The sequence below is a fragment of the Macaca thibetana genome, chromosome 5 (genome assembly GCF_024542745.1).
Source record: "Macaca thibetana thibetana isolate TM-01 chromosome 5, ASM2454274v1, whole genome shotgun sequence".
In the NCBI taxonomy this organism is placed as follows: Eukaryota; Metazoa; Chordata; class Mammalia; order Primates; family Cercopithecidae; genus Macaca; species Macaca thibetana.
Window position 1 is genome coordinate 88,813,377 of NC_065582.1, and position 72,089 is coordinate 88,885,465.

Sequence of the window (72,089 nt, forward strand, 5' to 3'; positions counted from 1 at the left end):
ACAGTGACTAAGAGGTTCTGCTGGTGGTTAATACCTAGGTCCTAGTGGTTATTGGCTGTATAACACTACTTGTGATTCTCACTTTTTGACTTACCGAAAACCCAATGAAGTTCTATTGGACTATGTTTAAGAATGTTTTTCTAATTCTGGTGGATATTGAATGATCATGAGCTCAAGAGTACATCCCCTGACAAGTACTTGGGTATGATCAATGCATTCCATGTTTCTGCTTAAGTGTGAAAATTGGGTAAAACACATGGGCTTAAGAACAAACGGGACCTGTGCCTATATGACAATATAGGAAAATTTAGGCACCAAATTTCTAAGCCATGGGGCAGTAATTCTCTACTTGGGCCACATAGTAGAATCATAGTAGAATCATGAAGAAACTTTTTTTAAAATTGAATGCCTAATTCCCACCTTAGACCAATTTAATTCAGAGCATCTGGAGGTGGGACCTGGATATCAAATTTTTTTGAGCTCCTTGGCTGAGTTTTCAAGTTGAAGGCAGGTTTGCAAAACACAACACAGCATAACCACGATAAATAAATCCCTCACAGAATTTTTAACCTTGAGTAGTGTAACTTCCTAATGTATCCCCTGGGATTTTCTGATTACAAATAATTCGCTAGGTCATTAACAATGTCACTTGCTGCATGCAGGATAACTAGCCAGAGTCTTTTTTAAAAATTGAGGAACTTCAGTGAAAAATTTTCTCATCCTTTTTGAAATTTCGGTCTGTTTCTTTTCTACTAAGGCCGATATAGTTTGTGACAATAAAGCCATGCCACGTATATAAAAGATTGATAATCTTTTATTCTATATTGTATGGGGCACATACACAGCTCATCTTAGACTGAAATCATTATATATCCAGTTTAGACAGTTATAAGAACAAATCACATCACTGTGGTGCTTAACTGTAAATTTCTACAAATTCCATCATGACACACTTCTGCCTGATTCTGACCTTCAAAGTAGTATTGAGGTACCGTAGGAGGTAACTAAACTTCTGGTAACTAAACTTCTATATTGAGGTCATGAAACTTGTTCTCACCTTTGCCTGCAGATAGAGATGAAGGATGAGGGAAACCACAAATTCTGTCCTACTCTTAATTAATTTTTCCTTGTGCTAATAATAAAGAGAATAAGTGTGTCTAAAGTCCTTTTTGTTTCTAATGTAGCTGCAGTGATTCCTTTCCTGGCTGCATATCCAGCGACCCAGGGAAAACACTCAGAAGCACACATACTCAGCCCCCAGCCCTCAAGATTATGATTTAATCCATCTTGAGTGGAATCCAAGAATCTATATGTTTAATGGAAACCTCCAGAAAAATCTGATGCAGTCATTCTGAGTAGTAACTCTCATAGAGTTATTATCCTGAAATAAAAATAAGCTTTGTGATTTATCAAAATGATACCTGAAATATCTTTTAAAGGGGATGTCTAATAATTATATAATTTGAAGAAGAAGTTTATTATTCTCTAATAATACATTAGAGAATATTATTCTCTAACAAAACACAGAGAACACTCTGGGTTCTTGGCAAATAAACTGACATTATTTTCCATATCTATTTGCTTACTTTTAAAATACTGTGGATTGCCCTTTAAAAAATGAACATTCCGAAAAGGCAGGAAATTGGTCTATTTTGTTCACTGATCTTCCCCCAAATCTTAGAACAGTTCTTAGCACACTGAAGTTACTTAGCAAATAATGAATGAGTGAGTAATGAATAAATAAATACTTAGGACATGATTAAAAAAAAGTTGATGTTTTTATAAGAAAGAGGATCTACCTAAGAAAGTAGGGAAAGAAAATCTTCCTTGGGTCTTTAATTTAACCTGAATATTTTTATTTTTTTGTCAGCTTCACAATATACAGAAAAATTGCTAACCCAGTCAGAAATTTCCCTAAAATATAAAAGTTCAAGAAAATTGAGTTGGTTTTGTAAATCTCAGCTAAGCAAGCTTTGATGTCCAGTAGACCTGATTTCATGTGACCTTCCTCACTAAATAAATACTATAAGGAAGTGTCTTAGAAGCTTTTCTGTTTATAGGATTTGATGGCCAAACCCAGACTTTCCAAATAGATGTATTGCACTTAAGATTTTTTAGGGTGATAAGTTTGAACAAGATTTAAACAGGATACAAATTCCCAATTAGTCTCTTCTGATTTTTTTAATATGACTTATATCACAATGGCTAAAGAAAATTCTCTAAACTGAAAGAAAATGACTAAAGAAGGAAACTTGGAAAAAGGGGAAAAAAGAAAAAGCATGACAAGCAAAAATGTAGGTAAATACAATAAACTTTTATTCTTCCCTTGAGAATTCTAAGTTACATATGATGGTTAAAACAAAATATAAGACACAGTTTGACTCTAGAACTGTGGTTCTAAATACTTAGAGAGAAGACAATTATGCTATAAACCGGAAGAATAAAAGGAGTTAACTTTTCTATACTTCACTTCAAGTGGTAAAATGGCAACACCAGTAAACTGTGATAAGTTATGCACAGATGTTGTCTTACTTAGGACAACCATAAAGAAAACTATATAAAGAGGTACACTCAAAAACACTACATGTAAATCAAAATTTAAAAATTTCAAATGTTCAAGTAACCCATACAAAAAAAAAAAAAAAAAAAAAACCCAGAAAGCAAAAAACAAAATGGCAGATGTAAACATTGACATATTCATAATTAAATTAAATGTAAATAGTCTAAATACACAATTAAAGAAAGAGATTGGTAGAATGTATTAAAAAATATAACTAAACTATGTGCTGTATATAAGAAACTCACTTGAAAAATAATGATGTAGGTTGAAAGCAAAAGGGTAGATGGAAAAGGGTATATTATACAAACATTAAGAAGAAAGCAAGAGTGTTTATGTTAATATCAAAAATGTGAACTACTGAATTAAGAAAACTACCATACATAGAGAGGAATATATCATGATAAAAAGGTCAATTCACTGAGAAGGATAGCAATCTTAGATATGTATGTACCAAACAACAGAGTTGCAAAATAGGTAAAGCATAAACTGACAAAACTGAAAAAAGAAGTAAATAAATCTAGAGATTTCATCATCCCTCTCTCCCAATAATGGATAAAACAACTAGACAAAAACTCAGCAGAGATACAGAACTTAACAACAGCATCAACCATAGCTATGTAATCAACATTTATAAAACACTCCATTCAAAAACAGCAGAATACACATTCTTTCAAGTACCCAAAGAATATATACCAAGATGGGCCATATCTTGGGCATAGAGCAAATCTCAGAAAATTAAAAGAATTGAAATCTTACAGTGTATTCTCCAGCGACAATAGAAATTAATAAGAGAAAAATAACAAAAATTTCCAAACACTTGGAAGCTAAGCTGTACATTCTAAATAATGCATGAGTCAAACAGAAAGTCTCAGAGGAAATTTTTAAAATACACTGAACTGAATGAAAATATGAGATATCAAAGTTTGTGGGACACAGGGAAAGTAGTGCTGAGAACAAACTTTACAGCACTAAATGCCTATATTAGAAAACAGAAAAGATCAATCAATAATCTGAGCTCCTACTTTAACAAAGAAGAACAAGATAAACCTAAAGCAAGGAGAAGGAAGTGCATAACAAAGATAAGAGTGAAAATCAGTAAAATTAAAACCATAAACGCAAGTAAAAATAAACAAAATTAAAAGATATTTCTTTGAAAAGATCAATAAAACTGACAAAATTCTAGATACACTGACAATGAAAGAAGAAAGAAGACACAGATTACCAAGTGAGGAATGAAAAAGGGGAGAACACTATGAATAAGAATTAATACATAAAAATGGATGCACAAAGCTACAGTGGTGTAACGCAAACAAAAGAAAACAGGAAGAGCAGTATGAATACCAAATAAGCTAGAATCTAAGGCCAGACATTAATTTGGAACAAATTTTTTTTTAGGCTGGGCACAGTGGCTCATGCCTGTAATCCCAGCACTTTGGGAGGCCAAGGTGGGCGGATCACCTGAGGTCAAGCATTCAAGACCAGCTGGGCCAACAAGGTGAAACCCCATCTCTACTAAAAATACAAAAATTAACTCGGTGTGGTGGTGCATGCCTGCAATCTCTACTCGGGAGGCTGAGGCATGAGAATTGTTTGAACCTGGGAAGCAGAGGTTGCAATGAGCAGAGATCACGCCACTGTACTCCAGCCTGGGCAGCGGAGCAAAACTCTTTCTCAAGTAATAGTAATAACAGTTTTTAAATTATAAAATCTACAATCTGCAAAGATGATATAAGAATGTTTATATGCCAAATGTGAAAAAATTCATGCACATACTCATTCAACAAGTCTGTATTGAGCATCTAAAACCTGCTCAGCATTATTCATAGAGACATGTCAGTGAACAGACCAATTCTCATAAGACAGACAAGTTTCTCACAATCATAGACCTTATGTATTAGTGTGAATGACAATAGTCAATAAAAAGAAATACATAATACAACAAAATAAAGCAGGAGAAGAGGCTAGAGAAGAGTACTGAAGACTAGGATGTGATTGTGAAGGAAGGCTTCTGGGAAAATGCACTGTTTAAGCAGAGCTGAACGAAGCTAGAAAGCAACCTGGGGGTCCAAGAAAACACATTACAGAGGGCACAAAGAACAGGACTAAAGACCCTCAGGCAGGGACAAGTTTGAAATGTTCAAAGACCAGTGAGAATGGTGTGGCTAAAACTGATGGAGCAACACAGAGTAGGAGATGCAGTTGGAGGTAGTCAGGGCCATGCAAAGTATTGCAGGAAATTTTTATTTTGTTAATGAAATAACAAAATAAAGATTTTAAGATTTTATTTTTTAAAAATCACTCCAACTGATGTTCTAGATAACTGGCTGAATGGAGGTACACGTGGAAGCTAGGAGGACAAGTTAAGAGGCTTGTTGTAGTAATAAAAAGGAGAGATGATGCCAGCTTGGATCAGGGTGGTAGTAGTGAAAAGATTAAGAAATGACTGGATTCAGGATATAGTTTAAAGATCATAGATTGATGTGAGATATGAGTGAAAGAGAGGAATGAAAGATAATTTTTAAGTTTGTGGCACAGATAATTAGTTAAATGTTAGTGTCCCAGTGATGGGAAAGAGAGCAGCAGATGTGAATAGAAAATTAAGAGTTCTGTTAGAAACATCCATCAGACAGCTAAGAAGTAATATCGAGTAGAAAGCGGGATATGCAGCCTATAATCAGAGGAGAAGCCAAGCCTGGAGAGGCTACTTTGGAAGTTGTCAATGTATAAACCATTATGAAAGCCTTGGTTGAGAAAATCAGAAAAAGCTTGTCTATGGAGAAGACCAACAGGCCTAGTCCTGAGCCCTGGGGCTCTTCAACATTTAGACCAGAGAAAGAGGAGAAGAGCCATCAAGGAGACTAAATAGGAAATCTCACAGAGGTAAAAGGAAAATTAGGAGAGTGTAGTGCCCCAGAAGTTAAGTGAAACATTTCAAGGAAGGAGCAATTTATTGTTTTAAAATGTCACTAAAGGCCAGGCATGGTGGTTCACACCTGTAATACCAGTCCTTTGGGAGGCTGAGGTGTGCGTATCACCTGAGGTCAGGAGTTTGAAACCAGCCTGACCAACATGGAGAAACCCTGCCTCTACTAAAAATGCAAAATTAGCCAGGTGTGGTGGTGCATGCCTATAATCCCAGCTACTTGGGAGGCTGAGGCAGGAAAATTGCTTGAACCCGGGAGGTGGAGGTTGCAGTGAGCCGAGATCTTGCCATTGCACTAAAGCCTGGGCAACAAGAGGGAAAGTCCATCTCAATAAATAAATATATACATACATACATACATACATACATACATACATACATAAAATGCCACTGAGTAGTTAAAGATGGTGCATTAATCTGTTCTCACACTGCAATATAGACACTACCTAAGACTGGGTAATTTATAAGAAAAGGAGGTTTAATTGACTCACCTTTCTGCATGGCTGGGGAGGCCTCAGAAAGCTTACAATCATGGTGGAAGGCAAAGGGGAAGTAAGTACCTTCTTCACAAGTTGGCAGGAAAGAGAGAGAGAGAGAAGGGAGCAGTGCCACTATTAAGCCATCAGATCTCGTGAGAGCTCACTTACTACTGTGAGAACAGCGTGGGGAATCACCCTCCATGATCCAATCACTCCCCACCAGGTCCCTCCCTTGACACATGGGTATTACAATTCCAGATGAGATTTGAGTGGGGACACAGAGCCAAGACACATCAGATGCACACTAAAAACTAATCACTGGGGGTCATTAGGAGTCACTAAGAAGTCAAATTTTGAATCCTAAAGCCAAGTTTGCAGCAATTATATCACTTTATATGGAAAATAAAGAAATTATAAGATAGGAAAATTTGTCAGAATATTATTACTAGTGGTGAAAACAGATATTTCGTCTTATATTTGACATTACTTATCTAGCTTGTTCTTGCTCTATTACACTAAAAAGCTGAACTTTTCATAGTCATAGTACCAAAATAGTACACTATATGTAGGAATTTATCATAGAAATTATTTCAAATTTAATTGGCCATTGATACTTGTTATGTAACCTCAAACACCCAGGCATTTTATTTTCCAAAGTTATTGTTTACATATTTCCACCTTGTGAACATTGCATAATGATTATTCATATTATTAATAAATGTTGCAACAATAATTAGAGCTACTTCACTGCTTGTAAAATTGTAAGAATCCTGAGGCAGAGTTTCAAGCGTTCTTTGAATGCTTTAGACAAATGCAGCTCTGGAAATGTAATGTCAGAGTATTATCATTTCACTTACTTCAAATAAACTGTAACAATTCAAGTAGTGCCACCAATGTATGTGGTACTTCGCAATAGCATTAGAGAAAGACAATATACCCTTGTTCCTCAAAGCTATTACCGATCTCTCAAAACCATAAACCAAAAAAAAAAAAAAGAAAGAAAGAAAACTTACTTACAAACTCTGAATGAAGATTTACTGTCTTTACAAGATAAAGATTAAGGTATTCTGATGATGACACTAAGGACATTTAAATTAGAGTGATGTGCCATAGTGCTTTTTCAGCACTCCAAATTTCCCTTGACCACTTTGGCCATGTTCTCAAGGGGGGAAATTGAAGAATCTATACTAAGTAATACAGTGCATGATAGCTTTTGCTGCAGAACAGTGTAACAGCTGAGTAGCTTACAACAAGCACCCATTAATTCCTCTTGTTACTCAAAGACTGTGGGACTAGGCTGGGTCCTGCGAACTCAGCTGGGCTCAGCAGACCTCTTGTGTCTTCCCATTCCAAAACCTAGGTTGAAGGAGTAGCCACTATCTGAGACCTGCTGTTCTCATGGTAAAAGGCAGGAGGCAGGAATCCTAAGAAGCACCCAGGTGCATTGAAGCTACTATTGGATGGGACAGCTGATATACACTCACATCTCATTGGCCAGAGCGTGTGACAAAGAGCAAACAATTGAGAATAATCCAGCCTATCACAATACTATGCTGCAGTGATATCTCCTATCCACCCCCAAGAATTCTTTAGACACAGTGGGAGCTAAAGCTAGACATGACACTTTCCTATATAACTTTCTCTTGTAGAACTGTGTGCAGCCATTTTTAATACTTCCTGAATGCTTTTAGTGCTATTTTGGGGAACCAAGGGCTTCTTTCTCCAAATATCTTTTGCACTAGTATCCATCTTTGGGACTTTAGGGAAGTGTGCGGCCATTCAAATTCAGGTGGGTTGCTGAAGCAATCTAGATGTCCTATGATTGGAGCAAAGATTCAACAGTAGTAATACCCTAGGAACCACTACTTTCAATTTTCAATTATTCATTTTATTTTTTAAAAAAATCCTATATGCAAATTGAAAACAGAAAATTTTCTCAATTTTATTCTTCAAACCACATAATAGTCACATTAGAGTAATAAACACTCACCTAATAAGCACTCATATATGAAGTATAAGCCCTTAACATAAAACTGTCATCAAGACTATTTGTTTAAGAGCTGATTTTGAAGAATCACCACACTGTCTTCCACAATGGTTGACACTCCCACCAACAATGTAAAAGCATTCCTATTTCTCCACATCCTCTCCAGCATCTGTTGTTTCCTGACTTTTTAATGATCACCATTCTAACTGGTGTGAGATGGTATCGCATTGTGATTTTGATTTACATTTATCTGATGACCAGTGATGATGAGCATTGTTTCATGTGTCTGTTGGCTGCATAAATGTCTTATTTTGGGAAATGTCTGTTCATATCCTTTGTCCACTTTTTGATGGGGTTGTTTTGTTCTCATAAATTTGTTTAAGTTCCTTGTAGATTCTGGATATTAGCCCTTTGTCAGATGGGTAGATTGCAAAAGTTTTCTCCCATTCTGTAGGTTGCCAGTGGTCCCATTACTGGGTATATACCCAAAGGATTATAAATCATGCTATTATAAAGACACATGCACACGTATGTTTATTGCAGCACTATTCACAATCGCAAAGACTTGGAACCAACCCAAATGTTCACCAATGATAGACTGGATTAAGAAAATGTGACACATATACACCATTGAATACTATGCAGCCTTAAAAAAGGATGAGTTCATGTCCTTTGCAGGGACATGGATGAAGCTGGAAACCATCATTCCCAGCAAACTATCGCAAGGACAGAAAACCAAACACCACATGTTCTCTCTCACAGGTAGGAATTGAACAATGAGAACACTTGGACAGGAAGGGGAACATCACACACCAGGGCCTGTTGTGGGGTCAGGGGTGGGGGAAGAGAGAGCACTGGGAGAAATACCTAATGTAAATGACGGGTAGATGGGTGCAGCAGGCCAGCATAGCGCATGTATACCTATGTAATGAGCCTGCATGTTATGCACATGTAACCTAGAAATTAAAGTATAATTTTTAAAAAAGAGTTTTTTCTCTCCTCAAAATGTATTTATTTCCATAGCATGCAGTATATGCCAGATGCTAAGTGTTTTACACAGATTAACTTATTTAATCTTTATGACAACACTATAAAGTAAGTACTACCATTAGTGGTATGGTTTGGATGTTTGTACCCTCCAAATCTCATGTTGAATTGTAATCCCCAATGTTGGAGGTGGGGCCTGGTGGAAAGTGTTTGGATTGCTCCTGAATGTCTTGGTGCCATCCTCACGGTAATGGATGAGTTCTCACTCTGTTAGTTCGTGTGAGATCTGGCTGTTTAAAAGAGTATGGCATCTCCCCCACTCTCTCTTTCTTCCACTCTTGCCATGTGACACAACTGCACCCACTTTACCTTCTACCATGATTGTAAGTTTCTTGAGGCCCTCACCAGGAGCAGATGCTGGTACCACGCTTCCTGTACAGCCTGCAGAACTGTGACCCAATTAAACCTCTTTTCCATATAAATTACTCAGACTCCAGTATTTCTTTACAACACTGTAAAACAGCCTAACATAATTATCATGCCTATATTATAGAAGAGGCTACTGAGGATCAGAAAGGTGAGTAACTTTTTCAAGACAACTTACCAGATAAGTGGTAGAGGTGACATTCAAATCCAGGCCGTCTGGCTCCAGAGTTCATGCTCACATCCATTATATTATGCTGCCTTGCCCTTCACTCAGAATGTCCTCTATTTTTCAAGACTCGACATTTAATTTCTCCAAGCAAAAGTCTCATTTCCTGTGCTGTTTCAAACTTTAAACCCTTGCATTTTCTCACACTCCTCATTAGAAGGAAACACAGTGGAGTTCATATTTATATCACACTTCACAATTAACCACGCTGAAATTCAAAAATATTAAAAAAGAACTTGCCTAAAGCCACACACCTAGCAAGTGGCAGCTAGAACTTCTTAAAGACATACATCTGTATTGACCTACATGTGAATTGTGCAGTTATCCTTCCATTGTATCTTAATGCCCTTACTGTATAAGTCTTCTTTTATCTGAACCAACTGTTCATTTAAATTGATGGTCCAACACACGCTAGGGCCTGTCAGGGCAGGGCGGGGATTACAGGGGAGAGCATTAGGAAAAAGAGCTAATGCATGCTCGGCTTAATACCTAGGTGATGGGTTGATAGGTGCAGCAAACCACCATGGCACACATTTACCTATGTAACAAACCTGCACAGGCACATGTACCCTAGAAGTTGAAATAATAAAATAATAAAATTTAAAAGGCAACAGTTTCCCACAACAGAAAAATAATTGATGGTCCATGTCTATTTTATAACCTAGCATTTGCTCAACTGTTTTCTCTTCCTCTTTCTCTCTGTCAATTTTATAAGGATAACAGTTTAAAACAAATGAAATTCACATATTTCAAGGCCTCATTATAAACAATAGTTTCAAATTTCCCTTTATAAAAAACTCTTATATGAGTAGTTAGAAGAAAGAGTAAAATTTCAATTTTAGAAGGTGACTTACTCCATGGATGGGAGAGCTAGCAAACAATGAAACTGAAAGGAAATAGGCAGCAGAGGGAGATGAAAATAAGGATAAGCAAAAAAATAGCTACATAAGCTGTAAACTATGTCTTTAATTTCTTTAAATCAAGAATTGTTTCTAAGTGGATATGGTTAGTAATTTTATTGGCACATGAAATGATTTGGTAAAGTTACCGAAAATGTATGTATATTCTCTTTTCGGCATTATGCCAGTTTTAATGAAAATCATGTTCTTTGATCAATAATGCCTACCTTTCTGTATCAGGACAAAGCCTTAAGACCTTGAAACCCAACAACCGTGAGCCAAGCATCTGCTGGACTACTCCACTGATGCATTCCAGTGGCCTATCTTCCTTGGCTAGTATTCAAGGGAACACCACATGACTAGTGAAAAATTGTTTATATTTTTGTTGAAGACTTTTTGTTTCTTTCCTGTGTGGGAGACTTTTTGCTTTCTTAAGAGACCATTATCATATTGTGCTTCTAGGGAAAGCAGGTTAAAAATTTTATTTTAAAAATGTACTCTGAAATGTACTCTAATTGCCACTTACATAAGCAAATAACTAAATACCTGTAATCAGTTCCTATACAATTTGCCTAGGAACATGTTTGCATGCTAACTTGTATGGATAAGGTGAATAGGACAGGAAAATTATTTCTGGTATATTGTTACAATAATTATATGTTAGTGCATACAATGGCATATATCTTTATCATAAACACAATTTTCTAAAAGTATTCAATAAGACCATCTTGTTTACCAGCCTTAGGAATTTCACATGCACTCGAGAAATTCAAAGAAATTATCTCCTATCATACTTGTAATAATCAGTTATGGCTGTCATCCATTGAGTATTTATGATATGCCAAACACAATACTAAGTGCATTCCTCACAACAACCCTATAAGATAGATATATTATCTCCATTTTACATATGAGAAAACTGAGGCTCAGTCTGATTGAGCAAGTAGCCCAGTGTTACAAAAAGTACTATTACCTACATTTAGATCCAGGTCTGTTTGACTTCAAAGTCCATGCTATTAATCACTGTGCTACAGAGACTGTGCTCCTGAAACTAAGCCCGGGCTCTGGGAACAGGAGCTATCTCTGTTTAATTGTCTTTTGCAATAAAAATACAAACATATTTCTGTTAAATTTACCAATATTTTTTATTTTCACAAACACCACTAGTACAATTCTCCAAAATCAAATGAGATTTAATGCAGAACAGGAATACAGATTAGATGTCTGGTATGCTGTCTCCCATAAAATATCCATGAAGATAAAAAAGAGACAAAAACTGACAACAGCAAAGAAAAAGAAAAAAAATGTACCAAATTTTCCAGGCAATTTCCTCTAAATGCATTGTCAGTGAGGACAGATTGAAAAGCAAATTACCGGGCTCTATACCATATCATCTGGCTCACAACAAAAAGATATTCACACACACACACACACACGCACCAAAAAAAGTCTCTGACTCACTTCTCCTTTGCACACCTAATGACAGAATTGTGTCTGAAACCTTAAAAAAATTGTTATTTTCAGAAGTAGTCAGAGTCCTGTCCTCTCTTTATATCGCTTCTATCAAGTCTTTTCTTTTTTTATTTTTCTATTCCACCAGTACAGAGTAGAGATGAGTACTAAATTAGTATCCTAGGATGTTTTGTATTTGAAAAAAATTAAATTAGACACAGGAGAGCTGGGCGTGCTGAAATGGGTATACTCTTTCATGTACGACACTGTTCAAAGAACTTCAATTGGCTCCCTACCACAACTGAAAGCACAAGATTCCATTTAGTACTGGCACAGTCACATTTGATGAATGCCAACAGAATAAAAGTAAAAGGCTACGTCCTGGCTTTCGGGTTTAGATGTGAAAGAGAAAAGTTGCCTGAGCCCAAAAGAACAGAAAAAGGGAACTAAGGAGACCACACTTTACAGAAAAATGCAATCCTAAATAGTTCTTCCCCAGTCAGGCAGTGCATCCAGGAAATAAACAATGGAACCTACTAATATATGAGAAGGAAAACATTGGCAAGGGGATGGTTAGAGAAGGAGAGAGTTCCTTAAAGACTAAGAGGGAGTTCATGGCTCTTAAAATTCTTTTCTTCAAAATTATATAAGAATTTTCCAAGACTCTGTTTCCTAACAAAGACCTGGGAGCCTCTAAAAAGCAGGAGCAGGCATCCCTGTGAAAGAAAAAGGCTGAATTAAATACAGAGATATGAAGAATATTGGCTGAAATAAGAAAATAATACAATAGTATAATGAAAATCTTCTTTTGGTACAGTAAAAGTCAGAATGGATACTGCAGAGAATTAAGAAAATTATGCAGAATAACAAATTCGAAAAACTTATGTAAAACATAGAGGGAAAATGCAGAGACAACATCACAAAGAACAAAACAGACACAGAGAGAGAAAGTGCACCCACTCTAAGACTTCAAGGTGTCTGCGAAGCACAAATGTGAATACTCCGAATGAAATACATTTAAGTGATACTTCTCAATGATACTACTCTGAACAGAAGTATTAGGCTGGTGCAAAAGTAATTGCAGTTTTTGTTGTTACTTTTAATAGCAAAAACCGCAATTACTTTTGCACCAAGTTAATATTAAGACATTACCAAAAGTACGGCAGAAATGAAGAAAAGTATGGTTCTTACAGAGCCTGAAACAGTTTGTCATGTTCAGGTTCAATTATTATTTGGATGAGAAGCAATATAAAGACATTTAAGATATATTCTCTCTGTTAACAGACTCCTACTCAAATATGCTTTATGAAAGGATACTTAGGCATCAGGCAGAACCACCAAGCTGGGGAAGGTCATGGAAAGAGCCAGGCCTCAGGTATAACTGCAGGCCAAATTAAGTCCAGATGAAGTTAGAAACTTTCTCCTTCCTCCTTGTTGCATCTCAGCATTTCGCATCATTTTTCTCACAGAGTACAGAATAACTTTCTTCACACAGCAAAAAAATTTAGCTGCCGAAAGTCTCAAGAAAGAGTTTGAGCTCCATCATCACTAGTCATTAGAGAAATGCAAATAAAAACCACAATGAGATACCATCTCAGGCCAGTTAGAATGGCAATCATTAAAAAGTCAGGAAACAACAGATGCTGGAGAGGATGTTGAGAAATAGGCACCCTTTTACACTGCTGATGGGTGTGTAAATTAGTTCAGTCGTAGAAGACAGTGTGGCAATTCCTCAAGGATCTAGAACCAGAAAAACCATTTGACCCAGCAATCCCATTACTGGGTATATAGCCAAAGGATTATAAATCATTCTACTATAAAGACATATGCACATGTATGTTTATTGCAGCACTGTTCACAATAGCAAAGACTTTTAACCAACCCAAATGCCCATCAAGGATAAACTGGATAAAGAAAATGTGGCACATATACCCCATGGAATACTATGTAGCCATAAAAATGGATGAGTTCATGCCCTTTGCAGGGACATGGATGAAGCTGGAAACCATCATTCTCAGCAAACTAACACAGAAACAGAAAACCAAACACCGCATATTCTCACTTATAAGTGGGAGTTGAACAATGAGAATAAATGGACACAAGGAGGGGAGCACCACACACCAGGGCCTGTCAGGGGATGGGGGGCAAGGGGAGGGAGACCATTAGGACAAATACCTAATGCATGCGGGGCTTAAAACCTAGATGATGGGTTGATAGGTAGAGCAAACCACCATGGCACATGTATACCTATGTAACAAATCTGCACATTCTACATATGTATCCCAGAACTTAAAGTAAAATTTATAAACAAAGAAGAAAGAAAGAAAAGAAAGAAGGAAGGGAGGGAGGAAGAGAGAGAGAGAGAGAAAGAAAGAAAGAAAGAAAGAAAGAAAGAAAGAAAGAAAGAAAGAAAGAAAGAAAGAAAGAAAGAAAGAAAGAAAAGAAAGAAAGAGAAAGAGAGAAAGAGAGAGAGAGGGAGGGAGGGAGGGAGGAAGGAAGGAAGGAAGGAAGGAAGGAAGGAAGGAAGGAAGGAAGGAAGGAAGGAAGGAAGGAAGGAAGGAAGGAAGGAAGGAAAGAAGGAGAGAGAGAAAGAAAGGAAGGAAGGGAAAGAAAGAAAGAAAAGAGAAGAAAGAAAGAAAGAAAAAAGCAAGCAAGGAAGGAAGGAAGGAGAGAGAGAGAGAAAGAAAGAAAGAAAGAAAGAAAGAAAGAAAGAAAGAAAGAAAGAAAGAAAGAAAGAAAGAAAGAAAGAAAGAAAGAAAGAAAGAAGGAAGGAAAGAAAGAAAGAATTTGAGCTCAAGGGCAAGATCAAAAGTCATGGAGATGGACTCAGATTCAGTCAGTTGTTACCCAACCTGCCACCAATAATTATTCAGAGATAACTACATACAGCAGCTCCCAAGCAAGTATCTGAATGACAGGTTGTAGAGTTAATTCCCAGAAAAGGGATTAGAATCCCAGAAAAGGTGGTTGGAGGATGGCATCCAGACCAAACAATGGATGTTTCCTGAAGAATTTAAGATACCTCTGCTAGCTTATAGCAATGATTCTAAATATGAAAGAACAACGCAAAGCAGAAGTAGAAGAGCTGAGATAAAGCTGAGGAAAATAATTTAGAATAAAAAATTTTTCAGAAATAAAGTCTAATAAGGATTATAGGAATGAATGTATACAGCAGCAAATGTATTAAAAGTAATAGAGGATGAAAGCAGGAAAAAAAAAAAAATCAAAAGACACAACAAAAGAAATAAAAAGGATTGGCCGGGCGCGGTGGCTCAAGCCTGTAATCCCAGCACTTTGAGAGGCCCAGACGGGCGGATCACGAGGTCAGGAGATCGAGACCATCCTGGCTAACACGGTGAAACCCCGTCTCTACTTTAAAAAAAAATACAAAAAACTAGGCAAAGGGAGCTTGCAGTGAGCTGAGATCCGGTCGCTGCACTCTAGCCTGGGCGACAGAGCAAGACTCTGTCTCAAAAAATAAAAAATAAAATAAATAAAAAATAAAATAAAAAGGATTTAAGAGAAAGGGACAAATATTGAGAATAGAACAAAAAAATCACATATGGATAATTGGATTCTCTAGGGGGAAAAAACGATGAGACAAAATAATACGAAAGATTGTAATTCAAGAACATATCCCAGGAATAAAGAAGATTTGAAACTATTTTGAAAGCACATACCATGTACTTGAGAATATCAACCCAAAACAATGAACCTCAAGACATATTTTAATAAAATTACAAGACATTTAAAAAGAAAGGAAAAGAAACAATTTTTTTGGCATCTGGACAAAATGAGCAAGTGATTTATAAGCTAAAAGAAAATTCTTTTTTTTTTCAAAAGCAACACTTTTGCCAGAAAAAAAAAAAAAAAAAGTTGTAACATATTTAAGATAAATCAAGAAATGAAAATGTGAGGTAAAGATTTTATATCCAGAAAAATGGACTTTCAAGTATAAATGACACAGATAAACTATTATCAACATTCCAGAACTCAGGGAATATTGTTCTCATGCATCCTTCCCAAGAAATCTACTAGAGAACAGGCCTCAAAAGACTAAGATGACTAAAGAAACATCAACATAAGAACTGGTGGGGATGATTATACAGAACTATTTGTATAGCTAAGACAAAAATGAAGGCAAAAAGGAAGAGAATATTGAACATAATGATCATATGTTTAGAAAATGTAGATATACTATAACTCCAAAAAGAATGTAAAATGGGAAAAACCTTAAAAAATTGACAGTTCTTAGTAATTATATTGCTATGGTAATATTATTGTTATTGAGACCGCCATATGAAACAAAATTAGTGACATTCAAATTCTATTATTCTATGTGTTTTCAAGAATTGAGGATTTTAGTGTGGAAGAAAGGAGATATATAAACTGAGAGACTAAGTAAAAAATTCTATAGCTCTAAATGTTATTGAATTGCTAAGGTATTATTATAGTATGTGTGTTTGTGTGCATATGTGGTGTTTGTGTGTTTGTGTGTGTATCTCTGTCCTCTAAGAGATCTAGAAGCAATGACTGAACCAGTAGCAATGAGCACATCTTGTACTTGTGCTCAAGTAAATACCATTTACAACTAAAAGAAGCCAAAGCTTTTTTGAGCAATAGCTGATTCCAGGTATGGGATGGGACAGGCACAATATAAACCTACAAAACTTTGTTATGCTAAATAGCTATCAGAAGGAGCCCTGATTAGAGGAGAGAAAATAATGAAGATATCTCTTGTCTGATCTTAGGTTTCTTCTATTATTTTTTTCCCTGAACAAAACATGTCTAGCTTCCATCAATATCTTGGCTAGATCTATTCTAGTTTTTCCTGTCACTTTACTTCCTGAGTTTTGCTCATTTTGGCATTTGATAATTTTCTGATATTGAATAACTAAATGTCTAAATTAGTTTTAATATTTACAAGGTTATCCCTAATGTGAGTTTCTTTATAAGCTGCCATACAAGGTTTAGGTCATTTTTTTTGTCATAGAAAATTACCAATTTATAATAACTTCTATTCATCTCCCAAGGTGATTAGAGCCTGTTCATCTTAGCCTCATCTGAGAAACCCAGTTCACACTTATTCACCTTACCTTTAAGAATTAATTACTAGATTTCCAGCTTCAACTTATGATGTAGAAAGCTGAAAAGGGCATTAATTCCAAATTCCATCAAAAAAATTATTAGATATCTGCAAAATCACAACTTTTCTTGAACTTACCAAAGAACTGAGATCCTCACTGTGGCCACCAAATAACCTGCAGTTTAAGTAAGACACCTGATTCCAAGGACAAATGGAAAACCAGCACATGTTTTCTGTGGCACAGCACAATCAGGGAGTGGCGGGGGGAAGGTCACTATTAAGGACAATAAGAATTCAGCTAGTTTTGTTTTTGTTTTTGTTTTTAGACCCGTTCCTTTCTTGTTGCCCAGGCTGGAGTGCAGTGGCACGGTCTCAGCTGACTGCAACTTCCACCTCCCAGGTTCAGGCAATTCTCCTGCCTCAGACTCTTGAGTAGCTGGGATTACAGGCACTTGCCACCACGCCCAGCTAATTTTGGTATTTTTAATAGAGATGGGGTTTTACCTTATTGGCCCAGGCTGGTCTCGAACTCCGGTTATCAGCCCCCCTTGGCCTCCCAAAGTGCTGGGATTACAGGTGTAGAGCCACCACACCTGGCTCAGCTAGATTTTTGAATTAACTACTTAGGCCAAGTGTAGGCTAGCATAAAACTGTTATAACCTGGAAGCTACAGGGATGTGTGGGATTACAGGCTCTTCATATGAACCTAACTCGGTGCCCACAAGACAGATTGGGAGCATATTGAGAGACCTGAGAAATTCACTCTTAGATTCATGCCGGGAGAGAGAAAAGAGGGTGCTAGAAAGACACAAAAGCTAGCTTGGGTCCTTCTCCCCTCTCTTCCCTATGGGAGCAAAAGCCTTGAAGCACTAGGACAAAGATAATAAATCTTATCACCTCTAAGGCACAAGTCAATACCCATTACAGCTGGGGGTAGAGAGCACTATCACCACCACCAGTGAAAAAACGATCAATCTCTGGTAAAGGTGCAAGCATTCAATTAAATATCTCCAAAAGTAGGCAAAGGAGTAACATTCTTAAGAAGACCAAGGGACCAATGCCTGCCTATGACTAAGCTTAAACAAAAACAACTGAGAATGGCCCCTGCCTACCACCACCAGATTAACATGCGTTAAAAAACAGCAGTTCACAACTGAGGTGATTCAAAATAATAGAGAGATACTTTCTCTGAGGTACAAGCACAAAGGGATGATTTAAACTCAGGATGAAGCAGGTATCAAGAAAAAAGAAACCCTGGCAAACTAGCCTCCACCCTAAACTCGAAGTAATACTAAAGAAATTTGAAGCCAATAGTGCACTGAAAGTAACTAAAGCAACAACAAAATCCCAAATCAAGTCAACTTCTAACTAGATTAATGCAACTTGCCACACATGAAAGCCTAGTGAAAAATGTGGTATTCCCATTCCCAAGCATATGTACTATTTATTTTAGACTGTACTCTTCTATATAAGACGTTTGGTTTTCAACCAAAAAATGACAAGATACACAAAGAAGCAAAGGAAAATGATTCATTATCAAGAAATAATGCAGGACCAAATTTAGCTATGACACATTGGTATAGAAAGTACCAGGCAGGAAATCTAAAATAACGTTATTACATCAAAGTCTCTAACAAAAGACATCAATAACATATATTATCAGATGGACAAATTCAGCAGATATATAGACATCATATGAAAGAGTCAAATAGAAATGCTAGAAATAAAAAATACTTCAACAGAGATAACGAGTATCTTGGATTGACTCATCCATAAATGCAATACAGCTGACAAAAAATAGCAAGCTTAAAAGCATGTCAATAAAAATTACTCAAACCAAAACCCAAACAGGAAAAAAAAATAGAATTTAGAAAACACAGAATCCAAAAGCTGGGGGAAAATATCAAACATTAAAACAATTGGGTAATTGAACCCTGGAAAAAGAAGAGAGAACAGGGCAGAAGAAATATTTGCAGACAAAATGACAAAAACTTTTTCAAAGTTAATAAAAGATTTCTAAAATCACATACTCAAGAAGCTCAGAAAACATTAAGATAAACCAAAAGAACAACAAACAAAAAAGCCAAAACACTAGACACATCATGTTCAATCTTTTTCCTATATATATGCACTTACTATGTACTCATAAAAATTAAAAATAAAAAATACAAATATTTTAAAACCTCTGAAAAACAAAAATAAAGAGAAAATCCTGAGGACAGTTAGTGTAAAAAAGTTACTGTACATACAGAACAAAGATTAGAATAACAGCAGACATTGGAAATCAAGCAAGGCTGAAGAAAATGAAATGACACTTTAAAAGTATTGAAAGGAATGAAATACTGTCACCATAAAATTCTGTATGCAGTGAAAATATATTTCAATAGTGAAAGTTAATTTATTTTAAATTACTGACTGGTACTTGATTTTCCCCATGGACTTTTTACTTATAAACCATCACTTTGACCAAAAATAGCTTACGCCATAAATTCAGGCTAAAGGAAATGTTCTCAGTGGGAAAAATTATGATTCCTTTCTTCTAATCATTGCAGTAGCATGGGGTTCATCCTCTACCAATACTTTTTCGTATGTGTGAAGGTCAGAGGAGAAGACTGTTAAAAAATCTTTAAAATAATTATGAAAATAAGCCATGTATGACTGAGACCTTAAAGCAAATTACCACACCTTTTCTATTTAATGGCCTAAAGGATAATGTGCTTAGCCAGACATCAGTATCTATCACGTACTCATCTGAAGGTCGATTTGTAAATTGAGTCCCCTACTAGACTCAGTTATGCAATTCAATCTCTGCCATTCATCTATTTTGAGACAGGACTTAAATTCCCCTAACCCTGCCTGATATCCTCTGCTTACCAAGTGTGATGGTTAATTTTATGTGTCAACTTAACTGATCCATGAGTTACTCAGGTATTTGCTCAAACATTATTCTGGGTGTTGCTGTGAATGTGTTTTTTAGATGACATTAACATTTTAATCAGTAGACCAAGTAAAGCAGATTGTTCTTTCTAATATGGGTGGGACACATTTAAGCAAGTAAAGGCCTGTCTAGAATGGAAGGCTAACCCTGCCTCCCTCAAGCAAGACAGAATTTTCCTGACTGATGGCCTTCAAAATCAGATGTCAGCTCTTCCTGGTTCTATAGCAGCCTTGGCCTTCAGACTCAAACTGGAATATCAGCTCTGCAGACTTTGGACTTCTCAGCCTTAATAATCATGTGAGCATATTCCTTATAATAAATATTTGAATATCCATATAGGATAGTCCTGTTTTCTGGAAAATTCTGACTAATATACCTGGAAACTTGACTGAACCAGTTCCTGAATAAACGTTTGAAGAAGCATTCCTCCAGTTAACAGTATTTTTCATCTACACCAAAAATAACACAGTTCTTTTTAATGACATCTTAATCATAAACTGTTTTAAAATAAGATAATAAATATAAAAAAGGATCATTCATAACTAAAATCTTTCATTTTAAGTGATTTGGAACTAATTAATGTAACACAAAAAATGACTTATTTATAATGGGAAAAATCACAAAATATCAACTTTACTAATGAAGTAATACTTCATTAGTAATACTTTTGTAAAATTGATGCTGCTGCTGCTGCTGATGATGATAGTGGTGAGATAAAGATTGTGATGGTGATAATGTAGTTGACTAAAAACTTAAATCTCCATGGCATTTTTTTCTTGAGGTATTTTTTTATTAGTATCTTAAAAAGTACTGACAAGTTCAGGAATGAAACGACCAAATTCTCTGATTTAACAATGATCCCATTACTAGCTTCATACCAAGTAGTCTTACATGGAAAATTACTTATTCTGTAAAACGTTGGTCAGTGAACTTAACTTGAACTCTCACTTAAGTGTGAGGATTAGTTAGGAGATTTACTTTGACAAATTTGTGAAATTGGCTAGGTAATTTTTAATGGTATTATTTTAATATTTCATGGCAACATTCTCAGCCTTAGATTTTCACCAGTGTGGAAGTACAATTTTCCACCGAAAAGAAGAAACAGTGTCTGATTTGTGACTATGTTTCCTGTTTCTTGTTTATGTGGAACTTTTATTCTGTAATAATGGATCAGAATATAAATCTGCATAATTAACTTTTGCTTTGTTTTTAAAGAGAAAATTGATATGAATCTATGAACAAGTTGAGAAGTATCTCAGTCATTTTCACAATACTCACAGAAAGTTTAATGAGATTCTAACTATGAAAGCAGGACTAATAGTAAACGTAATTACGTCTATTAGTTACACCAATTATCCTTCCCCACCTTCATATGAAAACATAAAAATGGTGATGTTACTTATTTAAAAGTTGAATTTAGTCACCAAATTTTTACTTAACAACAATATCAAGAAAAAATTATTGTAAGCTTCAAAACATGTAGTATGGTTTATATGGATAACTACTCATTAAGTCTGGAGAAAAAAAAAGTCTGGAAAAAAGTGAGCCGTTCCTATTCTAACCACCCGCTTTTGTTTCTTTCCACTAGATTTTATTTCATATAGCTAGAGAAGTTATTTCTTCATTCCATCTGAAATAACGTAGCCTTACTTTCTAAAATGTGGCGATTGTGCCACTTTAAGAAATTATCTCATTGATCTTAATCTTCCTCCATTTTTTAAGATTGATCTTAGTATAAAGTTACTTTCTCAATTTCATTTTAAGACTGAGATCTTAGCAAATCATATTTATCTAGAAGTGCCAAGCAGGAAGAATTAAAGAAAGACATTTTAGAGTCTTGTGTTTATTCAAGAACAACATCACCTGAGGTTTTCTGACAGTTGTGTCTAAATATCCATAAAAGTGCTGGAGAATGGAATAATTATCAGTCAGTTGGCTATTATGTCTGCACAATATCAAACAATTAGTCTGTTTTTTAATTTATCATTCACTTCTTTCCTTTTGCTAAAAGTTGAATCCACAGTTAAGATTCAAACTTTTCTGGGCAAGTTTGAAAATATAATAGTTGAGAAAGTAGCCAGGACTCTATACCCATGTGTGACTAAGGCACTTCTTAAAGGTTGTATGCTTAGCTTAAAGGCAAAGAGTATCAGTTAACTTGGCTCAACAACAAAACCTCAGTGATGACAGGAGACCTAAAAATTTAAGTATGGCCAAAAGTCTGTCACCTAGAATATAAGATCTATGAGAAAGGGAAGTTTTGCTCCCTGTGGCACTCCCATCATGTAGAAGAATGCCTGGCACAATAGTAGGTGCTCAAAAAATATGAATATTGTTAGCTAGGTGTGGTGGTGCACACCTGTAGTCCTAGCTACTTGGAAGGCAGAGGCAGGAGGATTACTTGAGCCCAAGAGTTTGAGGTTGCAGTGAGCTATAATTGTGCCATTTCACTCCAGCCTGGAAAACAGAGCAAGACCCTGTCTCTAACACACACACACACACACACACACACACACACACACACACACACATGAATATTGAATGAATGAATACATGTCCTTAGTCCAACTTCTCATAGAATTATATTTGAATCAGGGTGCCTTGACTGTGGGAATCTGTAAATGCAGGGACAAAGAAGGGAAGGATTGTGAGGGGAAATATAGAATTATTTTTTCATTTTAAGAAAAAACCATAAATGTGGCAAAAGGCAGAAGTGTACTGGTATCCTTCTCTAATCAATGCTGGGGTGCATCACCTAGATTTCCCCAATCAGGAGGGACGTATTGATTCTCCCAACTGCGGATAATATTGTCTGCTGATGGTTCCTTCAGATGAATTGGAGAATTCCAGTTGGCAATTCTTTCAGTCAAAAGGAGCAGTCTCATCCAAAATTATGTTTCCCGCCAGAGAAGCCCACATCCAATGACTGATCAAGACCAGTGTACAAAGCCTGGTTCCCTTGCTTGAATACAGAACATATCTGAATGACCATCCCAGCTTCAGGGATGCCCATAGGATTGGCTGAGGTCTCTGTCAGTCCTGCTTCCTTCACACCAGTACAAGAGTGGTTACTGAGAGCACTGCCTGTTAAACCTTTGCATGTAGTTCCATATCGGAGTCTGTCTCCAAGGAACTCAGCCTAAGACAACCTCTAATAGGGTAAAAAATAAAAAGGAAGAGGCATTGATGCCCCTCTACAGGACACATGCTGCTGATGGCAAAAATCAAAATTCAAAAAGAAGAGATCATGCTGGAATAGGATGAAACAAATAAAATAAATTTTAATAGTAGTGTGTATTAATTTGTTCTTACATTGCTATAAAGAACTACCAGAGAGTGGGTAATTTATAAAGAAAAGAGGTTCAATCAACTCATGGTTCTGCAGGCTATACAGGCTTCTGCTTCTGGGAGGCCTCAGGAAACTTAAAATCATGGTGGAAGACAAATGAGAACTGGGCACATATTCACATGACCAGCAGGAGAGCAAGAGAAGGAGAACTAAGAGGGGAAGTGCTATGCACTTTTAAACAACCAGATCTTGTGAGAACTCACTCATTATCATGAGAACAGCAAGGGGGAAGTCCGTCCCCATGATCCAATCACCTCCCATCAGAGCCCACCTCCAACACTAGGGATTACAACTCAACATGAGATTTGGGTAAGGACACAGAGCCAAACCATTCCAAGATAATACTTTTCAATTAACCTCAGAAAAGAGGGATACAGGAGATTTATTGAATGCACCATGAAAAAGACTTAGGATTTTTATTGAGTGAAAGTTTAGATTGAGCCTATAGTGAGATGTGGCTACAAGAAACTCCAATGGAAACTTAGTTTCCATTAATAGAGGTACAGAGCCCAGGACAAGAACAAGTCCCTTAGTGTTCTTAAATGGCCAGCCTCGATCAGAAGTATTTTGCTCAGTCCAACATTTTAAAAGGTCCATTGACTAATGCCTCCAGAAGCCAGGAGAAAAAAATGTCTATAAAACAGATCATATAAAGAATAGGTGAAGAGACTAGCGATATTTAATTACATAAATCAAATTTAAAATGACTGGGGACAGGGTAAAAATGGAGTGAAGCGCACAGAGATGCAACCTGGCTGTCTAAATATTTGAAGAGTTGTCATTTAAAAGAAGCATACAATGTATTATATATCACAATTAATTGTAGGAAATGTGCTAATACTTTGTATCAGAAGGCAGAACTAGAAGCGGTGGATAAAAATGCACATTGGCAGATTTGATCTCCATATTATGAGGAAACTTTTAATGATTCGAATTGCTCAAATGTGGAATAAGATTGACAGGTCGAGTTTTCTTTCCATTAAGCCACCATTGAGCCCCGTCTTACAACTCCAGCATTCAAATACTTTCTAAGCTGGTATCGTGTTCTCAGACCTGCAACTGGCCCGCTGTGTGTAGGGGACAGGAGAGATGAGGATGTGAGCCTGCAGTCAGCTCCTCTGCCTGTGTCCTTTGCTCTGGGCACCTTTGCTGAAAGTTACTATTTTTCTTGGATCCTAAAAGTGCCAAAGTGCCACTTGATTTCTGTTCAGTATTCCGTCTTCCTATTTAAAAAAAATTAAAATTAAAATTTAAGTTTAAAAAATGTATCTTTTTAAATTTGTTTCTGAATTCTAAATATTTTTTAACATTCATCTAGGGTCTCCTTAAAATCCAAAACCTTTAGAAAACACAGGAAGAATTCAAGTACTGTAGTCCTCCCTTTTCCGCAGTTTCACTTTCCCTGCCTTTAGTTACCTCCTGTCAATTGCAGTCTACAAATATTAAATGGAAAATTCCAGAAATAAGCAATTTGTCATGTTATTTTTTTCTTTGATTTATTATTTCACTTAAGGCCAGCTCTAAATTTCATTAGTTTTAAATTGTGTGTCATTCTGAGTAGCATGGTGAAATCTCGTGCCCTCCTGTTCCAGCGGGGAATATGAATAATTTCTTTGTCCAGCAAATCCACACTGTAGACACAACCCGCTCGTTAGTAGCTGGCTGGGCCATTAAACTGACTGTCACAGTATGGAAATGCTTGTGTTCCAGTAGCCCTTATTTTACTTAATAATGGCTCCAAAGCTCAAGATTAGTGATGCCGGCAATTTAGATATGCCAAAGAGAAGCTGTAAAGTGCTTCCTTTAAGTGAAAAGGTGAAAGAAGTTACTGACTTAAGGAAAGAAATTATACGCTGAAGCTACTAAGATCTTTGGCAACAACAAATCTCCTATCTGTGAAATTGTGAATAAGGAAAGAAATTTATGCTAGTTTTGTTGTTGCACCTCAAACTGCAAAAGTTATGGCTTGATAAGTGCTTAGCTCTAATGAAAAAGGCATTAAATTTGTAGGTGAAAGACAGGAACATAAATGGATTCCAACTGACAGCAATAGGACTCGGTCCTAGCCATGGTGTCGGGCATCCCCTGGTGGTCTTAGAACATATCCCCGTAGATAAGAAGAAACAACTATAACTCCATACGGTTCTACTTAAATGTATTACTTCCCGTAATGCCAGATGTTTATGAAATCTGCACTAATAAAACACACTAATTTGCTCCACAGCACATTAAGCAAAGGGATTCTCTATGAATTACCATTAACAGTTACCACTCTCTTTTCCATTCCTTCTGGGAACCTACTATCTATCCCCATGCCATATATACAGCTGTGGAATCTCATACTTTTCTGTGTGTACAAAAACAAACAAACCAAAACAAACAAACAACAAAAACTCTTGGTTATAGACTTTTGTACTTTTTGAAGTATGTATAGAGTAAATCATGTTTTCTAGGCAAAACTGTATCACAAGAGGGATCAGACATACAATGAAAGGAGATACCAAAACGTTCATTATCCCTGGGCCTCTTTTTCCCTTGAAAATTGTAGTATTAAAACATTCTATGGCCGGGTGTGTTGGCTGACGCCTGTAATCCTAGCACTTTGGGAGGCTGAAGTGCCAGGATTACTTGAGCCCAGGAGTTAGAGACCAGCCTGGGCAACATAGTGAGACTCCTATCTCTTAAAACAAAAAAATAACAAACATTCTATCATTCAAAAGTAGCCTCTTGAAAACAGCCTTTAAACTGCTCAGGGTGTTTAAAATGGGCTTTGGGTCCCAGTACACGAATTAGAACTCCCTTCCCTTGGTGCCTCCAGGGCACTAGCCCTCACCCTCATGCCATGCCAGCAGATGGTGAGAGGGAGTGGGTGAATGCCCTGTAGAATGCATCTACAGGGCAAAGTGAATGAGAGAATTGGCCATCCCATCCATTTGGTCTCTGTAAAGAGCAAAACCAGATTATTTGTTTAATTTTGTATATGTACAGAAGTGCAGAGTATCTTTGTAAAAACAGATTTATGCGAGAAATAAATCTGCAAAATGGCCCAGGATATTCCAGTCATCATATCCAATTGAAGATACATGAAGGAGGAAAGAGATAGAGAGACAGAGAAAATGGGCAGCGCTACTTTACAAACAGGCAAGTTTTCAAAATCTTTTCAGAAATCAGAATGTTTCTCATAAAAATTACCTTATAAAACGTATGTTGGTTTCTAGGCAAATCCACAAAAGGCTTTTTAAACTCACTTTGGACCTGGATGTGGTACTAGCATATCACAAAACTAAAAGAAAAAAAAAAACTAGCATGCTTTAAACATTTAATATTTTCCAGTTATCTCATTTAATCTTTACCACAATAAATAAATTATACCTAATAAATTAGATGTAATTTATCATCATCATCTCTAATATATAGTTGGGAAAACTGAAGTTCAAGCTCAAGTTGTTAATTGCTGGTGAAACGACTCATGACAGGCCTACTGACTTCAAAATAATCTCACCATTTGAACCACTACAGAGTACTCCCTCTAACTTCCCCACTGTAGTCATGTTTCTGAGACAGTGTATCCTGAGCTCCAATTGGAGATATCAACACCCCATCACCTTGGCAGCCCTAAAGCTGAATGTGGATCCTACCTGTGCCCAGCTAGTCCCCTCTTAAGCAATTAGAGGAGATATTTCCCTGTTCTGAGCCAATTTGTTGTAGGGAAAATGCCGAAACATTGTCAGAAAAGTTAGCAGGAAAAAGACAAACAGGAAAGCAGGATCTCAGACCCTTGAGAGGGAATTCTCCATTGTAGGGAAAATGCTAAAACATTGTCAGAAAAGTTAGCAGGAAAAAGGCAAACAGGAGAGAGGGAATCTCAGGCCCCTGAGAGGGAACTCCCAGTCTGAGATGCTGCCAAGAGATAAGCCCCTGTTGCAGCAAGAAGTTGTCCCAAGTGCTCATTCAAAAGGAAATATAAAATGGGTGGGTGAAGTTAAATCAGGAACTGCTTGTGTGTTGAATACAATTTAAGCCCGCTGAATGGTTCCCGTTAGACTTGCCCCTGACTTCATGAAGACTACACTCCGTATTGTAGTTAGTAAAAGAGTTTGGAGACTTGGGTGTTACACTGAGCTCTGACACTAAGTATGGCTGTCTTAGTCCTAGAGCTGCTATAACAAAATACCATAGACCAAGTGACTTATAAACAACAGAAATTTATTTCTCACAGTTCTGGAAGCTGGAAGATCGAGATCAAGGCATCAGAAGATTCAGTGCCTGGTAAGGGCCTACTGCCTCACAGACAACCCTCTTCTGGCTTCTCACAGCATGGAAGTGGGTAGCTAGAGTTCTGGGGTCTCTTCTATAAGGATTCTAACCTCATGACCTAATGACCTCTCCAATGCCCCTCCTTCAGATACCATCACCTTATGGGTTACAATTTCAACATATGAATTTGAGGGGGACACAAACATTTAGACCACAGCATGCAGTGTTAGTCAGATCTCTTCCCTGAATCTCCATTTGTTTAATATTTAAATTTGAGGAAGTTTCACAAAAGCACAAACACAAACACAGGACTATGATCTCTAAGACCTATGCTAAAAGACTGAATTCCAATCATCTTCCTAAATAGCACTGCTACAGCCCAGGAAACATAAATTACAAGCACAGGATGAACTAGAAAAATTAAGAGTGAAGAAGGAGGAGAAAGGTCTTTTTTCTCAGTTATTAAAGAAAACATTACCCAGTGACGCTTGTGAAAGCACAGTAAGGCAGACTTTATTCAGGACCATCGCAATAAGCATAGGGACCCTGCTACGGGATTCTGTAGTGAAGGAGAGAGATTGGGCTGAACTCCAAATACAGCATGGGCAAGTGGAAATTTATAGTCAAGAAGGTCAAGAAGCAGGGTGGGGGTCAGTGGATGGAAAATTACTAAGAGGAAGCTTTAGTAGTAAGGAGGATTCTTACTAAACTGACCTTACAACATCCTTGCTGAAGACAAGCCTGGGTGATCAAACATCAACTGGGATTGGCAGAAGAGAGGCACCCAATCAGATGTCAAGAGTGATCACAGCTGGGCATGGTGGCTCATACCTGCAATCCCAGCACTTTGGGAAACTGAGGTGGGAGGATCGCTTGAGCCCAGGAGTTTGAGACCAGCCTGGGCAACATAGTGAGACCCCCTTATTCCCCTTATTTCTACAAAAAGAATAACAATAATAATAATTAAATTATAATTAAAAATAAAAATATTATCCCGGTGTGATCACACCACTGCACTCTGACCTGGATGACAGAGTAAGACCCTGGTTTAAAAACAAAACAAAACAAAAAAGAGAGTGATCAGATATTGAGGATGGAAACTTCATGCTAAATTCTGACTTTACAAAACCACACAGATGGGTCTAGAAGCCTGACTAAAGTTTAGTTGAGAAAAGAATCTTTGTCATAGTCAGGCTGGTATCAATCAATCCTACAGTAATCTGGGGGTTATTTTTCAGCTCTCTAAGTTTAGGGGTGAAAAAGATGTGATACTTTTTCTCATCTATCATCAGGGTCATGGCTGACACATTCATAACAATAGACAGGTTAACAAGAGAACAGCATAATACATTTATTTAATCAAAGTTTTATGTCATATGGGAGCTTTCAGAAATGAAGATCCAAAGACATATTGAAACCTTTTTTTTTTTTTTTGTGCTTAAGTTCAATGACGAATGAATAGCTGTACAAAAGTATGCTTGGACAAAAAGGTATAGTCTAATGATTGTAGATTGGGGGTTGAGGGATACCCAGCAAAGTCTGTCCAGATACTTCTTGGCCTCTCTGTGTAGCATTTCTTCCTACCAGGTATGGGGGTCTTATGACCAACGGGAATGAGGATCTTATGTCCCTCTTTAATGCGGGTCTATGACAAACTATTAGACAAAGTAGGTCAGAAAGTTTCTTTGTGGCCAGCTCCTAGATAGAAAGTCAGGGAAAGGTTAGCGTAATATTTCTAAGTGTTATGGTTTGCTTTCTGGGGAGAGAGATTCTAGTTTCTATGACCCACAGTAGGGAAGAAGAATTCTGGTGTCTGTGACTCGCTTTGTGGGAGAAGAATGGGCAGGAGACAGAAGGGCAGGAGGTCAGTGGGAACTTGCTTCTGAGTGTGCTTCTGAGGGCTTCCAATCTTCTTGAGTTCAAAGTACTCAGCATACCAAAGCAGCATACTTTAGGGTGTCGTTTTCTGTGTCCCAACATAAGTAATCCATCACAATTATCTTACTACTATAAGGCTCCTATTCAGATAGAAGCATTCTTATCTTAAGAAAAGACCTGAATTTGAATACCTGTAGGTAAAATATTTAGGGCAAATGTTTAGAGGAAATTATGTTTAATATTTTAAATCAATTAGCATTCTTTTCTAACCACCAGTAATGGAGATTTCACCTGCTGCTAATGTTCCTTTTGGTTTTGGAAGCAGCTTTGTGTGAATGCAAAGGGTTTGAGGGAGAATGGTCTGTTAAGAGCAATTCACAGAGAGAAGGAACAACCAGGAGGGTTCATGAATATGAATAAGACAAGTCAGAGGTGTCTGAGAAATACAAATGAGACACCTCCTGTTAAACTTTGGAAAAGAGAAGGCAACAAAAAAGGATTCTTCTACAGCCTAAGTAGCCAATCCTTAATTCAAAAAGCAGAGCAAAATAGAAAGCAACTGACAAATGGAAAAATACAGAGCACAGTGAATTAGTATGCCCACTTGTGGGAGCTACTAAAGTTCCACATGATTGAGAAATGAGACAGACTTAATGACATTTGGTTTAGATTGTTAATGCTTTACCACCAGGGTATCTTTTGTATGGGCATATTTTCTAAATAAAATATGGGTAGGAATCAAGAGACAGTAAACAGTTGAAATGTTCCTTTTTCTTCCAATTCAGTTAAAGGATAATGCTATCTCTAAAAATGTTATTTTCTCAGTTCAAAATCTTTATTTTATGAAATAAATATTGTGTTCTGAATGCTTGGGTATGGGTGGTTTTTACATACTCATTTATTCAACAAACATTTGTTGAGTGTCCCCCATAAGGTAGGCATCAGGTGTATAATAGCTCCTGTCTGAGTCCATTGAGGCTGCTAGAACAAAATACTGTAAATACAGTAGCTTTTAAACAACAGAAATGTATTCTTCACAGTTGTGGAGACTGGGCAGTCCAAGAGGAAAGTGCCAGCAGATTTGGTGTTTGGTAAGGGCCTACTCATAGATGGCATCTTCTTGCTGTTTTCTCACCTGACAGAGAGTTAGGGGTTATCTCTAGAGTCTCTTTTATAAGGGCACTAATGCCATTCATGAGGGCTCCATCCTCATAACCTAATCACCTCCCAGCACCCTACCTCCTAATACTATTACCTTGGGAGTTAGGATTTCAGCATATGAATTTTGGGAGGACATAAACATTCAGTCCATTGCAGCGTGCATCAAAACACATATTATGGAAGCTGAGGTGGGAGAATCACTTGAACCCAGGAGGCAGAGGTTGCAGTGAGCCAAGATCACGCCATTGCACTCCTGCCCGGGCCACAAGAGTGAAACTTCATCTCAGGAAAAAACAAAAACAAAAACAAAAACCAAGCAAAAAAACACATACTATGTACTGATTACTTACATTAGATGATTTAATTCTCACATTGTTACGAGTGAAGCATAACACTTTTTATATTTGAGAAAAGTGAGGATCAAAGAGGCTTGTTAACTTTCTCAAGTTTTCATGCTTTGTTTTAATGGAGCCAAATTTAAAACTCAAATTTGAGTCCAAAGTCCATAATTTTTTCATGATGCCAAAGTGCTTCACAAATAACTGCAAAGATAGATCTTTGATTGTGCTAGGACTCAGACCTTGTGAAAGGAGCTTATGGTCTCAGGGTAGGCAGCTGGAATACAATTTTAACAGAACTTAGCTCGATAGCTTTGAAACCACAGGCATTGACGTCTTTAGGCCTCAGTCTTCTCATCTATAAAATTGGGATACTACTTAGCAACTGCCATGTGATAGATATAGATTAAATGAGATATTATAGAAAAATTTTTATTTCAGACCTCAATAGCAGCAAGCATTCAGTAAATGTCAGCTATTATTCTGATCTATGATAGATGGGGACTCCCACAGTATTTTATGCAAGAATGCCCATCACAACCTGTTATGTGTACATGTTTGGAGGCGGAAATATTTTAATACTTTTTTCTTTTTTTTTTTTTTTGAGATGAAGTCTAGCTCTGTCACCCAGGCTGGAGTGCAGTGGTGCAATCTTGGCTCACTGCAATGTCTGCTTTCCAGGTTCAAGAAATTCTCCTGCCTCAGCCTCCTGAGTAGCTGAGATTATAGGTGTATGCCACCATGCCCAGCTAATTTTTGTATTTTTAGTAGAGATGGAGTTTCACCATATTGGCTAGGCTGGTCTCAAACATCTGACCTCCAGTGATCTGCTTGCCTTGGCCTCCCAAAGTGCTGGGATTACAGGTGTGAGCCACCGTGCCTGGCCTTAATTCTTTGTATAACTTCTCTCCTGAAATTTCTGTGTTTTCTTATGTCTTGATATTCTGGGTATGATTTTAACAGGCTATAAACTCAGAAAAATTGATAACTTTTTCACTTCAAATTTAAAAATCTTTTTGACTTCAAATTTAAAATTTTCAATAGATTTCTTTTCTTCATAAGCCTCAATTTCCCCCTGATGGCAGAAAACTTGATTCACTTATTTCTAGGTGAAACTCAGACATATTCATTGATGTCTTAGTTTAATCAGGATCTTGGCAAATCTTAGCCCTTCAGGATTTCTTCCTTCCTTCAGTCCTCCTCTGTGGTCCAAGGATGCCAAGGTCTTGGCCCTTGATCCTTGAAAAGTCTTTTCTGTCAAAGTGATTGTCTTTGCCATTCATTTGTGAATGTCTACTTGATAAATTCAAGTGTTAAGCCTTGAATCTTTTCCTTCCTTTACATTTCTGAGGTTAAAACCCCTACACATGGATATGAACATAGAAGGCCCTCCCTGCTACCTAAATAGGCGAAGGAAGAACAGGAAGTCTGGAGCAAAAATAAAACCTCAGTTACTATGTCAAAATATTATCCTACTATAGAAGAACAGAAACATTCTCAAATTAATTCGAGTTAAAAAAAAAAAAAAAGGAGAATACAGAGATTTCATGGATTTCAATCTCAAGAATCAAGGCAAGCTGGGCTTCTTGGAATATGAACACCAGGAAACTCAAAGTCCTAGCTCTCTCTTCCCATCCCAGGACTTTACCATTTCTCTCATCTGCTTTTTTCTATGAGTCGGCTTCATTCTTCAGTCTCTTGATCTGCTTTCTTTGTTTGATTATCTTATATATGGCTCCAAAACAATGGCTCCAACAACTATTCATGTGACTTTTCAGCTCAAGTCCTGTAGCTGGCTTCAGTTGTCTCTGAGTTTCTTAATCCAAAACGATCACCAGAGAGAATCTGACTGGTTATCTGTTACAGCTAGCCCTGACAGGCTGCTGAGCAGTCCATGGCTTACTGGCCTTTGGGTCAGTTATCTATTTCTAGGCCAATCAGCTACTGCTGTAGCAGATGTCCCAAAACACATCGTTAATATTTTTTTCATTATAGAAGAAAGGGTGTTAAAGACATTCCTTGCTAAAAGTAAAATGAAAGTGAATTATTTGATCAAAAAACTGCTCTTATCCAAGACTTCAGAGGAAAGTACCTTTGACTGCCCCAGCAGCCATTCTAGAAGTTTCCAAGAAATTTAATGGCAGCATGAAACTATTTATCTACATCATTTCCATCTGCCAGTGTTTTCTAGTGCTGGAATATCTACTGAGGGGAGGGTGGTATGTATGTAAACCTGTTTAATATTTTATTACATAGCTCTTCTTAGAGATAAGGAGATGAATTTCTTTTTCTTTTAGGTAATATTTTCTGTGCAAATATATTAGCTGGGTGTCCTGCAGGAGCTGTGAAACCTGTGAGTTGTCCTGATATGTCACTGGAGGATAAGAGGGGAGACATCAAAGGTAGATATGCAGAGGCCAAGAGACTCAGTCTACTATAAAGTTTTATTTCATGTTGACTCAGCCTGAAAGAAAGGGCTCTCAAAGACTTTTCATGGTTGTATTTTGGACCTTTAGAAAAGTATATTTAACAGAGGTTTCTGTTATTCAGGAAGTAACTTAAAAGGAAGAACAACTGATTTATGTGAAGTGAAAAGAAAATAAGGTTTCTAGAAAAAGTTATCTTTAAATTTTTATGACTCCTTATTGAGTAGCATTTGTGATAAAAATTCTTTTTGTTGTTTTAAATGTAAACTTTGTGAATTTGCACTTAATGAAGAAGATGCTCTAAATGAAGAAATTTCTCAAAAATTCCAACCAATTGCAAATAAAGCAGTAATAAGACTCAGGAAAGAGAGAAAGGAAATGAAATGAAATTAGATTCTGGTGAATTTTATCTTTGCTACTTTTTAAGGTAATTGAATTAACAGAGCTAACCACAGTATGCAAATGGATTAAATCTCAAAACAGTGTTCTTCAAATGCTGGGTACACATTTTCTTATACTGGGATATCTGGGAATCTTCCAGAGTGGGTACACTTAAAATCTTGATGGCCAATTGTATCAGGATAGAAGGTGAAAAAGAAAAAGGTGTATGGACAGACACATATTGGCTCCAAGCAGTCAAATAATCTTCAACCTAATTCTCATAATTTCACTGAAGTTACTTCCTATTTGTATGATTTCTTGACTAGTAATTGAAATACCTAATGAGAACTGCCAAAATCAGAAAAGAAATATAGTGGGCATGAAAAAAGTCATGGAAAACCTGAAAACCAAACATTGCTTTAAACATAAGAGCACATGCCAAGATCAGATGCAAAGTTGGTCAAGTTTGTTTTGGGGAAGGAAGCTGCTTGAACATATTTTCTGTGCTTTAGAATCAATTCTTTCCTTTTTTATCATTGCATTTCCCATCTGTAAAAATGATTATAGAAATATATTTGCAAGATGGCCACAATCTGCCATCTGTGTATAATCTCTATATGTCGATAACATACACCAAAACTATGCAAGCCTTAAACAGAGTGACGACTCTATCATCTGTTGGGAAGCATAGTACTACACAAGGATGTACCACTTGGAGTTGGAATGATGGTTCAAGTAAGTAGAGAAATTGAGCAAAATGAGAGACCTGACTTTGTGATATAAAATACGCAGACTTAGAAGTTGTACAATCTTTGGAATATTTTTAAACCTAATCAAGATTTGAGTCTGCGGTATCCTTGTTTGACAGGAAAATCTTTAATATGTGTGCCTACGCTTCTATAAAGAAAACATTTACTGAAAAAGTAACCTTTTCCTTCCAAAAGAGGAACAATTATTTTTACTTTTTTAAATGTAAATATGGTCGGCAGAGAAAATTAAATGAACAACAACAAATATTACATTTAGCCACTCCATGGGAAGTGATCGTTGCAGACACAGCCAGGTGATTCTTTTGCTACAAGGTAGCTTCTGGAAGGTAACCTGAGGTATAAGTAGAAGGATCTTTGTATTATTTTGCTTTATTTTGTTTTGTTAATGGAAAAGTCTTCAATAAGTATTGTTTGCTAACACCATAAAACCTACTTAGCCTAAAAGAAAAATTCAGCTAAAAAATATTACATCTTTCTTTTTGGGTAGGAAAGGCAATCAAAACCCACAAGATTCTAAGAGGTCATAGGAGTATTAGGAAAGGAAATGCTAAGGTTGGTCATAAGTAGCACAAGCAGAAATGGTCTTTAAAACTAATGACACCTGAAATGTCACTGGTGACAAGTAAAATTCCATGGTCTGGGGAGAAACAAGTTAGACTGGGGTCTAGGTGAATGAGTTTCACAGTGTGGTCCCCAAGACACAAACTAAAAATATGTATTATTAAACTATATGTATTATTGCTTAAATTTTATATGTAATTATCACGTTGTATTTAATTGTTTATGTAACTATTATGTTGAACAAATAGAATTCAAAAGCGTGGAAACTCCAAGTCTATTCTTTATCACAAATACCTGCTGCAAACCCTCTTACCTTTCTTCCTGTCCCTGGATAAAAACTTGAGTGGGTCACATAGTTTTTTCAGTTACTTTTAGACATAATACAGTCCCATTTAATGTAATACTCTTACTTCTATTTGTCAGTTCAGACTTATTTCAGGCAGAAATCTGCAGCAGGGAAGGGACTGGGATGTCTGACCAACCTTCTCTGTTTCCACGGCACCAGTTTGTCCCTCAAGTCCCTTGCCACATTTCTAATTCTTTCACCCATCCAACCTTTACCATAGTATCCCCACCCAAAGGCGCAGGCTGGCAAGGAAGTGAAGACAAAAAAGAAACAAAGGTCTTGCTAGAGTAGTTCTGTTGTGGTCTAACGTTGGTGCTTTCTGACCACAGTGGATCATTAGAGCTGAACACTAAACTGCACCATTTCCTCAAGGGTGATACACACTCCAACTAACCTTTCTGTATCCTCTACTTCCTACCTCCCTGCCCTAGTGTAGACCCATAGCTTCCTACTGCTTTGATCTCCTCATTCTGGCAGGCCCCCCTCTTGGGAAGGGTTTTTCATATAGCTTTCACCTGGCTGCCTTCTGTGGGAGCCACCTGGCCAGCAGGAGCTCGTACATTCTTCCCACATCAATCCATGCTCCAGCGCTGCCCACTGTCCTCACTCTGATATCATAAGCAATTCCTGATATACCTGCCTTTGTTTTTCTCAGTGCGAGTCAACCACCAGTCTCCTGTGTATCCTCACATTCCAGGAGACACGTAGCAAGCTTGAATTCACCCCCTTCAAAACCCTTCTCATTAGACTTGAAGTGAAAAGAAAGCACTTCCCAACCTACATCCCTGAAAGGAAGAGGAAGGAAAATGCCACAGGCCTCCAAAAACTTTCCACAAAGATACTTTCTCATTCCCTTTCTTCAACCTCAACTCTTTTATATCCTTTAGGAAGGTGTTGGATTAAGGGTGCAGAACCTAGTTTTTCTACTTTCTTTGCAAATCCTGCATGAATAATTTTTAATTACTCTTTTGATAAGATGGTTGGATGGTTGGATGGTTGGAGTCCCTCATCCCAGTGTTTGCCCCTCACTCATTGTAAACCCTGGAAAGCATTTAGCTTCTTGAGCTTTACTTGTAAAATGGGCAATCCCATATGTCCAGCTCAAATTCAATATAGTAAATAAATAAAAAGAGATTGTTAAAACATGAAATGCAAGATTATATCATTTGCCTTGTATATAAAATATATTTAATTGTTTATGTAACTATTATGTTACATATGTATGTAAGGTGAATTCATAAGCAAAAAAAAAAAAAAAAATTTGCCCAGGGATGATGGCTCAAAATCTCAGCACTTTGGGAGGCCAAGGTAGGAGGATTACTTGAGCCCAGAAGTTCAAGACCATAATAATGCATCAACAATAAATCTAGGCATCTCAGTGAGTATAGCTTTTCTGCATACATAGAGATAGGAGAGGTTTTCTAGACAAATCACTGCTGTTTAGAGGAAATTCAAGCATAAAGTTGGCACAAACAGAATAGCTCCCTGTCAGGTTAGCTTGACATACACAGCCTTGGGGATATATGACTTTGTGCACTGAATTTTCAAACAAACTGAAGGTTGAAACAACAGCACTGTTTTTCATATGCCTAATTAGGAATTTTGAATATCATCCAATGAACAATTGTAAGCTTCCACTTGGGAAAGCTGTCTGCCTCCAATGGTTGTATTTGATAGCGCCGTATCTTTGTATGTGCAACAGTGTTTATTTGAGCAAATATTTATATATTTATTAAATGTTTCTCTCATAGTTATATATAAATTAGTGGGAAAAATTATCAAAACATGTTTGATTTTATAGAACTCCCACTCAAACTTGCTTAGAAGAAGGAGTTCAATACAAGGGCACAGAATTATCCCACAGTACACAAGTACCGAGGCCTATCCTCAGCAGCGTCTGGAACTAAGAAATTTATCATGATCCCATTCATTCAACAATTTATTCAACAAATATTTATTGAATGCTTCTCACAAGCACTAAGAAATTGCTGTGAACGGGCCAGGCATGGTGGCTCTCATCTGTAATCCCAGCACTCTGGGAGCCTGAGCCGGGTGGATCTCCTGAGGTCAGGAGTTCAAGACCAGTCTGGTCAACATGGTGAAACCCCATCTCTATAAAAAAATACAAAAATTAGCCGAATGTGATGGTGGGTGCCTGTAATCCCAGCTACTTGGGAGGCTAGGGCAGGAGATCGATTGAACCCAGGAGGCAGAGTATGCTGTGAGCCAAAATCACAACATTGCACTTCAGCCTGGGTGACAAGAGTGAAACTCCATCAAAAAAAAAAAAAAAAATCCAGAAAGAAATAAAGAAGACTTTACATAATGCAATGAATGACACCCTTAACAACATCTTGATTAGAGAAGAAATTGCAGTGAGCAAGCCAGATAAGCTTTGTCTTTGTATAAACCTGTCTTTGTAGAGTTTACATTCCAGTGAGAAAGACCATGGGAAAGAATACATTGTGATTCAGGCTATGAGGGAAATAAACAGCATGAGGAGACTGAATATAACTGGGGAATAACCTTGTACAGTGAGTGGTCAGGGAAGGCCTCTCTGGGGAGGGGAGGTTAGAGCTGAGATGCAGGGAGAAGAATGAATCCCATGTACAAAGAGCTGGGAGAAAGGCATTCCAGGTATTGAGAATAAAAACACAAATGACTGGAAGAAAGCAAGAGCTCAACTTGTTCCAAACACAGAAAAAGGGCAGAGAGCAAAGGGGAGAAAAGCATGACGTGAGGTTAGGGAAGTGAGTGAAATTGACTCTCATTAGATTTCTTTTGGTTGAGAAGAACAAAAACTTATCTGAACAAGCAAGAGGGAATTTTATACAGAGTGGAATCTTGGAGCAACCTCAGAACAAGGGCAAAGAACAGACTAGCCTCCAGGATCCAGAACTGGAAAGCCATAAGGAACAAAGGTCACTCTGTCAGCTTCCTGGGGTCACTGTGACCTCCCTGTATACCTGCTTCAAGTTCTCCTAGCAGCCAGGCATCTTCTGCCTGGAGTCTGCATGTGGCCAATATGGCCACACTATGCTCAGATTAATTTGCTGTGCTGAACACCAGTTGCAACTTCCTTCTATTTGTATATCCGACTGACTAGCTCATCACCTTGAGCCAGTCCACACCTGTAGTAGGTCACTGGCCAGCCTACACGAACAGCTTTCTGGGCACCATTTCTCCTCCAATTACACTTGACCTGTGGAACAGTGTCACTCAGCATAGAACATGACAGTAAACTGTAGAGATTTTACAGAAAAAAATTTCCCTGAAGATTGTGTGGATGAGTGGGAGTCCTGAAATACATATGATACATTAACTAGTATTTGCTTCTTTGATAGTCATGTTGTATGATTTACAGAATTTGCTTAGTTTTATGATTGATTTTTTTCCTTTAGATGGTCATTTTTTTTCCCATGAATTTTCTTGGGAAGTATTTGCTCAACTACAGGATTCCACTTATAGCTGAAATATGTCCACTGCCAATTCCTTCCTTCAGACAATTTTGTCATCGTCCAAAACTTCTAAGCACTAGCCCCAAAACATGTAGCTTACTAAAAAAAAAAATAAATCCATTAAACCTGAAATCTTCCATTGAGACCCACAGAGCAGCTTTGCAAATGTGTGGCAGACATGAGGGCTCCCTTAAGCTCTAGCTATTTGTTACTTTAATGGAAAAGCCCTTTGAAGTGGATCAAAATGTGATTTGTCAGTGGAAGGATGATAAAACCCTCATGCTGGCAAAATATCAAAAACCAGGGCCTGAAATTGACTTCTTCATGTGAAATTTCTGTTTTATTTTCACTGTAGGGCAAGAAATACTTGGAGATTACTCGTCAAGCCTGTGCGCTCTCATCAGCTCCTTCCCCTCCCAACCTGACCAGGAGTGCCTTTTATAGTCCTCTGGAAGAATTGGCTAAGAAGACAGCTGCTTCCTCAAGGGAGGATGCCACCGCTTCTGTGAGTCAGTCAATCAGTCTAGATATTGTCCTGGCCCAAATTTTCTGCTGGACCACACAGGAAGCAAGTAGTAGGGGTTGCAACTCACCTCCTGCTTTCTCTGAACCCTTTGCATATCAAACACCTGCTGGTATTCCTAGAAACCACCTATTTAATAGGCAAGCAAAGCACAGTTGTCAGCTTGATTAAAGTGCCTAATGGAAATAATCATAGTGCTTGTAGTGCTTGATATCTGCATGGAACTTTATGGAGCATTTTTACAGGCATTATTATCTTTATAATGGACACCATGTAATTCAGCAGTTGCTCTATGCCAGACATCGTGTTAAATGGTTTATACATATAATTTCATTTAAGGATTTGGTATTCACAATGAGCTGCGAGATGTGGGAATGAGTCTTATTATCTCATCTATTTAATGTGGAAATTCAGGTTCAGAGAGGTTTTATGAATTGCTCAAAGTAACAGAATCAGTCCAAAATGAGTAATTCCTTGCCATTTATTCATCCATTTAAAACTTCCTTTATCAAACACTTATTGAATTCCTATGATGCACTAAGCATGTGCTCAGTGCCAAGGTTACTGAGATAGGCCAGATTTTGTTCAGGAACTACAAGCTGGTTCATTAGTTTTTCTTAAGAAATATTTAATGAGCACATAATAAATATCAGAACCCCTGGAAAGAACAATGAATAAGACAGTCTCTCTCCCTTGAAAAGCTAAGGAAAGTGGTTCTGAAATCATTGTACATAAAAATACCTGGGGAGCTTATTTAAAATGCAGATTACTGAATCCAACACCCAGAGCATATTTTAAACCAGTGTACCAGATGATTTCCATATGGTTCTCTACAGACCACACCTAGAGAAGCCTGCATGGATGAAACTAAGGAAGAGGCAATCTGAGTAGGGTGGGGAAGATGCTGCAAGCGGGTAAGTACCTGGGTGCTGGGTGCTGACTTAGCCCGGGTCCTCCCAGCTCTGGGTTAACTGGTAAGGTAAGGTGAACTGACGACCGAGGGATAGGTAGGAACTTTCTACTCCTAGGTGCGAGGTGGGGGTAGTACTGCAGTTAAAACCAGGCCAATTCAAGCTCTATTCCCATTTCATGGCAGAATGAGTCCTGAGGAGCATTAGTTTTCTCTTTAGGAAACTGACTCACATAGAAAACGTCTTTTGGAATTAGGCACAACTGTGTTCAACTAGCAACTCTACCATAAACTTCCTATGTGACGTGAGACAGTCTACTTAAATTCTAAGATCCTTAGTTTTATTATCTGTTAAATATTTTAGGAGATTTCTATAAGAATTAGACATACAATGGGCATTCAATAAATCACAGCTATTATTAATATTATTCCCTTAGAAATTGAACTATTTTGCCCTGATAAAAAAAATTTTAGGCCGGGCGCGGTGGCTCAAGCCTGTAATCCCAGCACTTTGGGAGGCCGAGACGGGCGGATCAAGAGGTCAGGAGATCGAGACCATCCTGGCTAACACGGTGAAATCCCGTCTCTACTAAAAAATAAAAAAAAAAAAACTAGCCGGGCGAGGTGGCGGGCGCCTGTAGTCCCAGCTACTCGGGAGGCTGAGGCAGGAGAATGGTCTAAACCCAGGAGGCGGAGCTTGCAGTGAGCTGAGATCCGGCCACTGCACCCCAGCCTGGGCGACAGAGCAAGACTCTGTCTCAAAAAAAAAAAAAAAAAAAAAAAAAATTTTTAAATAGTTGTAGTATTCCCCCATTTTGCCTTAAAGTAGATAATATAATAACGATAAGGCTGGACTTGTGATTAATCCGTAAGACCTCAGAAAAGACTAATTTTCCTGCATTTGGTAGCCAAATGTTTTTATTAGTTGTCATATGGTGTTAAGTTAAACAAATTTGGCCTGAGAATGCCTAGTGCCTTAGGTTCCTACAAAACAAACTGCTACCTAACTTAGCACCTAAACAAACTGAAAGTCTAACTCAGGAATTATTACAAGTAACAAGAGACTGAATCTCAGCCAATCACAGTAGCTGGGCTTCAGCCAGTCATAGGCTACCAATGCATCAGACCATGTCCAAATAAGGCAAGCACCCAGCTGCCGCTAAGCAAGCTGAGTACCTTCTTTTTCTGTCTATAAATGTTCCCTGACCTCCGTGCTGAGCAGAGTTCTCTAACTTCTGGTTCTCAGTGCTGCCCAGTTTGAGAATTGTTCTTTGCTCAATCAAACTCTGCTAAATTTAATTGCTCTAAAGTTAGGAATTTCATTTCCAAGAATTTTCAGCATACAGTGTAGATATGCACCACTATCTGTGAACGAGAATAATAATTAAAGCTTTGTTTGTAATATAAAAACTAGAAACTACCAAAATGTCAATCAATACAGTTAAATATATTATGTTACATCTATATGGAATGGAAGCAAATACTAAATACCTGTTAAAAATGATAGGTAGAGTTATAGTTCTAACATAGAAAACTAATTGGAATACGTTAAAAACTGTTTCTGAAGAGTAGTTAAAATTTGATCCCACTTGTGCAAAGGAACAAGTTTAGATCTATTGAGCAGAAACAACTACCTTTTCCTTAAATGATCTTCCCTTCTTTTTCCCAGCACACAAATAGAAGACTACATTCCCCGGTCTATGTTTGTTGTTCTTACTTTGTGGTAGGAGCTGTTCAAAAGGTTTTATATGTATTATATCATTTAATCAACACAACAGCCCTACAAAGAACAAATTCTTATTATCTGCACTTTACAGATGAGGAATCTAAGGCACAGAAATGTTAAATAGTTTGCCCAAGGTCACACGTACATGGTGTATTGAAATCATAGAGTTCTAGACAATTAAATGTGGAGTGGATGTGTGGTGCTCTAACCCCCAAATCTAGCTCATAAAAATTCTCCCCCACGCTCTCCTCCATAACCCCTCTCCGCTGACCAACATAGAGGTCACTATTCCAAAAACTTGGAATCCGTCTCTTAAAGGTGATACAGTGCCTCTATCTTCCTGAGTTCCTGCTTGACTATTCATGGCCCAACTGTGCTACATTCGTGAGAAATAAATTTCTATAATTGGGAGCTATTAAATATTTGGGGTCTATTTGTTATAGGTGTTGAGTTATATTGGCTAACAAACATGTACGTGTTGCCAGGGACTAAAAGAAAACAAATATGTACATGTTGCCAGGAACCAAATAAGCTTTTGTCTGTTTTGTTCACTGCTATAATTCCAATACCATGAGTACTGCCCGGTACTTAGTAGGCATTCTGTAAATGTTTGTTGAATGAGTAAATAGGCTTTAAAATGTCTGGAAATGTGTGTGTGTGTGTGTGTGTGTGTGTGTGTATGTATACATATATGTGTGTGTATATATGTGTGTGTGTGTATATATGTGTATATATGTGTGTGTGTGTATATGTATATATGTGTATATATGTGTGTGTGTGTATATATGTGTGTGTATATATATATACACACACATTTCTAGACATTTGAAAGCCTATTTACTCATTCAACAAGCATTTACAGAATGCCTACTAAATACCGGGCAGTACTCATGGTATTGGAATTATAGCAGTGAACAAAACAGACAAAAGCTTATTTGGTTCCTGGCAACATGTACATATTTGTTTTCTTTTAGTCCCTGGTAACACATACATGTTTGTTAGCCAATATAACTCAACACCTATAACAAATAGGCCTCAAATATTTAATAGCTCCAAATTATAGAAAAATATATATATACACACACACATTTATATATATATTGTATATATCCATTTATATATTTTATATATATACACACACACACACACATATATATATACACACACACATAACTTTTTGAGAATGACTAACTCTTGGAAGTAAAAATAGTGGAGGGGAAACAGGAGGTACTTTTTTTTCCATAACCTTCTACAGAGTTTAATTTTACAAAACAGCATACATTAACTTTATAATAAAATGTCTTTAAAACCACATTAAGGATGATAGAAACATACTCTGACTCTCAGGGAATGACATCACAGAGGGGACAACCCTGCTTTTGGTTGCTTAGAAGGAGACAGAATCTAGAGCTGACTAGATAACTCTTCTGACCCACTCACAGTTTTTAGGCTCTGGAGGAAATGCTGTCATGACTATCATTTTTTGGTCAAAATCCATCTAGGTGGCATAATTGGCAGGAGTGTCTGTCACTCCAGCTGTGTCCCTGTGTACATAGATTGAAAATGATCACCTCCAGTGAAATATTGGCACAAATTTCAGCATCTCTCCTGCCACTCTGTGGAGGAACACAGTCTAAAAGTGAAACCTGTAGATGCCTATTACATGAAGCTTAGCATCAAAGGAAAGGTCACCAAGACAAATGACATTTTATTTTTTTCATATTTCTAGGGTCACATCTTGACGTCAAGATAATTGTTTGAAAACTGAGAAATCCAATGTGGTTTCCTACGTGGTGCCAAGTATCTCATATTGGCTTTTTTTTTCTGGATTGGTAAATATTTTGGTGAAATGTAGACACAACTGATCTGATAGTAACCTTTGCTCCAAGAAAGTACAAAATTTGATTAATTTTCATAACTTTCATATTAAGACAAGCACTGGAATATGAACCAGAAGACTACATTCCTGCCACTTACAAATTGTGCAACCTTACAATAGGAGTGTTCTTAAATCCCTGCTTAGTCTTCTCCACAGCTCTAAAGATGTAATAGTGAGCAAATAACAAGAAAGCTCTTTGAAAAGTAAAAAAGGGCTATAAAAATGAAAGCTTATTAAACACCCTCAGCTTGATTGAAAATTAAAAAGAACACGTGTTATTTCTTTTTATTGTAATAATAATATCCTAAGTTAGACTTTAAGCTCTATATAAAAGGTCAGTACTGAACTGGCTCACCATTGCTATCTCCAAACACAGCACAGTGTCTGACATATATAGGCTGTATCAGTCAGGGGTCAACCAGAGAAGCAGTACTACTGTGAGTCATATAAAACAAAGTAGCTAGATCTTTTCTCTGCATCTGATGTGGGGCCTGAGATTGCAATAGGCAAGCTGGAACAGTAGTTGGGAAGAACAGCTGGATGCAAAGTGGGAGAGAACAAGGATAGACTAGAACCAATATCTGTCTCTCACTACATCCAACCCACAACACAGGTGACCTGCAAGAGAAGCTAATCCCCATTGACATAGAGCTAGAAAACAGAGTGACCAGAGCAGACAATCCAGCAAGAACTGGAGAAGCTACAGATCCAGGTGCTATCCACCTGGCCACCCAGGTAGGCCAAGTAGATTAGTGACAGCATGCACAGGCTGCCATCATGCCTGGCACCATGCACCAAATTTCAGAGCATACAAAAATGGCTGGGCTTCTCTTCTGTTTCCCAAATCTTATGAAAATTTCTCTTGTGGACATCCCTCACCCTGAAACATACAGGAAAGTGAATTCTGGAAAACATAGTTCCAGTTTAGTGAAGCTGACTTAATACAGAGTCACATATAGACACTTAATATGTTCTTCTTAAGTAAATATTTTTCAAATTACAAACTTTTATAAATATTTTAAAGTAAAAGTGAACATGTATGAGATTTATATGGATATGTGGAAGATGACACAATGTATAGTTATCACCAAGACTGGAGGCTGTCCACCTGAGGCAGGGCACCTGCTGCTCGGTTGTCCTGTTGGCATCTTCTGAAGTGTGACCGGAGTGAAGAGCCATTATCCAAGGTGGTCGTCCAGTGACAAAATAGAGACATAAGAACATTTGGTAAGTTTCAAAATACCCTCAAAACTAAAAGTAGAGGGGAAAATCCAATGAGGTTTCTACTTACCATCTCAGCAGGGGAGTCAGGCTCCACAGGCCTGGGTGCAAAGCACTCTATCATTTCCCATGTCTTACAACTTCCCTCATGTTGTGAATTTTTTTTCCTATTTTCCTGAAAATTCTCAAAATGAAAAACAATGGGATTTAGCTTGATTTGAGGTTCGGGAAATAAAAGGAAGGTTGGGAGCAATCAACTTTTCATTCAATCTAATATCTTTTACTCTTCACTATCATTACATTATTTTTTAGACTTATAAACAGTTCATGGAGATTTTCTTATTCCTTTTAGGTTTTGACCTGACTTTTCATTCCACGATGGGTAATCCATCAAGAAACCTAATTAAATATAAAATAAATTTATTCCATTAGCCCATAGGGTAGGTCACCATCTTAAATAAATTCTGGGCTGAATGTGACAGCTTACACTTGCAATCCCAACAGTTTGGGAGATTGAAGTGGGAGGATCACTTGAGGACAGGAATTCAAGAGCAACCTGGGAACCTTAGTGAGACCTTATCTCTGTAAAAAGAATTTTAAAATTAGCCAGACATGGTGGTGCACTCCTGTAGTTCCAGCTACTCTGAAGGCTGCAGTGGGAGGATTGCTTGAGACCAGGAACTGCAGTGAGCTATGATTGTGCCACTTCACCCCAGCCTGGGCAACAGAGTGAGACCCTGACTCCATTTTTTAAAAAATGAAATAAAATTCTGTACTTTAAACATTCCTAAGATTGTGACCACAATTAATTGATTTTGTTACACAGATGCTTTTAACTTACTGTATATATGAAAATGGAATTTGGCTGGAAATGTCTTAAACAAATATTATTGGCTCTTTGTTGTGTGCAGGTATATGCTAAATGTTGTTATATTATTTAATCCCATAATAGCTCTGTGAGATTGCTATTACTATTTCTGTTTTGTAGATGAAAACTTCTGATAGACTTCCAATGATTTGCCCCAAAACACTTAACTCACTAGTAGGCAAATCAGAATTTGTACCTATCTCTGACTCATGCTAACATGCATATTTCTTTCACTGAACCACATTGCTTTAGAGAAGAAATATTTTATAAATATTCAAGCATAATATATAACATTTATCCACCTAATACATTATTTTATTAAAATGCAATATACATGACTCTATTTTATATGAAAAACATCACAGTTTCCCAAATCAAGGCCTCCAAATTTCTTCTTCCCAAATTCTATATAAAACTGTAGGTAGGACTCACACAACCTTCACTGGTGAGCAGGTGTTTTTCCAAGGCTGTTGGAGAGAATTGGCTTCTCTCCCTATGGATGTGAGATGTTCATGGAAAAGATAAGAAAGACACCAAGGGCTCCTCTGTACACCTGTGGTTAAGTGTGTAAAAATGACACTTTCCTCCTCTGTAAGTTGCATTTCATGTCAGCAGCAGGATATTCTGGGCAAGAGGGCTTTGGGATCACTCTGCCTCTTGCTTTGTTCCTGACAGCAAACAGGTTTGTGACAATCCCTCAGAAATGTGGAGGCCATGGAGTCCCATTCTCTAGGAAAGCTGTTCCCAGGAGGAGCTCAGACACAGCCCCAGCAGGGCTCTCCACATGCCCATTACCTTCCCGCAGCCTTCAGCCTTCCACCTCCCCTGCAGCCTAAGAAAGATCACAAAGCCTGTCTTAAACAAAAAGAAATCATTGGACATTTGATTCTGGAATCCTTTTTACAAATGAGAATTGCATTCAGAACCAAAAATATCCTTTTTACAACAAGCTGGTCTTTCTGGTGAATTTAACGCCATATCATTATTCAGAGTGGCCATATACCAGTGACGGAGGCATCTATAGGTGTAATTGAGATGTCTCTCAGCTTCTTTTGTTTAGAAAGACGTTATCATATCCCAAGGAGGCTGTGAACGAACAGATTCCCCTTAACTTCTGCAAGCTTTGACAGAGTATCAGAAGCAGTCCCCTGTTTGAAAATGGGTCAAAGTCTCCCAAATTCGTAAGTCAAATTGATAGATTTTTCACTAAACACCATTGCTAATATTGGTCTTTTTCTCAGACCAGTCCACAGTTCTGATCTAAAGTGTAAGAACACTCCATTAGGTTCTGTAACAAGATTCATTTGGCATTCCAACCGGGGCTTGAGAGCACACCTCCACCGACAAACACAGCCCTGGCAGGGAGAGCTGGTCCTCCCACTCTCCAAAACTGTTGCAGGGCAAGTGGATTTACCCCATTTTCAGGTTGTGTTTCCTAGAGTTTGTTAAGACTATCAGAGGGTTAGGAGACAGGAAACTCAGGTGGGCTAGGACAGAAAGATGGGATTATGTATACACAAAGCAAGAGAGCAGAAGCTGGGAAAAGATTGAGGGTAATGGTCTTCATTCAGCAACATTATGGAATTTACCCTCCCTTCCTCTCATTGCTGGTCTTCCCCTCTCCCATGGTTTTGATGTGACCAGCTTTAGAGTAATAATACAGGAACACTGGGGTGAGAAAGAAATGGCAGCCACAGGGCAAAGTCTAGGAACCCAGCGAGTGCTAGATCAGTCATCCTAAGTGTTAGAGTGTATAAGAATTACCTAGGATGTTTATAGAAATTGCAGATGAGGCCTGGAGTAGCAGCTCATGCCTACAGTCCCAGCACTTTGAGAGGCCTAGGCAGGAGGATTGCTTAAGCCCAGGAGTTTAAGGCTGCAGTGAGCAAAGATCATGCCACTACATACCAGCCTAGGCGACAGAGCGTGACTCTTTCTCTAAAAAAAAACAAAAATAAACCAAAACATGTGGAGTCCAAAGTCTGAGTCATTAGCTCTGAAGCTCAGGCAGCCCAGGAGATTCTGAAGCAGACCACAGTTTGAGAAACAACTATTATAAAAGTGGAAAAGGAAAGAAATAAACTAGCATTTATCAAATGCCTGTGCTTGATATTTAGAACACACACAACATGAGGGATGTAAATGAAATGCAACTTTACTTTAATTACCCACTTTCTAAGATTTGGTTAATGAGAAAGGCTTTCCTCTATTTCAAGTGGGGGAGGACAGTTGATTTTTCTCATTCCCAGGAAGATTTCCCCACTGCACCTCCACCAATTTGTGAACACCAACTTGGGTTTTCCATACTCCTCAGACCCTAATGCATATTCAGATCACTTGGAGATCTTGTTAAAATGCAGATGATTCAATAGATCTGGGTGGGGCCTGAGTTTCAGCATTTCTAACAAGCCCTAAAGTGATGCTCTTGCTACTGGTCCTGGGACCACACTTTGAGCAGCAAGAGGGTCGGCTCATCTCCTCTCTCTGCCCAAAGAGAGAAGAGATGAAAGAGTGTAAGAAATGTGTGACTTGGACTAGTATGATTGTGAGTTGTCTTTAGGCCTTCTGGACCTGGCAGGGGTTTAAAGAAAACTATCTTATAGGGGCTCTCCTGGGCTTTTCAGAGATCTGTATCATTGGAGCCCTCTGTCCTGCAGTTACCCTAACTGAGCTTGTGAGTCTGTCTTCTGGGTTATTATTTGATTTTCCTTCACCAACCCTTGAGAACCTCAGAACTTGGTTTCTTGCTGCTGGGGTCTCTTTGGCCCTCTGGATGCTCATACTGGTCACGACTAAAAACTTCTCTCTCTCTCTCTCTCTCAATGCCCTTGGTCCATGAAAAACTCTAGCACTACCTTTTCTTTGATAAACCTTGGGAATTCAGGCTAATCCCTCAGCAACAGAAACTTGCCTGGCTATGCCATCAAAGAAAGCAGTTAGCCAGTCCATCTCTGTCCACTCAACTCCCAGAGGTAGGGGGCACACGCAGAGCTCTCTGAGTCATACACTTGAAATCTCTCTTTCAGGTCTTGAAGTTAAGCTATAATCCCCATATATCCTCCTTTTCAGAGATTAACAAAGAGATAGGACTCAAAATACAGTTTTCTCGAAAGATTCCTGCTCCAATAAATTGCTACATTATTTGGTGACAGATAAATGATGATGCTTTTTTTTTTAAGCAAGGGGATAACTAAATTGAAGATGGTGATTATCTCTAATTGGGCCACAGGTTTAGCTTCAATAGTTTTTGTAAATATTCTAGTTCTCACCTGGGGAGTTCACATAAGTGCTTGTTTTATTATCATGCATTGTAACCTACATTTATTTTTCTCTTTTAATCATTACATGATAAAAAGGAATTTTAAGTAGATAAGTGAGTAAGTTAACCAATATGTACAAACCACCCTAACACTTAATGGTGCAAACAGTGATTTATTATTGCTTGGATTGTGTCTGCTCTATGTGGTGCACTCAGCGGGTGGAGGGGCTGAGCATGTCTCCAGTTGTGGTGCTGACTCTTAGCTGGGGCATTTTTGGTTCTCCATCACATGCCATCTCCTTCTCCATGATTTATGATCTTCAAGAGCTTTTCGTCGTGACCTTCCTCTTCAGCAGGATGGCCTAGAGTTCCTTACAGCATCGAGGCTGAGATCCAAAACAGCAAAAGCAGACACTGCCAGGCCTCTTAATGGCAAGGCCCTGAAGCAGCAGAGCTTCACTTCTGCCACTTCCTATTGGTTAAAGCCTGTCAAGATTTAGAAAAACAGAGATAGCACCCACCTCCTGATAGAAAAAAGCAGCACATGCACAAAGGAAGGAGAGGATTTGACAGCTATCTTTGAAGAGTATCTGCCCCATTAAGCCATGGGATATTTTCCACAGAAAAGAAAGGACTAAGATCTGGATTGTAGAAACTGATCTATAGACAAGAATCTGAACTTAAGAGAATTTGACCAATTCCATCTGTTCAAACTGTTATCACTCACACATATTTCTGTAAGGTATACGCTCTCACATGTTAGCATCAATAAAGATCTCATGAAAAATAAAGAAAGGGTCTTAATTCAGAGAGGATGAAACATGTGCAAAAACAGTTGTGCCATCAAATTATTTGTACCTAGCAAACATCCTCCAACAAAATAAATATTTGTAAGGAAGAATGCTTGACTACAAAACTATTTACAAATATGAAAGTTAAACAATAGTTAATTCTAACTGATGTCAACTTAAGAAAGTGAAAACGTCTTCTGCCCTGGGTTTTCCATTTTACTGCCCTGTAACTGTTAATGGAATCGCTCTTTCCCCATCAGGGAAGATCAGATTCTCTAAAGGTAGTAATAATTATTTCTTTCTTGCTCTTATCAAGTATTCCTTCATTGTATGTCTCACATTCACCCCTCCTCTTCAGCTCCTTAACCACAATATAGCTCAGATTTTCACAGCATTAAAACAAAGGGACTACAGTTTCCTTCTATGTCTGAGTTCGTGCCTACTCCCAGCCCAGTACACCTGAGCAATGACATTCCAAAAATACGTCTCATCTTCCCATGCTCCCACTCAAAAACTTCAGTGGCTGTTCACTCTCTCCACTGCCCTGGTCGGGGCTGGGAGGATGGCTTTCACATGCCATGAGGGGATTTTTTTTTTTTCTTTTTCAAAAACTTGATGCCTTTCTTTGGAACTTCTTACTAGACGGCTGCCTGTGCCTGCCTTCTCCCCGCCTCCCAAAACACACTCGCATGCACTCAAGAAAAGAGGATAATAATCACTGGTCAGAGTGTATCACATCACCAGGTACTGGCCTAGCAAAAAGAAAAAAAAAGGTTGAGAACTACTGGACTATAAAATAATGTCCAAATTCCTTGTCAGGTACTTGAACTCATATCCAATCTATTTTTCTTCTTTATATTTGTTTCCACCAAGCCTGACTGAAAACCAGTTACTACTAGAACCAGGATAAAAACAGTTAGGGAACTCAGTCCCCACTATCATAAAGTTTACAGCATAACGGGAGAGAAAAAAACAACATATTCAGAACATGAAGGCAGAAAGCCAGGGTGCCAAAGGCAGCGAGGGAATGCAGGCTCATGGTTCCAGAGCAGAAAGGAGAGCGCTAGCCTCCTCAGTCATCCTGGATTAAGAAGAAGAGTTTCTCCACTTGGGTGTCATATAATAACTTCCTCTCTATGGAAATGTTATACAAGCAACAGCTTATTCTCTTATTCCTAGTCTCACCTCATGCCAAACAAGGGTGTGGGCTAAACAGCAGGCTCAGGATCCAAGACAACATAACAATTTTCTGACAGATCCTGAAAACAAGTAAGATATATTCTGGTAGAGTTTGCTAACCACCCAAGGTGTCTAAAATGGGAAAGTAAACAAAATAAAACAAAAAAAGGAGAGACTGTGGGGATGTGTCATTCATTCATATTTTGTAAGTTACCCTACTGTTTGTTTTGTCAGCTATTTTTAATAATAATAAGCAAAACAGAAAAACAGAGTCACAAATAGAAGATGCATATTTAGGGTCTTTAGCTAAGGAACAGGAGATGACAAAGTAAGAAACAAGGTTAGACTCTCCTGAAACCCAGAAAGGGTTGACTCATACAAGGGCCTCATTGTGTACCTCTCTGACTTCCACCAGAGGGAGCGTGTTCTGTGCGAGCGAGCACGTCTGCGTTTGCTAATTATCCTCACAGGACAGCCCGCAGGGCCTGGAAGGTGGAAAGAACACAGGCTGGGGGATGGGCAAAGCCAGCTTTGATCCTGGTTTCATCACTTTCTTGCAACATAAACCTCAGTTTCCTCAGTCAAGTGAAACTTTCTTTCCTCTCTGGAAATGAAAAGATAAAACTTTCTTGCAGATAATTTGGTGAAAATTAAGAGATGATCAGTGTGAAGAGACTGGCTCACAGTGGACACTCAATAACTTGCAGCTATTATTAATATTACTTTTGCTAACCCTAAGCCAAGGCCACCACTATTTAACCCATAACCACATGCCCCAGTGAAAAAGCACAGTGAGACCACCAGCGTTAGCAAATCTTCCCAACAACTCAAGAAACCATGAAAACTCATGAGCTGTAGGAGGGTAGGCAAATACTAACTTCTTTAAGTTTTTTCCTCATACACATTGGGATAATAACATCAAACTTCTAAGGATTAAGAGAAATTATTTTAGAGTTCAGGTCAGGTTAGAACCTGGCACATAAGAAGTGCTCAATAAATGGTAAATGTTGTCATTACCATTCCTCTTTTCCACATTTTGAAAGTGAGAATAGATTGACGTTGTTCTTTTCAAGAGTCTGAATTTTCAGACATCCTCTCTACCAAATGATGTCACCCCCTGTCTCCTATGAGCACAGATGGAATTAAGACCCCACCTTTGGATGTTCCTTTTCAGATCTTCTTTTTCCTTTCCTTACTTTGTTTTCCTTTGAAAGTGGGCATTAATGTTTTTACAAAGGGTGCTACTAGTTTATCCATTTTACCTATTTTAAGGCACTGTTGGGTGGGGAGATGGTAACGTGAGCACAAATAAATTACATCACTATCATTTTCTCCTACATTGACCATGGTTAAGGTTTTAGTCATGTGCAAGTGACTAAAAATTACATAATATGTGTTTTGACCATCCATCCTTCTTACTGTAGTTCAGCTCCCCGAATTTCAGAAGAAATGGGCCACTTAATAAGCCTCATCCAATGGACTTCAGAGTCATTTCACCTTCACAAATCCTTGGAATTTCTATATGATAAAACTAGATAATGCAGAAAGTGTAATACTTGAGGACGAGGCATATTTCCTGCAAATATGTAAGCACTGGGAGACTCATAATAGGCAAACACCTTACTCTACTAATAATTAGGGGGAATACAAGAAGAGGGTGCTTTGGTGTTTGAAGCATCTAAGCCTCGGTTTCTTATTTTACACTTTCGCTTGGAGGGCAGATTGTACTGAGTCAACATGAAGTGACTTCAGCTGAAGGAACACTGGGATGTTCACAGTGGGCCTATACACATTTTTAAAAACATTATTCAACTTTGATTCTGCCTTTACAGAGAGCCTACACTACACCAAGCACTGGATTGGGCACTGTGACACGGCTGATTAAAATAAACCCTTATGATATTTCCCTGTTGCTAAACTTCCAGAGTATTGGCTGGCAATTTTTGGCCAACCTTCAAGCCTGATATATTCTTCTTTATTTGTCAATCTACTCTTTTGGTAATGTGGTAAAGAATCAAGTGTTTCTCTTCAGCAGCAATTCATCAGATAATTGCTCACTTTATTTAGTTGATGTGGACACAGCCAATCTATGTCATTCTGGTCAAAACAATACGTTTGTCCTAACAGTAGTGCTTTTTTTTTTTTTTTTTTCTTATTATGAATTAAGCACACGAGGCCCTCAACAGAACCTGCATTAGACATAGCACCTGGTGGACAAAATATCCCTAATAAGCATTCACTTGATTACATTCAGGCTTTACTTTTGTTATCCAGAAAAGCGCTATTTCACCTTTATAGATTTGGATTTGGTTATGTACTTTAAAAGCTTCAGGTAAAACAATGAGTATATTCCTTTGCGAGAGCTGTCACAGTAAAACCAGAAGGCTGAAGGATACCCATAGCATAGCCTGGATTGTGGATCCAAATTGACCAGTGCTGTGGTCTTACCCGGGTCATTTATCAGCTGTACAACAGTAGGCAAATTGTTTAATCTGCATGTCTCCTTCCTAATATGAGCATTTAGAACAATAACTCCAACTTGATGAGGTTATTTTTAAGATTAAATAGTATAATAAATGTAAAGCACATGACATATATCAGATGTTTAATAAATGTTTATTTCCTTTTTTTTCTTCTCCCCTAGCAAAAATTTAACTTTGCCTTGAAGTTTGCCAAATAAGGAGAAGGCCCCCAAAGTTGCTTGCTCTTGCAAGGATTGCAGACTCTCATATTCACCCAAGTACTTGAGAAGCGTCAGGCACATTCCAAACTCCAAAGGAAATTAAATGCTCTTCCCCTGCCACCCACTCTGTCCCCCAGGGACCCTAAGCACATTAAAATAACATTAAGGCAATGATTTAAGCTGAAAATTGGGTTGACAGGGAAAGCACTAGGCCCCACTCCTCAGAAGCTTAGCTATACCTATGGGCACAACAGGGTGGCTCCCCTGGCTGGCTGACGTCAGAGTTTAAAGTTGTTTTTACCCCTGGCATCTGTGGGAAGGAAAGGGAGGGGTGCGGAGCGCAGGAGCCTCTGGTTCTTTAAAAAAGCCTGCTGGGGACCCCTAGTGGCCACCAGCTATCATAGGTTTCTCTGCAAAAGGAAAGCATGAGGCCTCAGAAAAACTACCTGGGCTTCAATTATATTTGTCTTCGTTCTCTCCTCAGTGATCCAAGTTTTTCTCGGAAGTTAGTGGTTAGAAGGTAACCACTTTGTAACAGGCCCGTACAGCTCTCAAGTTTAGAAATTGGAGTTACGGGTGGCACAGACATCAAAATGATGGCATCAAATTGGAGGAGAGCTCTGAAATCCTCTTTTAATCCTCACCAGGAAAGCAGAAGGCAGAGCAAGCTGGCTGAAGACTGACAGAGAAGCATTTGCGTGTCCTCCACGAGCCCTGATTTTCATGGGAACAGCTGTCTCGGTGACTGCATACAAGGGCCCACTTCTTAGATCCGTTCCCAGAAACGCAAGAGAAAAAGTAGAAAAATAAGTCAAGGCCGTCCTGCTCATAAACAAATGTCAGACTCTTGTAGCTGGTGTGTTTCTGCTTCCTGAGTCTTTATTTCCCAAACCCTAGTGAACATAAGCGATAAAGCTATATCATGCTGGGGAATAAATAATAAATGACTCAGCCTCGACTCCAGGCATGTGTGGGGAATAGATATGGACCCAGCAGGGATTTATATACACAAAACACCACGACACTCCTGGTGAGAAACTTTTCCTTTTCAGGAGAAACTGAGAAACCACAAGTTTGTTTCAAAGCGGAACGGGGTGATTTTGGAAAAACACAGTTTTAGTCATTCAGACTCATCTTCAACTCAGCCCTCCAAGCTTCAGTTCTTTCCTTGCAATGATAAGGCCGGAAGCTAACTCCTCCTTTGGCAATTAGAGAAGAGAGTGCAACACCCGGACTGACGTCCACTAACAGATGAGGCACCAGCAGCTTCAGCATAGCCTAGAGACAGCAACCCTAGGCATAGCTATTAAGGACCCACCTTCAGAAATTTGCAGTCTTGGTGTTGTTACATTAAATCAGCAGGAGACCCTTGGCCTGGGACTGTCTCATACTTTGAGGTCCTGCATAACAAACGGCAGCAGACGCCTTAACATGCTGTGGCCCAATAAGGCAAACGCCTAGCGGAAGCCAATCAGATGATTTTTTTCTATTTTTCTTCTGTGTTCATCTTGTAAAAGTTTACTGCTCACACTGCTGGGCGGAGCTCCCTAAAACCTCTTCTGGTTCTGAGTGTTGCTCAATTCACGAGTTGTTCTTTGATCAAACAAAGTCGGTTAAACAAATCTGTGTAAAATTTTTCTTTGACAATATCTCTGGCTTCCCGGCTGATTGTCCTGCCTTAGTGGTCACTGGAGATAGAGCTATTACTTTTGGCATTAGATATGACAGGAAGCATCACCCCAGGCAGCCAGAACAGAAAAAGAAAATGGCAGACAGCACAGGTTTCCAAGGGCTAGCTTGTCATTCACGAATCCTTTAAGCATGCTTTTTGTAGTGGGTTAAGTGGTTACACTCCAAAAAGATATGTCTATGTCCAATCCCCTAAAACCCATGAACATGATCTTATTTGGAAAAAGGGATTTTGCTGATGTCATTAAATTAAAGGTCTTGAGATGAGATCATTCTGGATTATCCAGGTGAGCCCTAAACTCAATGACAAGTATCCTTATAAAAAACAGGGACCAACCTGACCAACATGGAGAAGCCCCATCTCTACTAAAAACACAAAATTAGCCTGGCCTGGTGGCACAGGCCTGTAATCCAAATTACTCAGGAGGCTGAGGCAAGAGAATCTCTTGAATCCGGTAATTGGAGGTTGCGGTGAGCCGAGATCACACCATTGCACTCCAGCCTGGGCAACAAGAAAAAAAAAAAAAAGGTACAAGGGTGAGATATAGAGAAGCAGATATCAAAGTCATATGGAGACTGAGGTAAGTATTGGAATTACACAGCCACAAACCAAGGAATGCCTGGAGCCACCAGAAGCTGGAAGAGGCAAGAAAGGATTTTTCGCTAATAGTCTGTGGAGGGGACATTGAACTGCTTATACCTCAGCTTGACTTCTGGCCTCCAGAACTGTAACAGAATAAGTTTCTGTTGTTTTCCATCACCCAGATTATGATAATTTTTAAGGCAGCCCTAGGAAATTAATATACTTTCAAAAAAATTGACTGAACACATTCTCCAGGCCAAACACTGTGCCAGACGCCAATGATAAAGCAGTAAACCAAACAAAGTCCCTACTCTCATGGAGCTTATTTTACAAAGAAGAAAGAGATTATACACTGGGAAATAGACAAATTTTTTGAGAGGGAAAAGTCCTGCAAATAAATATGTCAAACATGGCCCTGTGGTGAAGATCGTATACCTAGAAAACTGTAAAGACTCCTCCAAAAGACACCGAAATTTGATAAATGAATTCAGCAAAGTCTCAGGTTACAAAACCAATGTACAGAAATCAGTATCACTGCTATACCCTAACAAAGACCAAGCTGAAAATATAATTAAAAACTCAATCTCTTTTACAATAGCTGCAAAAAAAAAAAAAAAAACTAGGAATATACTTAACCAAGGAGGTGAAAGACCTCCTAGTACAAGGAGAACTACAAAACACTGCTGAAAGAAATCATGGATGACACAGACAAAGGGAAACACATCCCATGTTCACAGAATGGAAGAACCAATATTATGTAAATGACCATACTGCCCAAAGCAATACACAGATTCAATGCAATTTCTATCAAAATATCAACATCATTTCTCACAGAACTAAAAATAAAAATCCTAAAATTTGTATACAACCAAAAAAGAGCCCTAATATCCAAAGCAATTCTAAACAAAAAGAACAAATTTGAAGGCATCACATTACCTGACTTCAAGCTATACTACAAAGCTATAGTTACCAAAGAGCAGGTATTGGTATAAAAGTAGATACATAGAACAATGGAACAGAATGGTGAACCTAGAAAGAAAGATAAATAGTTGCAACCAACTGATCTTTGACAAAGCAGACAAAAACATAAATTGAAGAAAGGACATCCTATGTAATAAATGGTACTAGGAAAACTGAAGAGCCACATGTAGAAGAATGAATGAAACTGGATCCCTCTCACCGTGTAAAAAATCAACTCAAGATAGAGCAAAGACTTAAATCTAAGACCTGAAATCATAAAAATTCTAGAAGAAAACCTAGGAAAAACTTTCTTCTGGATATCGACCTAGGCAAAGATCTTATGACTGAGACCCCAAAAGCAAATGCAACAATAACAAAAATAAAAGGGACCTAATTAAACTAAAAATCTTCTGCACGGCAAAACACATAATCATCAGAGTAAACAGAGAGCTCACAGAATGGGAGAAAATATTCGCAAACTTTGCATCAAACAAAAGATTAATATCCAGAATTTACAAGAAACTCTAACAAATCAGCATGAGTAAAACTAATAATCCCATCAAAAAGTAGGCAAATGACATGAATAGATATTTCTTAAAAGAAGACATATAGATGGCCAACAAACATGAAAACCTGTCCAATATCACTAATCATCAGGGAAACACAAATTAAAACCACAATGAAATACCACCTTACCCCTGCCAGAATGGCCACTATTAAAAAGTCAAAAAACAATAGATGCTGGTGTGAATGTGGTAAAAAGGGAGCATATTTACACTGCTGGTGGGAATGTAAATTAGTACAACCTCTATAGAAAACAGAATGGAGATTTCTTAAAGAACTAAAAGTAGATCTACCATTCAATCGAGAAATCCCACTACTGGGTATCTACTCAAAGGAAAAGAAGTCATTATATTAAAAAAAACAAAAAACAAACAAACAAAAAAAAAACAAAAAAAAAACACTTGCAGGCATGTTTATTGTAGCACAATTCATGATTGCAAACATACAAAATCAACATAAGTGCCCATCAACTTATGAGAGGATAAAGAATATGTGGTATATATACACCACAGAATACTACTCAGCCCTTAAAAAAGAACAAAACAATGTCTTTTGCAGAAACTTGGATGGAACTGGAAGCCACTATTCTAAGTGAAGTAACTCAGGAATAGAAAACCAAAAACTGTATGTTCTCACTTATAAGTGAGAGATAAACTATGGGCACACGAAGGTATACAGAGTGGAATAAGGAACTCTGGAGACTCAGAACGGGAAGGGTGGGAGGAGGGTAAGGAATTTAAAAAACTGCATATTGGGTACAATATACATTTCTCAGGTGACAGGTGCACTAAAATCTCAGACTTCAGCACTATACAATTCATCCACAGAACCAAAAACCTCCTGTATCCCAAAGGCTATTGAAATTTAAAAATTTTAAATAGAAGCACTTATCAATATTTAAAACATAATTGAGGGATGCAACTCCAGACAGGATGATTAGGCAAGAGTAGGTGACAATTTAGCTGACTCCATCCAGAAATATCCAGAAAATTTTGAGAAGAACCTTAGGGGCATTGGACTTTTTCAAGAGATCAGGGTAAAGCCAGAAAAAAAAAAAAATGATATTTTGCAGCCATTACTATATACCTTTAAAATTCCCAAAATTGTTTCTCAAGCTATACTCCTTGGAACCCTGAGGTGTTCCACTAAAACCTGTGCAGGAGTCACACACAGCTGGAGGGGGGCTGGAGGAGACTGAGGCAGGGTTCTTTGTCCCTGAAATCTCTGTTAATCAGAGCAGCTATATGCCCTCCAACTTTCTGTATTATAGCTTCCATGTAAGCTTTTGCTTAAGAAACTGTTTTGCAACTGAGAAAATTTGAAAACCACTGCCCTAAGTTGATGTAGCCTAGGAAATGTGAAATTAAACTAACGTAGAGATGGTTTTATCCAGGGCCTTCTACGTTTCAAAGTACAGCCATTAGTTCATCAGGATGTACGTAGACTAAACAAGGACATAGAATGTTTTCTCCTTCCTCCTGGATTCCTGTCTCCCTTTAATTGAGAGTCATTCCTTGAGGAAGGAGGCTTTACTTAACTGAAAGATATATATTGATCATCTGAATTATTTTTTAACTCATTATACAATAGTTCAGGTTTTCACACTTTTCCTAAATATTTTTTAAGAATCCCTACCCCATGTAACATGCTACAGTTACTTCACAGCAGTGCTAAAATAAAGTCAAGGAGGCAGCCAAATAGAACTTCTTGTTAGCTGGTGATATGGTTTGGATGTTTGTCCCCTCAAAATCTCATGTTGAAATGATGCCCAGTGTTGGAGGTGGGGCCTGGTAGGAGGAGATTGGATCATGGGAGCAGATCCTTCATGAATGGTTTAGCACCATCCCCTTGGTGATGAGTGAGTTCTTACTCAGTTGGTTCATGTGAGACCTGATTGTTTAAAAGACTCTGGGACCTCCCCCTTCTCTCTCTCTTGCTCCCACTCTCACCATGTGATGTCATCTGCTCTCCGTTTGTCTTCTGCCATGATTGTAAGCTTCCTAAGACCCTCACTAGAAACGGATTCTGGAGCCATGCTTGTACAGTCTGCAGAACTGTGAGCCAATTAAACCTCTTTTCTTTACAAGTTACCTAGTTTCAGATATTCCTTTATAGCAATGCAGAAGCTGACTAACACAGAAAATTAGTACTGAGAAGAGGGATGTTGCTATAAAGATACCTGAAAATGTGGAAGTGGCTTTTAGTAACGGGCAGAGGTTGGAAGAATTTGAAGGACTCAGAAGACAGGAAGATGAAGGAAAGTTTGGAACATCTTAGAAAGTTGTTAAGTGGTTGTGACCAAAATGCTGATCAAAATATGGAGTGAATATGAGCCTGATGAAGTGAGGAAGATGGGAATGAGGAACTTATTGGGAACTGGAGTTAAGGTCACCCATGTTACACCCTAGCAAAGAATGTGGTTGGGTTGGATTCATGACCTAGAGATCTGTGGAAGTTTGAATTTAAGAGTGATGACCTAAGATATTTGGCAGAAGAAATTTATAAGAAGCAAAGTGGTCCAAGATGTGGCCTGGATGATTGCAACAACCTATGATTAGATACAGGAGTGAAGAAATGATTTAAAGTTGGAATTTATAATGAAAAGGGAAGCAGAGCAAAAAAAATGGAAAAATTTGCCTCCTGGCCATGTGGTAAAGAAAGCAAAAGCATTTTCAGGAGAGGAATCCAAGCAGGCTATGTTGTATAGATTAGTGTGACTGAAAGGGAGGCCAAGTGCTACTAATATCCAAGACAATGAATGAAGGGCTTTGAAGCCATTTCAGAAGTTTTCAGGGCAGCCTCCCCTCACAAGCCCAGAGGCCTAGGAGGAAAGAATGATGTTGGTGGCCAGACCCAGGGCCCCACTGCCCTGTGCAGCCTTGGGACACTGCATCCCACATTCTGACTACTATAGTTTCAGCTTCAGCTCAAAGAGGCCCAGATCCAGCTTGGACCATGACTCTGGAGGGTGCAAGCCATAAGCCTTGGTAGCTGCCATGTGGTGTTAAGCTTTCCGATGCTCAGAATGCAAGCATGAAGGAGGCTTGGTGGCTTCCACCTAGATTTCAGAAGATGTATGGAAAAGCCTGGGTGCCCGGCAGAAGCCTGCCATAGAAGTGGAGCCCTCACAGAGAAGCACTATTAGGGCAATACTGAGGGGAAGTGTGGGTTTGGAGCCCCCACACAGCATCCCCACTGGGGCACTGCCTAGTGGAGTTGCAGGAAGGAGGCCTAGTGGAGTTGCAGAATGGTAGATTCACTGGCAGCTTGCACCTTTTACCTAGAAAAGCTACAATCTCTCAACTCCAACCTGTGAGACCAGCCACATGGCCTGCACCCTGCAAAACCACAGCAGCGGGGCTGCCCAGAACCCTGAGATCCCAAGCCTCACACGAAGATGTGGGACATGAAGTCCAGAATTATGTTAAAGCTCTAAAATGTAATGTCTGCACTGCTGGATTTCTGACTTGGTTGGGCCCTATTATCCCTTCTTTTGGCCAATTTCTTCCTTTTGGAATGTATACCCAATGCCTCTACCACCATTGTATCTTGGAAGTACATAACTTGTTTTTTATCTGATAGGCACATAGTTGAAAGAACATCATCTCCAGATAAGATTTGGAACTTGAGACTTGAGACTTGGGACTTTTTAGTAAGCTGGAATGAGTTAAGAATTGGGGGAACTGTCATGAATGCATGACTGTATTTCAAAATGTGAAAAGGTTATGAGATTTGGGGGACCCTCACCAGAAGCAGAATATCCTCAAGTATTTCTTTATAGTGATACAAAAACTGACTAACAAAGCTAGTAATCTTCTCCACTCTACAATCAATGACAAATTTTAAAAAAACGTGGCAGTAGAGTACCCTCAATGGATTTAGCTGGGCTAATTTTAGCCTGCTGAAACCTCAGGGTTATCAGTTGCAATTAGATTTTCTGTAACATAAAAAAAAAATCATGAATAATAGTGGCATCAACAAGAGGGAAGGACGTTTTAATTCCCCTCCCCAAAAAGTCGTGTAGTCAGGCCACATCCACCATGGCACTCAAGTGTTAGGACCCAGGTTCCTTTCACCTTGTGGTTCTGGCATGCAGAGTTTCTGTCCCAAGATCACCTCGTGGTTCAAAAGGGCTACTTGAGCACCAACCACATAATCCAAATTTCCACCAACAGGAAGGATGAAGTAGGGGGAAATGACATGCCTTCTCACTTTAAAGACACTTGCTGGAAATTGCAACTTGTACTTCATTTTACACCTCATTGGCCAAAACTTAACCATGTGGCCAAACCCAGCTGCAGGAAGTTGAGAAATGTAGTCTTTTTTCCAAGTAGTCATGTGCCAGCTTAAAATTAGGGGTTGTATTGCTAACCCCTGTGTAGCCTCATCTCACTGTGCTCACCCCTACTCTCTGAGCTCTGCCACACTGGCCTGCTCCCAGTGCCTTGACTAGATCAGGCTCCCTTACAACAGAGGGTCTTTGTATGTTCTCTTTCATTGTCTGAGCCACTCTTCTCCCATGGCCTACCGTCCTTATCTATCTATTAATAAACCCCATCTATCCTTCAGATCTGACTTGAAACAACACCTTCAGAGGAAAGCCTTCCTTTACATCAAACTAGGTTGAATGCCCTACTATACGGTCTCAGGGTGCATACCCTTCTTGTTTGTAGTACTTATCACTGTTATAGTTTGACATTTACTTGCATGGTTAGTTGATTAATGATTATCTCCTCCTTCAGGCAGTAAGTCTGTCTTATTCACTACTGTATCTCTAGTACTTTGTTTAATACCTGGTGCTTAGAAGGTGTCCAGTAAATATGAGTTAAACAAGTTAATACCATTTAAATGTCTGCTTTACAAACATGGTGCCAAATTCCCTAAAAAAAATAAAAAATAAAAAATAAATTTTAAAAAACTATTTTTGGGGCAAAGGACACAAACAGAAACTTCTCAAAAAAAACATAAATGTGGCTAACAAGCATATGAAAAAATGCTCAACATCACTAATCATTAGAGAAATGCAAATCAAAACTGCATGAGACACCATTTCACACCAGTCAGAATAGTTATTATTTAAAAAGTCGAAAAATAACAGACACTGGTGAGGTTGCAGATAAAAGGGAATGTTTATGCATGCTGATGGGAATGTAAATTAGTTCTGTCTCTCTGGAAAGCAGTTTGGAGATATCTCAAAGAACTTAGAAATACCATTGGACCTAGCAATCCCATTACTTGATATATACCCAAAGGAATATAAATCATTCTGCCATAAAGACACCTGCATACATGCATTCACTGCAGCACTATTCACAATAGCAAAGACATGGAATCAACCTAGATGCTTACTAACAGTAGATTGGATAAAGAAAATGTGGTATATATACATCATGGAACACTATGCAGCCATAAAAATAGTGAAATCATGTACTTTGCAGCAACATGGATGGAACTGGAGGCCATTATCCTAAGCAAATTAATTTAAGAACAGAAAACCCAATACTGCCTGTTCTCACTTACAAGTAGGAGCCAAATATTGGGTGCTCATGGACATAAAGATGGCAACAACAGACACTGGGGACTACTTGAGAGTGAAAGGTGGGAGGAGGGTGAAAAAATCATTTGTACACCAAACCCTAGTAACCATGTAACAAACCTTGTAACTCATAACCATGTAACAAACCTGCACACGTATCCCCTTGAACCTAAAATGTAAGTTAGAAGGTAAACAAAAACATATTTGTGATAAATATAAGATGTATAAGATGTACAACTAATTACAAAGTTATTTTTTCCATTTCGCTTGCCTAAATTATGATTGTATACAAAACAAAAATATGAATATTTTCTTGCCCATAATCTGGAAACTCTGAAGCTTTTTTTGGGAAGAGGGATATGTAGTAGTTGCTTATATTAGTGAATGTGGGCATGAGGCAGTGGGGGAGGAGTTTTATTTCTATTTTTAATCTTCCCAGGTGTTTTCTCCTTCATTCCCAAGCTCCTTTGCAGCTGGCTTTAAATTTTTGCATTGAGTCATCCTTGAATACATTTCCTAAATATACTCTAATCAAAGTAGCAGCCTTCCTTTAGTAGTTCAGCCAGTCTGATGTAATTCTAACAACACAGACAACAATTTCATTCCTCTAACTTGAATAGTCTTCTATCAGCAGCTTTATTGAAAAATCCCCTCGTGTGCAATTTACCAGCACTTTCTGTTTAGGGGTGATGGTAATAGGCCTTGTTCAGGGAATCAAAACTGAACAACTCCCAAAACTAATCTTTTACTGGAGTTGAGTCACATCTTTCCATATTTCTTTTGTGTAAAAACAGCCACAAAAAATAAAATGACTACGGGAGAGAGAACAAATAATCAAAAGCTGACTATATTTGTGGTGTTTTCCAACTGTGGCTTCTACATGACTTCCTTGCTAAATTATCTTGAATCTTATTGTCCTTAATAATGATGAAATGATAATAGAGTCATAGCAAATATTTATTGAGTGCTTACTATATGTCATGCAGAGCCATCAAAATAAAACACTAAGGAACACTATGCTAACCTAATATTGTAAAACCTAACACACTAGAACGCCCTATGTTTGAAACTCACTGTGTCTGGCAATATACACTATTTATATATAAATGACACAAAAATCTTCTTCCAGCAAATTGGTAAGCATGAGTCATAAGATTTCTTGAGCTCTTCTCCTTCCACATACAAATCTTGATATGTATTATGGATACTCTTCCTCCTCACTTGAGTTTGAGATTATTAACTCAAGCTACCTCCTTGGGTCTTCACTGACTTATTTCTTAAGTGTCTTTCATCTAATGCATTGATGAGCACTCACAGCCAACAGACTTCATGCAGCCCACCTGGCTTTGTGACACTGTCTACAATACAACTGCAGAAACAATAAGTGAAAATATTAGTATTGATAAATGATATTCCCACTCATATATACATATTTGTAAAACCCTGCCCATGTTTTCTCTTGCCTTCAGGTCTCTACACATTCTGTTCCCTCTGTCTGAAACCTGCAGCCTGCTTCTGCCTAGCAAACTCTGAACCATCTATCACTTATCAGCTTTCATATCTCTCTAAATCTAGTTATCCAATCAGTAACACTATTGTATAGCATTTACCATACTATGTTATAAAAGTGCTATACATTTGTCTGTAATGCCCAATGAATTACAAGCTTTAGAACAGTAAAGACTGTGTCTTCTCTTGATTTATTTTCTGCATCAAAAGCAAGCAAAATAAGAATTCATGTTCATATATATTAAAAAATGTATTGACTATTTATTATAGACCTGGACAATAACTATGAAGGTATGCTTTCAACACTGATTAATGGCCTGCTATAAGTTGCCCAATTCTCAAACATAAACCACAAATTCTTCTACTTTTGTTGCAAAAGCAACAGCTCTACAGTCTTGTGGATATAAACAAAACCAACCCACCTATCCCAATTCCAAAATAAATTAATACTTCTGTATTTCTTGCCGTCAATTGTATCTTCAGTAAGTAATTTGTTAGAGAGAATGGTAGAATTATGGTAGATTATTCATGTGATAATTTATTTAAATATATGAATAGACTGACCATGTTTCTTATCTGCTCAAAACTTCCAGTGATGCCTTAATATCTGTACAATGAAAACCCATATTTCTGAGGCTGATATTTAAGGCTAGTCATGATCTTGCACCTTCCTACCTTTCCAGCCCTTTCTTCCCAACCCATCACACACTTGGTATTCTAGGCAAATCAATTTGTTATTCCCTAATATGTGCAATCTTTGATCATAATGATAATAACCAACCCTCAAAGAGTCTTCATTGTATGCCAGCCCCTCTTCTAAGTGCTTTACATATGTTAACTCAGGTAATCTTTACAACATTGTTAGGTGGCTATCACTATTATCTCTGTTTTAGAAATGAAAAACTTGAGGCACCTTGCTTAAGGTCACACAGTATGTAGGAAAGCCTGGCTGTGATCCCAGACAAGTTTAGCTCCAGGGCAATGTTCTGAATCATTATGCTCCCTGCTTCACTATTCTGTTCCTTCTACCTGTCCCCACCTCTGCATTTCTGAATCCCATATACAGCTTTCAAGTCTCAACTCAAATGGCACCTTCTATATGAAGACTTTCTTGATCTCCCACTATCCTTGTTTCTCCTGAAATCCCCTAGCCTCTTGCCAATATTTACCTTCTAATGGAGCTGACTTTCTAACCTGTCTATATTTGAATGTATTTGCCTTTGCCTTACCTGAAGTAAGCTCCTTAAAGTCGGAACCTTATTTTCATTACTGATCTTTGTTTTAACCCCAGTACACATAGTTTGTAGTTTCATTCATAACAGGTATGTAATAAATTTTTTTTGGAAATTGAAGAAAAAGGAGGCAAACAATGAAAAAAGAATGTGATAAATGGATTATCCTCTGATATTTTATTATATTTTAATGCCACATTCAAAGTCACTGAACACATTTGTCCAAATAAAATACGTTATAATAAACTGAGAAAACTATCTAAGACTTTTCTTATCCTTGCCACTGTATCATTTTTCCCAATCACCCTTTTGTTTTTCTGACAAATATCTACCTTAAGGACTATCCTTAAGGACTGAGCTTAAATGTCACTTCCTCCCAAGGCTGTTCTTGAGGATGTCCATCTAATAACCCCAGGGATGGTGACAGATTTCTTCTGTATCTCCTATGGCTCTTCTGCCTAACATTACACAGTCCATTGGATTGTGTTGAGGTGTTTACTTGACTTCTCATTAGGCTAGGAGTAGAGGGCCATGGACTTCATCTTTATGTGGCTGGAGGAATTAGCTGAGGAACCCTGTCCCCACACTCACAGCCTTTAATCAGACAAAACCCCATTGCTAAATATAGACTATAACCTATGCTGCACTTATCCCAGAGTAACAAAAAGTTGCCATCCTGTACTACTCTGGTGGTTATTAATGCCTAGAGCTGCTCTGGACAGGTTTCTCACCAACAAAGAAAATGTTCTTACTTCAATATCAGTTTAGATTTTACCGTCTCTGAGAATAACATCAACACTTTCTCTTAGAAGCTTTTGCTTATATTATAGGTTAGCCAGTACTATGGTTTGAATTTTTATCCCCTCCAAAACTCATTTTGAAATTATTTGCCAATATGACCAAATTAAGAGGTGAGACTTTTGAGAAGCCATGAGAGTTCCACCCTTGTTGGTGGGATTGGTGCCCTTGTGAAAGGAAAAGTTTGGCCCCCTCTTGCTTTCTCTTGCCCTTCCACCTTCTGCCATTGGATGGCACAGCAAGAAGGTCTTCAGAAGATGCTGGCTCCTCTATCTTGCACTTCCTAGACTCCAAGACCATAAGAAATTTCTGAATTTTCTGTTCATTATAAATTACCCAGCCTGTGTATTCTATCATGGCAGCACAAAATGAACTAAAACATCCAGTAAAGGAACCAACAGGTCTGCAACTTTGCTGGTGGGAGTTTTAAGAAGGAAACTCATGTTGAGGCCTCCCCTGACTAGAGGACTGTAGCCAAACACTTCCTTCACTCATACAGCCCATTTTCCCTTAAAGCGTAGGCTTTCCTGGGATTTTTATACTTGGCAGTAGAGAGGAGAGCTAGATTTTTTTTTTTTTAACACTAAGAAGCTTGCTTGAAAAAGGGTTGTTTTGGCTGGGTATGGTGGCTCATGCCTATAATCCCTGCACTTTGGGAGGCTGAGACAAGAGTATCACTTGAGCATAGGAGTTCAACAGCAGCCTTGGTAACACATTGGAACACTTGTCTCTACAAAAAAAAAAAAAAAAAAATGTTGTAAATAAAAAATGGTCAAGCATGGTGGTGTGCTTGTAGTCCCAGCTACACGGGAGGCTAAGGTGGGAAGATTACTTGAGTCTGGGGAGTTGAGGCTGCAGTGAGTCATGATTGTACCACTGCATTTCAGTCTGGGCAGCAGAGTGAGACCCTTTCAAAAGAAAGAAAGGAGAGAGAAAGAAAGACAGGGAGGAAGGAAGGAAGGAAGGAAGGAGGGGAGGAAAGAAGGCAGGCAGCGAGAAAAGAAAGAAGAAAGAAAGAGAGGAAAGAAAGAAAGAAAGAAAGAAAAAGAAAGAAAGAAAGAAAGAAAGAAAGAAAGAAAGAAAGAAAGAAAGAAAGAAAGAAAGAAAGAAAGAAAGAAGAGAGAGAGAGAGAGAGAGAGAAAGAAAGAAAGAAAGAAAGAGAAAGAAAGAAAGAATTTTTTGTGGGACAATTAGCCAAAAAAGCCCAAAATAGCCTGAGGGTAGGCATGCTATCCCCTGGCAGCTAGCTAAGGTGACTGGGGAGTTGTGGTCTAATTTCTCTGAGATTCAAGGTAAAGTACAATTGAGCTAAACTGTCTCTTCTAATTGTAATTTCCTCTGCTTTCATTCTCTAATGTGGAAATTCCCAGTCTCAGATAGTGCTTTAGGGCTGCTGAAGACAGTGGGTGGTGACAGGAAAATGCAACTTGTCCCACCCCTCCATCTTGGGCCTCAGTGGAGAAAAGGTGTCAATGGTACTAAGTGGTGCTGAGCTTCAAGTGTTATTGCAAGATGACTGGGAGCAAAGCTGGGGTAGAAGAAGACCCATGATGTTAAAGGAATAGCTGAAAGCAGACATGCACACAATGGAGTAATACAAAAACTTTGGGTTTCTCCAAAGGAAAGGAAAGCACCACTCCCTGAGGACAAAAGAGAGTTATAGAAAAAAATCCTATAATAGACATTCAGTAAATGTTTAATATCAATCGAAAACCCAAAAAGAAATATTTCTACTGCTCTTCTGAAAGTCAAAGACAGAAAACTTAGACACTTGAACAAAACAATTCTTCATATAGTGAGAAGGAGGAAGTATAGTTGAATCGATAAGAGCTGTTCTCTAGGCAATGCTGTCCAATAGAACTGTCTTCAATGTTGAGAGATTATGGATTACACTGTCTATGCAGTCCAACATGGCAGCCCCAGCCACATGCTGCTATTATGCACTTAATATGTGGCTAGTACAATTAAAAACTAAATCTTAAATTTTAATTAATTTAAATTTAAATTAAATGCATGTGCTGATAGCTACCATACTGAACAGTGCAACTTTAGACTCATGCTGACTTAGATTTGATTCCCAGCTGTACCTTTTACAACTCATGTGCTCTGAAGTAAGGCAATAAGCCTTTCTAAACTTTAGTGTCCTAATGTGTAAAATGCAAATATTAATAACACTCTTTTGAGAGTGTTGAGGATTAAATGAAATAATGCATGTAAGTGCTTAACAGTACCTAGCACCAAGTACATGCTCAATATATATTAGCAAATTATTTAACATAAAGATAGATGACAGTAATATGAACTACAAGCTTTTTTATCAATTGGAATAACAGAAGAATAGTTATTTTAATAAAGAAAGAGTTGGTCTCTGTTCCATTGCCATATTTTATTTTCTTCATAGCACTACCATTCTCTAGAAGCTATATTATTAATTTATTCATTTACATGGTTTTTATCTGTTTGCAATGCAAGAACAGTATATAAGTTCACAAGTTTTTTTTTTTCTTCTTCCTCTTCTTTTTCATAAGCCCAATATCTTGTTGAGTATCTAGTCCATAATAGGTTCTTCCTAAGCAGTTATTGAGTAGATTAATAACTTAACAAATTAACCTAATCTTATTCACTATTTCAAAAAACCTTAGGGATACTACTGCTTACCAAAAGAGAAAAGAAAAGATGCTTTTTCTCCCACAATGGCTAGTGCATAGTGAAAGACTAATGATGGATAAATACAAGATGATTTCATAAATCAGTATGAATCAATTAAGACCAAAGCAAGTGCTACCTTTTTTGAGATTTGGAACTTCAACTCTTCGGATTCTTTTATTACATAATTGCTCAAAACTTAGTGAGTAATTTAGATTACTATACATATAATTTGCCAACAAAAATGATATTCTGTCAAAATTAATTGCCTTTTATTTTTGTCAAACCTATTTTTAAAGAATTCAATCAAAATACTAAAACATTTTCCAGAAAACAAAGCTCAATTAACATAAATGAAATGAAGATAACTACGCTTTTATACAATGATGTGCCTCAAATACATTTTTCATGCTTTAATACTCAGCAAAAGTACAACATAATAAAGTTTTAAAAAACAATGAAATTGTCTCTAATTTGCAGATCCACCATAGTCAAAATATATTGTTAATAAAATTAACATTCACATAATGGCACTGCTACCAAAGTATAATTAATATAAACTGAACTAGATTATAATTTACTGAGAAGAATACTCCACTAATTGCCAAAGAAGTGCCTGAATAGTGATTGACACCTGTAGCACACAGAAATACAGTCAGGTTTTACAATCTCAGAGAATCTTTAATCTAATGCTTGAAGGTGGGAAGAGAAGAGATTAGAAAACATACTCTACTTCAGACAGAAAAATTGGTATTTTTTATTTGATTGCTTTCTTCCTCTTTAAATTATTGGGTATGAGCATCAGGTCTATGGGCAGGGAAGTGAATAGGTTTGCATCATACATTTAGATCCAAAATAACAATCATTATAATAGATAACTTGTAATTCTTACTATCTGTTCATCACTGTTCTAAGACTTTATTTGTAAATTGTCCAATCCACATTTTCCCTGGCCAGATAATTCAAAGCCAACATTTCCAAACTAAATTCATTACCCTTCCCATGTTTAAAGAAAAACTTTAGACACAATAAATTTAACAAAATTTATTTGCACAGAGTGACTCATGACTCAGGAAGCACTCAAAACCAGAGCAGGTTCACAGAGTTCCACCCAGCAGTGTGAGCAGTGAGGTTTCCTAGGCCAAACACAGAAGCAAAATAGAGAAATCACCTGATTGGTTACAGCTAGATATCTTCCTTATTTGGGCATGGTGTGATGAGGCATTTGCCTTATTTGGGCATGGTATTATCAATTGGCTTCCTGTGATTGGCTAAAGCTGTACTACTTGTCATTGGCTGAAACCTGGTTATTTGTTAGAAAAAAATATACTCCTAATTTAGGTTTCAACTTGTTTATGCACTAAGTTAGGTAGTAATTTGTTATGTAAGAACCGAAAGTACTCAGAGAGCCTCAGGCTAACGACCTGCTGCCTATTTAATTACACATCCATGAACTTGCAAATCATTTGAGTAATTTTCTTAACTATTTATTGGTGGAAATGCACCCTCTTAAAGAAAATCTGGGTCCAGGCACAGTGGCTCACCAGTAATCCTAGAGCTTTGGGAGGCTTAGGTAGGAGGATCACTTGAGGCCAGGAGTGTAAGACCAGCCTGAACAACATAGTGAGAGCCTCTCTACAAAAAATTTTTACAACTAGCCAAATGTGGTGGTGCATACCTGTAGTCCTAGCTACTGGGGAGGTTGAAGCAGGAGATCACTGGAGTCCAGGAGTTTGAGGTTGCAGTGAGCTATGATTGCACTACTGCACTCCAGCCTAGGCTACCAAGTGAGACCTCATCTCTAAAAAGAAAAAAAACCTGAAAAACTAAAATATATATACAAAACCGATGAGTTTAATATTGGGTATGTTGAAAATGCATGCATGATACATGACATAATTAAAATACAACTTTGCTTTTGGCTCTCCATTATCTTACTAAAATTTATTCAGCTGGGTAGTTACCTACACCAGAATAAAAACTCTATCAGGTCTAAGAATTTTTAAATTCCACTCTTCAGTGCCAGTTATACAATGAGTTTAGTCACATCAAAAAAAGCCTCAGTTTCAGAGAGCAGAATGGTGGTTGCCAGGGGCCCAGGGTAATGAAGAGTTACTGTTTATGCAGAATGAAAGAGTTATGAAGATGGATGATGGTGATGCTTGCACAGCATTATGAATGTATTTGATAACACCAGACTGTACACTTAAGAATGGTTAAGCTGGTAAATCTTATGTCATATGTATTTTACCACCATAAAAATAATTGGGGAAAAAGTCTAATTCAAATATTATATGTGCAGCCACACACAATAATTGAAACTCTGAACTTGACTAAATGCTCCTGCTCTCATTGACTCCCCCATAAGGCTGGAAGTCTGCAGTGAGAAAGGCACTTGTGGTAGCTGCTTCTCTGTTTGTTCAAAATGCTTTCCCCAGCTGGGTCATGAGTCCTGGCCCTCTTGTGTGGGTTCAGAGGAGGGAGAAAGGGAAAGGGGCAAGAGAGGACTAACTTACAATGAACTGGTCTCATATTGCATGCTCCTGGCTAGTGGTTTCAGCTGACCTCCCTCTCTGGTGGGGTTTTACTGGGTTTCTCTCTCTGTATTTTACCACTGTGCCACTCTCTCCTGCAGTATCCCTGAC